Here is a 72,089-nt window from a genome sequence, read left to right as displayed (position 1 = left end):
AAGGCAACTGGACTTTTATTCTAGCCCTAATTACATTTTGAAAGCTTAAAAGTTTCTAATGTATATTACATTGCATTCGGTTTCCAATGTATATGACATTGCACTGCATCACATACATTTACTTTGACTGAAGTTTGATTTAAGTATAATTTGATTGAACCCTGCATGTAAATTATATACTACACAGTATGGACACAGACGAAGAAAGGTTTTGTGCCATGAAGCGGATTTGAGTCTCGATCATTTATCCTCAAGCCGGACTAATTCCTATCCATTAATTCAAATTGGGTGAGAAAACGCTATAATGTTGGAGCTACAAGGGAGGGGGAAGGAAATGTTTTAAAACAGCCATAATGAGATTGGAGAGTTGGGAGGAGAAAAATATGGGGAAATAGCATTGCAGCCAAAATGGTTCAATTAGATTGTCAGTTTATGTCTTAAATCAGAATAAATGTTTCATCATATGCATAGATTATAGGAGTTGAATGCCTTCAAGACATGCTGCGGTAAGGAGGAGGCAATATTGCATAATCAAGACCAGATCTCCCTGAAGACTTCTCTCCATTCATTCACATTAACATACTGGCAAATAGTACTGAACTTACATGAACACACACTCATGAACACACACTCATGAACACGCACACACACAAACTGACACGTTGAATATGCTATGAAGAACAATTTACTGAACTTCATCGAGCAATGATCAAATGAAATCAAAATCAAATGCAGTGGCACTTTTTATGGGTTAGTTGCTTTCCTTTTGCAAGTCAAATTTATCCATTTCATTAAGTTATTAACGTGTCTTTCTTATTTGAAAGAATTCAAGAATCATGACAACTTCATATACAGAACACCTAGGCATCAATAAGCGCTTTTAAAACAGGGTTTATTTTTGTATTGTGGAGTACTCCTGCCCTAAGGCTTCACCTCCTAAAACAAGCTCATTCTCCCAGCCTGCCCTCAACCTGCAATATTTGCCCACAATACACTCAGTTTGCAACGATAATAAAAGTAATCTCAATTCAAATGTCACTGGCAGCCAGCAGAGAGGAGATTTAAATGAAAGAAATGGTTTTGAGCCCTCCGGCAAATGTTTACTTGTCGCACAGAGGACTGAAAAAAATAGTAAAGTGCAGCGCATGCCACCTTCTGTGATGCTTTTCATTATCTTGACATTCAAAGGATATCAGGGTTCCCTTTTTTCAAGGTAACACCTTCTCTAAATAGGTGTTGTACATACGCAGTAAGAAAACAGAAGATGGTTTCCCAATGGAAAAGGTGAATATGAGTCTATTGTATGCCTGAAAGCTAAAACACCTCTGTAACAAGATATCAACTACAATCTCACTGTATCCCCACATGAGGCAGGAATTCATGGTTTATCGTGCGGCATTCAAAGAATTAGTATTTAAAATAGCTTGGTTGAGTGATAGACAAATAGATTCCATATAGTAGATACAACAAGACAACTGACATCCTAAAGTGCCACAGAAAAGGAAAGGTAATCCTGTATTCTTCAATATCAAATCTCATATTCTGAGACATACTCAAAATGTGAATGATGTTACTATAAACAGTCATGAAAGTCTATGTGATGCAGATTTGATAAGTGCCGGAGCTTAACTTTCATTTTAACCATGTAGTCATGAATATAAAAACGTATAACACCCGTCTATCGTATTATTAGGTGCATGTAGAAGAACTGTATACTCCATTGAAAAGAAACTCAAAACAGTGTCCTGGAGATAATTTAGAATATTATGCATTGATGTCCATGGGAGATTTCCACTGAAGTTTGATCAGCTGTACTGTAGGCTCTATATCTCAAGATAGGATTCTGCCTTCTGTGAGGCTTACACTTTCTTCTTGCCACAGCCCACAGAGCACAAGCAATCAGAAGGTATCAGAAGGTATTGTCATATGTCATTATGATTTCATGTTTGGAAGGGACAAAAAAAACAAAAATGAACATATTTCCATCTTCTCTGGTGCATAAACCATGCGCATTTCTACATTGGTGTTACTGTGTGTGAGCCAAGAACTTTATTTTCTCAATGTTCTAAGAGTTCAAACAAATCAGCCTGTCCCTAAAAACAACTACCTCCGACTTTGTGTGCATGGTTAAAGGGAGTTTTCGGATGTAAACCAATGGAGTCTGTTAAGTCTAATCCCCCAAAGGTTGCTGCAATACACAGAGACTGGGAGTAATCCCCGAGCCCACAGCTGAGCTCTCTGCCTAATCGTGGACACAGCCTCCGTGTCCACACCAGCACGGCTGGCTGAATCCTATTGGGTCAGGCAGCAAGAGCAAATAACCATTTAACAGACTAAAACCGCCTGTCCTTCTGAGGCACGATGAGAAAAGGGGACAATGTGTAAATGGCACAGCAATGTGACCAAACAACGTCTCTTTTATTTACCGGGAGGATCTGTGATTTTAAAAGGCCAGCAACACGCAGGTTAGGTTACACTCACACACAGTTGTTTACCTGATCTCGCTGAGTCTCTACACTTTGCTGAGGCTACTGGGGGAAGTGATCCGTAGGATGGCGATACAGAAGCAGGATTGGACTCTCATCCTCCTCACCCGCCAAAATATACAGCAAGGCTCTCCTTAGGGTTTACCATTGATATCTCCCCCCACTCTAAACATGAAGCCAGGGCCTGACATTGTCACACGCTTGGCTGCAGCCCTTGCGGGATGACATTTCCAAGGGCGCCTGAGACTGAGGTCAGTGAGGAAGGGGGGAGGCAGCCCCGGTGAAAGATGCTGGTGAGGAGTGCGGCGAGAAATGTCAGGCTGAGCCTGCGGGACATTGAGTCAGAGTTCCAGTGGAAGAGAGGGCGAAGAACCGCCAGGGATCTAGATGGGGGCAGAGGACCGTCAGGGATCTAAATGGGGGCAGGGGACTGTCAGGGATCTAGATGGGGGCAGAGGACCGTCAGGGATCTAGATGGGGGCAGAGGACCGTCAGGGATCTAAATGGGGGCAGGGGACTGTCAGGGATCTAGATGGGGGCAGGGGACTGTCAGGGATCTAGATGGGGGCAGGGGACTCAGTGATCTAGATGGGGGCAGGGGACTGTCAGGGATCTAGATGGGGGCAGGGGACTGTCAGGGATCTAGATGGGGGCAGGGGACTGTCAGGGATCTAGATGGGGGCAGGGGACTGTCAGGGATCTAGATGGGGGCAGGGGACTGTCAGGGATCTAGATGGGGGCAGGGGACTGTCAGGGATCTAGACGGGGGCAGGGGACTGTCAGGGATCTAGATGGGGGCAGGGGACTGTCAGGGATCTAGACGGGGGCAGGGGGACTGTCAGGGATCTAGATGGGGGCAGGGGACTGTCAGGGATCTAGATGGGGGCAGGGGACTGTCAGGGATCTAAATGGGGGCAGGGGACTGTCAGGGATCTAGATGGGGGCAGGGGACTGTCAGGGATCTAGATGGGGGCAGGGGACTGTCAGGGATCTAGATGGGGGCAGGGGACTGTCAGGGATCTAGATGGGGGCAGGGGACTCAGTGATCTAGATGGGGGCAGGGGACTGTCAGGGATCTAGATGGGGGCAGGGGACTGTCAGGGATCTAGATGGGGGCAGGGGACTGTCAGGGATCTAGATGGGGCAGGGGACTGTCAGGGATCTAGATGGGGGCAGGGGACTGTCAGGGATCTAGACGGGGGCAGGGGACTGTCAGGGATCTAGACGGGGGCAGGGGACTGTCAGGGATCTAGATGGGGCAGGGGACTGTCAGGGATCTAGATGGGGGCAGGGGACTGTCAGGGATCTAAATGGGGGCAGGGGACTGTCAGGGATCTAGATGGGGCAGGGGACTGTCAGGGATCTAGATGGGGCAGGGGACTGTCAGGGATCTAGATGGGGGCAGGGCTAGAACTGAAGTTCATGGAGAGTGGATCATGGATATAATAGATAGGAGATCTGCAGCGTATGGACAAATCAGTCAGAGATCCCAGAGGCAGCTCAGAGTAGTTATAGAGATTCTGAAGAGTCGGTTCCTTGAAGGGACAGTAAAAACAGATGGGATCCGTAAGGGGACATATATTAGTAATGTTTATGACATTACTAATATGACATCATAATGTTTATAAAGAGTATGGTTATTGTTTGATCCCTAATGGAGACTGACGTCATGATTATGAAGAGTATGGTTACGTTCTGTTCCCTAAGGGGACTGACATCAGTATTTTTAGAAAGAGCATTGTTAAGTTTTGATCCCTAAAGGAAAGTGACATCATAATGTTTATAAAGAGTATGGTTATTTTTTTATTCGTAAAGGGGACTGACATCAATATTTTTATGAAGAGTATGGGTACGTTTTGATCCCTAAAGGAGACAGACATAATGTTTATGAAGAGCATGGTTACGTTTTGATCCCTAAAGGAGACTGACATCAGTATTTTTATGAAGAGCATGGTTACGTGTTGATCCCTAAAGGAGACAGACATAATGTTTATGAAGAGCATTGTTATGTTTTGATCCCTAAAGGAGACTGACATCAGTATTTTTATGAAGAGCATGGTTACGTGTTGATCCCTAAAGGAGACAGACATAATGTTTATGAAGAGCATGGTTACGTTTTGATCCCTAAAGGAGACTGACACCATAATGTTTATGAAGAGCAGGGTTACGTTTTGATCCCTAAAGGAGACAGACACCATAATGTTTATGAAGAGCATGGTTACGTTTTGATCCCTAAAGGAGACAGACATAATGTTTATGAAGAGCATGGTTACGTGTTGATCCCTAAAGGAGACAGACATAATGTTTATGAAGAGCATGGTTACGTTTTGATCCCTAAAGGAGACTGACACCATAATGTTTATGAAGAGCATGGTTACGTTTTGATCCCTAAAGGAGACTGACACCATAATGTTTATGAAGAGCATGGTTACGTTTTGATCCCTAAAGGAGACAGACATAATGTTTATGAAGAGCATGGTTACGTTTTGATCCCTAAAGGAGACTGACACCATAATGTTTATGAAGAGCATGGTTACGTTTTGATCCCTAAAGGAGAATGACTCCGCTAAGGCTCCTGGGGGAATTAGGACTCAGGCAAGTGGAAGAGGCTTGTTCTACCACTCTGATGAAGAGGAGGCTTGTTCTACCACTTTGATGAAGAGGAGGCTTGTTCTATCAATGAAGAGGCTTGTTCTCCCACTCTGATGAAGAGGAGGCTAGTTCTATCACTGATGAAGAGGATGCTTTTTCTATCACTCTGATGAAGAGGAGGCTTGTTCTATCACTCTGATGAAGTGGAGGCTTGTACTACCACTCTGATGAAGAGGATGCGTTTTCTTTTGACATCTTAGAAAAAGAGGCAAAGGATCCATTTTACATCACCATCATCTACAGTAGGTTGTGTTTTTAATAAAGGAATGGGAATTGTATTCAGAGCAGAGAATACAACACACAGAGAATACCATGGCTAAAACAACCTTGTCTAGAATGGCTAATAGTATCAGAAAATGGCATCCAGAAAGAGTTTGGCATGAAAATAACAAAATATATATATTTTTTTAAACACACAATGGTCAATGCAATCACCATGTAGTTCAGTGAACTCGAAGCATATGTACTTAAATTGACATAAAAATGGGCAGCTGAATCACTGCACAAAATGAGCAATTTAAAAATGATTTCCTATAATTCATTATGACATCTTGTAAATCAGGGGTAGGCAACTAGGTTCAGCCCTGGACGATTTTTGTCGGAGCGGACAGTTGGGGAGCATAATTATAATAATTTGTCCTTGCAAATTGACCACAACTAAGCCCCAAAAGAGATTATATTTGAAAATAACAACAATGTCCTACCTTGATTACATTGAGACACAATTAAATATGTGTCTTGTTTTATTTGTGGGAATACTTAAGAGCAGATTTACTAAATTAAACTCATTTTGAATTCCTGATGATAAATCACTCGCGGGGGCAAAATAAATCACTAGCGGGACAGTTTTGGCTTGCGGGCCGCCTGTTGCCGACCTCTGTTGTAAATTATGTTTAATCTCAGGCTCTCCGGGAAGTAATTGAAGGCAGAGTTGTTTTTCTGCTGCCAGTTCTATTTTGGAAGGAACTCAGATTTCCAGGACTTGTCTTGAGAATGTTGCTCCTTTATAATGTCTGATAATCATCTCATAATGATCTGGACAAACAGCCAGTTTGGGACAGTTATACATTTTATGAATAGAGAAACATAACATATTATCAGCTTTGTATTACAAGTTATGAACCATTACACATGGATGCCTTAAGTAAAGTGTTAACTCACGCGTGGTTCTCAAAACTTTTACAATTTCAGTCGAGCTTGGGAACATTACAAATGTCTGTTGCGGCATGTTCGTGTCAGCTCATATGGTGTGGTGTAACACATTGTGCTGCCACAACCGTGCTGGGTGCAGACTCAACTGCAAATATCAGCTGCCAATCCTCATGCATCTGACCTTTTCTGCTAGTCTTATGTCTTACCCCCTCAAGCAAGTGTGCTTTCTAAGAGTCCCTCCAGTGTTATGGCATGACAGGTGGAATGTCCAAGTGTATCCCTCAAACACTGTGTGTGCTACAAGGCTGCTGCATTGGAATATATAGCCGTCTGTGACAGTTCTGACAAGAAAGTACCTACCCAGCCTCAGACCTCACCGCACATCACTGCAAATTGCAGCACAGTACATGGGATCATAACACACATCATCAATACAGGCACATGTCATGGCATCATAATGGATACACAAATATCATGATATTTTCATAACGTGCCAAATAACGTTTATACTTCTTGAGCTGTCTGTATTCTCCTGATTGGTGGTTCTCTAAAATAAATTTAAATATATATATATATATATATATATATATATATATATATATATATATATATATATGCTTCTCTGCATCTCTGCTAAAATCTGGGTAAAATATTGAAAGGAAGTTGTATTCAGTACATTTAGTAATTGCTTGCTTTTATAAAGTCGCAACCTTGCCAGCAGGCATGCAAGATAAGATAGTTAGACAAATGACTCTAACTTGATAGCCTGAAATGGCTTGGTAGCTAGTTATAAGGTTGAGATATTGGGAACTTATCTAAAGCTAACTTAATCAAAGTGCTAGGTGGCTAGTATTACAGAGTAACAACAGGTCACCTGTGATGCAAGTAAGTATTCGACGTCCATCCATGCCTGTGGACGTCGGGAGATTATGTGGAAATTGGCCAGTAGGGACAAGAGTGAGAGCTGTTACCTTCAAGTAGGTTTCTGTTTTACTAGGGCCTTGTGGACGGGGATAGTGAATGATTGTAAGCATTGGCCTCTGATTCCAAAAGATTGCAAGTTCGATTCCAGCAAAAGTTAGTTTTGACATTTTTGTTTGAAGTCTATGCCAAATCTTATGCCTTATCTTAACCATTTGTGTAAATGCCTAACGTTATGATTTCTGAGTTTTTGACATTTGAGAAACATGGATGAACGTCTAATTCTGACACGAGACTGATAATTGAAAACATGGGCTTAAAAATGAAGTTTAGTAATTCATTTAACATTAACACTTTTTTAACAGGACAAATCTGAGGGGGCAGATACCCTGGTGCCCTGGTGTATGATGCCTCCTACTGTAGTGATCTCCTTAGCCTTATTAATGTAAATGTCATGCATTTGCTATAACTATATAACTGAAATTTGAACCAATGATTAATTATAATTAATATCAGAATGCATATCATGAAAATCCTCATTATTTATTCCAAGTCTCATGAGGGTTGCCCGAGCACAATATACAGCATGTGCTACCTCATCCGAAAGCTGAAAAGTTTCATTCCATCCATCAAACCGAATAGCCTACAGGCAATCCAACCAAATCCTTGAACTTTGTGCAAGAAACCCATGGGTAGTGCATTGCCGAGTGCTTGCTGAAGAGAAGGCGAGAAGTCATACTACTCCCTCTGTGTCATAGAATGATTTTTATTTCCCCCTTCCATAGCTTCTCTCTCTTCCTTGTGTTCTTGGAAACCAAAACAACTGTGACTAACGAAGGAAACTTTTCACCTGTGCAGAGGGCTGTTGAAGCACACAGCTTATCAATCCACAGTGTGTTCTGCAGTTTGGAACTGGGGATGATTGACGGAAGGTGTGAGGCATTGCTTCAGCTCTTGCATGACAGGTAACTCTGTTAACGGACAAGCGTTCGTTCAGCCCAGTCATCGTTTCCCTCCTCCTCTTTTTTTTGCAACAACGGACAGATGTAATTTGTTAGACGCCATTAGAAAAGTTAGCATGAAGACAGGAAACTTGCTCGAGTGTGAAGTGGCAGAGGATTTGTTCTACCTTTTCACTACCCTTTGGGGTGTCACTCAAACTGGAACTGAGGTGTGGGGAGAAAAGAGAAGTATGTCCAAAATGCAGCCAATTCTACGGTCTATCCAATATTATCATTCTGCAGATCTAACCACCTGAGGAAGCCAGCTGAAACAAACAGTTTTACTTCATGGGCACAGATGCCCCAGAAATCAGAATAGTGATCCACTGATATTCAATAAACATCAATTATCTTAATATTATCTTTTTAATTATGCCATTTAAAGGCTCCCTGTTACCACAGTAAACAATTCACTACTCAAATCTACCTTAAATGTAGTTTGTATTACTACATCACACCTAATTTCTGATCTCTGATCACAGTTATACAAGAGTTGCATATACAGTTGAAGTTGGAAGTTTACATACACCTTAGCCAAATACATTTAAACTCAGTTTTTCACAATTCCTGACATTTAATCCAAATAAAAATTCCCTGTCTTTGGTCAGTTAGGATCAGCACTTTATTTTAAGAATGTGAAATGTCAGAATAATAGTAGAGAGATTTATTTATTTCATATTTGATTTCTTTCATTACATCCCCATTGGGTTAGAAGTTTACATACACTCAATTAGTATTTGGTAGCATTGCCTTTAAATTGATTAACTTGGGTCAAACGTTTCACGTAGCCTTCCACAAGCTTCCCACAATAAGTTGGGTGAATTTTGTCCCATTCCTCCTGACAGAGCTGGTGTAACTGAGTCAGGTTTGTAGGCCTCCTTGCTTTTTCAAATGTTCTATGGGATTGAGGTCAGGGCTTTGTGATGGCCACTCCAATACCTTACTTTGCTGTCCTTATGCCATTTTGAAACAACTTTGGAAGTATGCTTGGGGTCATTGTCCATTTGGAAGACCCATTTGCGACCAAGCTTTAACTTCCTGACTGATGTCTTGAGATGTTGCTTCAATATTTCAACATCATTTTCCTCCCTCATAATGTCATCTATTTTGTGAAGTGCACCAGTCCCTCCTGCAGCAAAGCACCCCCACAACATGATGCTGCCACCCTCGTGCTTCACGATTGGGATGGTGTTCTTTGGCTTGCAAGCCTCCGCCTTTTTCCTCCAAACATAATGATGGTCATTATGGCCAAACAGTTCTATTTTTGTTTCATCAGACCAGAGGACATTTCTACAAAAAGTACGATTTTTGTCCCCATGTGCAGTTGGAAACCGTAGTCTGGCTTTTTTTAATGGAGATTTTAGAGCAGTGGCTTCTTCCTTGCTGAGCGGCCTTTCAGGTTATGTCGATATAAGACTAGTTTTTTTTTACTGTGGATATAGATACTTTTGTACCCGTTTCCTCCAGCATCTTCACAAGGTCCTTTGCTGTTGTTCTGGGATTGATTTGCACTTTTCGCACCAATGTACGTTCCTCTCTAGGAGACAGAACGCGTCTCTTTCCCGAGCAGTATGACGGCTGCTTGGTCCCATGGTGTTTATACTTGCATACTATTGTTTGTACAGATGAACGTGGTACCTTCAAGCATTTGGAAATTGCTCCCAAGGATGAACCAGACTTGTGGAGGTCTACAATTTGTTTTCTGAGGTCTTGGCTGATTTCTTTTGATTTTCCCATGATGTCAAGCAAAGAGGCACTGAGTCTGAAGGTAGGCCTTGAAATACATTCACAGGTACACCTCCAATTCACTCAAATGATGTCAAGTAGCCTATCAGAAGCTTCTAAAGCCATGACATAATTTTCTGAAATTTTCCAAGCTGTTTAAAGGGACAGTCAACTTAGTGTATGTAAACTTCTGAAACACTGGAATTGTGATACAGTGAATTATAAGTGAAATAATCTGTCTGTAAACAATTGTTGGAAAAATTACTTGTGTCATGCACAAAGTAGATGTCCTGACCGACTTGCCAAAACTATAGTTTGTTAACAAGAAATTTGTGGAGTGGTTGAAAAATGAGTTTTAATGACTCCAACCTCAGTTCATGTAAACTTCCGACTTCAACTGTATAATAATGAGATTGCTCAGTTAGCTAGTTGATTTGAGATATCATAAAAATGGGGTTTGTTTGCGATGAGTCAACATTGAGGCAGCAGTTGCAATTACCATGTAGTAGTCAAGTAATGGACTTTCACTGACCACTGTTTTGTTAGAGAGACACTATTACGGTAACTACATAAAAAATGCAATGACAAGTTCTCTATAAAAGTAGAGTGAATTCAGTTTCTGCACATTATCAGTCAAAGTGCACCATTATAATTAGCTGAATACACAGAGGCCATAGAAATTCACTCGCACTCCCCCAAAATAATTACAGTATTATTTTCAGCCTTAATTAAGTAGCTAAGGCTTCTTACAAGTGTACAATTTTAATCCCTTCTCTAAATCCCATATAATTTAATGTGAAAGAAATCAAATAAATAACGGGGGTCTCGCTTCTCTATTTTTCCCTGTGAAAGGGTTTGATATGGGTGATTAGGTGAGCGCAGCGTGAAGAAGCCCATTACGATTGTGTGGTGTCATCAAAGCGCTCCCAGCCCTGGCACTGCGACTGCCACCACCGTAATCCACTCTTTAATTCAGCTCTCCTAATTCTCCATCTGGAGGACGGGGCTGGGGAGACGAATGGCCATTGATTGATTCTTATCCCGTTACAGAAGATCGGAGGCAGATAAATGGCTAGGTAATGAGCCTCAATTATCAAGTATGATAAGCTCAATTAAGAAGCAAAATGTTGCATTGTGTTTTGGCGGTTGCATGACTGCTACACTCAATGCCCAAATGTGTTGAAATGTCGATGATAGTTTGACAGTTGAAGTTGTTTGTCACCTTTGCATCTAACATAATGCTATATAGTTGGGATTTCTACATTCAATCAAATATTTAAGTAACATGTAGTTCAGTCAATGCCAACGAAGTTTGAGTAACATGAGCTTCAGCCTTTCTGTGTCGGGGATGAAAATGTATCTTTGGCCATACTTTTACTTGTATTTAACCACTTATTTTTTGCACTAAACAGTCTAAGTCCCGTCTAAGCCGGGGGAGGGAGTTCTACTAAGCTTCATTGAAATGTTTGAAGGTCATTCCAAGGACAATTTTGCTATTTGATTTAGAAATGTAAGATCCCTTTAAGATAATTTTTTGGGGATACATTTGTATTTGACTGCTTTAGCCCATACAAACACATTTAGAAACAAATTCACTACATGAAACAACAGATTCTGAAGTGTCTGTAATACAGTACTGGTCAAAGGTTTTAGAACAACTACTCATTGAAGTTTTTTTTCTATTTTAAACATTGTAGAATAATAGTAAAGACATAAAAACTATGAAATAACACTTATGGAATCATGTAATGTAGTAGCCAAATAAAGTGTTAAACAAATCAAAATACATTTTAGATTTTAGATTCTTCAAACTTGTCACCCTTTGCCTCGATGACAGTTTTGGCATTCACTTAACTAGCTTCCTTGGAATGCTTTTCCAACAGTCTTGAAGGAGTTCCCACATATGCTGAGCACTTGGCTGCTTTTCCTTCACTCTGCGGTTCAACTCATCCCAAACCATCTCAATTGGGTTGAGGTCAGGTGATTGTGGAGGCCAGGTCATCTGATGCAGCACTCCATCACTCTGGAGGTGTGTTGGGTCATTGCCCTGTTGAAAAATAAATCATAGTCCCACTAAGTGCAAACCAGATGGGATGGCGTATCACTGCAGAATGCTGTGGTAGCCATGCTGGTTAAGAGTGCCTTGAATTCTAAATAAATCACTGACAGTGTCACCAGCAAAGCACCCCCACACCATCACACCTCCTCCTCCATGCTTCATAGTGGGAACAACACATGCAGAGATCATCCATTCACCTACTTTACGTCTCACAAAGACACGGGAGTTGGAACCAAAAATCTCAAATTTGTGCTCATCAGACCAAAGGACAGATTTCCACCGGTCCAATGTCCATTGCTCATGTTTCTTGGCCCAAGCAAGTATCTTCTTATTGGTGTCCTTTCATAGAGGTTTCTTTGCAGCAATTCAACCATGAAGGCCTGATTCACGCAGTCTCCTCTGAACAGTTGATGTTAAGATGTGTCAGTTAATTGAACTCTGTGAAGCATGTATTTGGGCTGCAATTTCAGAGGCTGGTATCTCTAATGAACTTATTCTCTGCAGCAGAGGTAACTCTGAGTCTTCCTTTCCTGTGGCAGTCCACATGAGAGCCAGTTTCATCATAGCGCTTGATGGTTTTTGCAACTGCACTTGAGGAAACTTTCAAAGTTCTTGACATTTTCCACATTGACTGACCTTCATGTGATAAAGTAATGATGGACTGTCATTTTTCTTTGCACATTTGAACTGTTCTTGCCATAATATGGACTCGGTCTTTTACCAAATAATACTTTTTTAACAAGGCACACATGTTAATTGAAATGCATTCCAGGTGACTACCTCATGAAGCTGGTTGAGAGAATGCCAAGAGTGTGCAAAGCTGTCATCAAGGGAAAGGGTGGCTACTTTGAAGTATCTCAAATATAACATATTTTTTTATTTGTTTAACACTTTTTTGGTTACTACGTGATTCCATGTGTTATTTCATAGTTCTGATGTCTTCACTATTATTCTACAATGTAGAAAATAGTAAAAATAAAGAAAAACCCTTGAATGAGTAGGTGTGTCCAAATGTTTAACATGTACTGTATATCTGAGATACATCAGAAAAATCAGGAAATGTGTTTTTTTTGTATTTTTTTACAGTACATGTATTTAACCCCTTATTTTTGGCACTAAACAGTCTAAGCCCTGTCACCTATGGTCAACTTATTAACTCCTTTCTAATATGCAAGATTTGATGGTAAACCCCTTATGCATCTGTGAATAATGGTCCCTTGCCTCACATGGATGTGGATGTTGAGAATAGGTAAGTATACATCATTGGGTTTATTTAGGGCTAGGCGTCCCGCTAGCGGGACAACTTCCCGTGAAACTGGAGGGCGCGCAATTCAAATAAATAATCATCGAAATTATGGATATTAAACATTTAGGTACATATAAGTGTTTTATATTGGTTGAAAGCTTAAGTTGTTGTTAATTGTCACGTCATGACCATAGTAATATGTTATTTTCTATAGTAGAGTAGGTCAGGGCGTGCCAGGGGGTGTTTTGTGCTTTTCTATGATTTGTATATCTATGTTTAGGTTCTAGTTTTTCAAGTTCTATGTTTGTATTTTGAGGGATGATCTCCAATTAGAGGCAGCTGGTCCTCGTTGTCTCTAATTGGAGATCATACTTAAGTAGGGTTTTTTTCCATCTGTATTTGTGGGTAGCTGTATTCTGTTAAGTTTATGTACCTGACAGAACTGTGTGCTATCATTTTAGATTTGTTATTTTTCCTTTAGTGTTTTGAGTTATAATAAATATTCATCATGAGCAATCAACACGCTGCGCATTGGTCCCCACTCTACGACAGCCGTTACAGAACTACCCACCACCAAAGGACCAAGCAGCGTGATCAGGAATGGACCTGGGAAGACATTCTGGACGGGAAAGGACCCAGGAGTCAGGCTGGGGAGTATTGCCGCCCGAAGGAGGAGATTGAGGCAGCAAAAGCAGAGCGCCGTTATCCTGTTAGGGCTAGGGGGCAGTATTGACACGGCTGGATAAAAAACGTACCCAATTTAATCTGGTTACTACTCCTGCCCAGTAACTAGAATATGCATATAATTATTGGCTTTGGATAGAAAACACCCTAAAGTTTCTAAAACTGTTTGAATGGTGTCTGTGAGTATAACAGAACTCCTATGGCAGGCCAAAACCTGAGAAGATTTCAAGCAGGAAGTGGCCTGTCTGAGAAGTAGTGTTTCATCTTGGCTCTTTTTATTGAAGACTCAGGATCTGTGCAATAGCGTGACACTTCCTACGTCTTCCATAGGGTCTCAGAGCCCGGGAAAAAGTTGAACGATATCGAGGCAGGCTCTGGCTGAAACACTTTATCGCTTTTGGCAAGTGGCCAATCAGAGTACTATGGGCTTAGGCGCGTGCCCGCTTCGACCGAATGCTTTCTTTTCCTTTGTCTGTTTATCTAAACACAGATTCCCGGTCAGAATATTATCGCTTTTTTATGAGAAAAATGGCATAAAAATTGATTTTAAACAGCGGTTGACATGCTTCGAAGTACGGTAATGGAATATATAGAATTCTTTTGTCACGAATTGCGCCATGCTCGTCACCCTTATTTAGCCTTTAGGATAGTGTCTAGAACGCACGAACAAAACGCCGCTGTTTGGATATAACGATGGATTATTTTGGACCAAAGCAACATTTGTTATTGAAGTAGAAGTCCTGGGAGTGCATTCCTACGAAGTCACCAAAGGTAATAACATTTTTCTTATAGTAAATCTGACTTTGATGAGTGCTAAACCTGCTGGGTGTCTAAATAGCTAGCCCTGTGATGCCGGGCTATCTCCTGAGAATATTGCAAAATGTGCATTCACTGAAAATCTATTTTAAAATCGGACATATCGAGTGCATAGAGGAGTTCTGTATCTATAATTCTTAAAATAATTGTTATGCTTTTTGTGAACGTTTATCGTGAGTAATTTAGTAAATTCACCGGCAGTGTTCGGTGGGAATGCTAGTCACATGCTAGTCACATGCTAATGTCAAAAGCTGGTTTTTGATATAAATATGAACTTGATTGAACAAAACATGCATGTATTGTATAACATAATGTCCTAGGGTTGTCATCTGATGAAGATCATCAAAGCTGGCTCCTCTGCTGGAGGATAAGGTTATGTGGACTGCACTAGAGCCGCCATAGACAGGAGTTACCCACCCTACCCTCCCTTTTTTGTTTTTGTTTTTTAGTGGCATTCGGAGTCTGCACCTTTGGGTGGGAGGGGGGGTACTGTCACGTCCTGACCATAGTAAGATGTTATTTTCTATGGTAGAGTAGGTCAGGGCGTGACAGGGGGTGTTTTGTGTTTTTCTATGTTTTGTATATCTATGTTTAGGTTCTAGTTTTTCTATTTCTATGTTGTTTTTTTGGGATGATCTCCAATTAGAGGCAGCTGGTCCTCGTTGTCTCTAATTGGAGATCATACTTAAGTAGGGTTTTGTGGGTAGTTTGTGGGTAGTTGTCTTCTGTTTAGTTTATGTACCTGACAGAACTGTGCGCTATCGTTTTCGCTTTGTTATTTTTCCTTTAGTGTTTTGAGTTATAATAAATATTCATCATGAGCAATCAACACGCTGTGCTTTGGTCCCCTCTCTACGACAGCCGTTACATTAATCTATCTGCACTGTCTGATTTACGGTAGCTAGTACAGCGAAACCATGCCATGCGATTGTTTGAGGACGGCGCCCCACATCAAAATATTTTTCCACCGGCACAGGTTTCATAAATTCGCAATTAAATATTCACTTACTTTTTGAAAATCTTCCTCTGATTTGTCATCCAAAGGGTCCCAGTTATAACATGTAGTGTCGTTTTGTTAAAATCCTTCTTTACATGAGTAATCCACTTGTTCAACATGCAGAGAAAGGAATCCGAAAATCTACCCCTAAATTTTGTTTCAACAAGTCAAAATATGTTTCTATTTACTCCTCAGATACCCTAAAATGTAATCAAACTATAACATTTCTTACAGAAAGAAGTATGTTCAATAGGAAACCGATTGTAGCAGGTGCTTCCTGTCTTCAAGGTGCATGCAAACACAAATTTCCAAGACTGTCCTACTAAAACTGTTATTTCTTATTTGTTTTTGAAGTTACAAGCCTGAAACCTTGAACATGGACTGTTGACACCCTGTGGAAGCCATATGAATTGCATCCAGGGAGCTAATTTCAGTATGACCTTATACTTGCAATTGTAAGAGAATGGTCTCTCAAAACAAATTCCGGTTGGTTTTTCTTTGGATTTTCTCCTACCATATCTATTGTATTATATTCTCCTACATTATTTCAACATTTCTACAAACTTCAAAAAGTGTTTTCTTTCCAATGGTACCAAATATATACATATCCTGGCTTCAGGGCCTGAGCAACAGGAAATTTACTTTGGGCATGTCATTCAGGGAGAAATTGAGAAAAAAGAGGCCTAGCCCTAAGAAGTTTTAAATAGACACTTTTCTTAGTCTGCGTCATCTCAACAAGCTTCTATAGTGAATTTTCTCAGAAAGAATGGTGTGGAACAAAGAAACTACTAGGTATTTACTTAGGTGTTCTCCACCTTTCCTGCTTAACATCTAAACACACCGTTTTGTTCTAAATCCTACTAATGCATGTACTTTAGAGTGGTCTCCATGGTAACATGGATGTACCACAAATGAACTCGCCATCTGTTTTTTAACACTAATCACACACAGGACAAAAATAATGTGGTATTACCTAAGACATCTTCACTGTGACGCAATCGATGTTACACATTTAATTTCAAGAGCTAGGCTGCACTCGTCACCAGTAACAGAGGCCAAGACTACCCATGACACTGCCAATTACCCAAAAAAGAGTTAGTCGGACACTTATTCCATGCAAAGTGGACACTCATTCCATGCAAAGTGGACACTCATTCCATGCAAAGTGGACACATTCCATGCAAGAGGACACTCATTCCATGCACAGTGCTTTATAACACACTACTTTTGGTCAGTCGTTTAAATGTTTATGAAAAGTCAAAATGATGCTATGAGGATTTCCCTTGCAGAGACCTAGAATCAAAGTGAAAACAGGGGTTTTGATATCCATTTAAGAATGATGGAGTCCACTGTGTTCTTGGAAATCTTCAATGCTGCAGAAATGTTTTGGTACCCTTCCCCAGATCTGCTCCTCGACAGAATCCTGTCTCAAAGCTGTACAGACAATTCCTTCCACCGCGTGGCTTGGTTTTTGCTCTGACAACTGTGGGACCTTCTATAGACAGGTGTGTGCCTTATCAAATCATGTCCAATCAGATGAATTTACCACAAGTGGACCCCAATCAAGTTGTAGGAACTTTTCAAGGATGATCAATGGAAACAGGATGCACCTAAGCTCAATTTTGAATCTCACAGCAAAGGGTCTGAATACTTGATTATGTAAATACGTTAAAAAAATATATGTATATAGATTCTTTAGGGCTGGGTTAAAAGCAAATGACAGAAAGAAAACTGGTAAATCAATATGGTCTGCTTTTTTGGCCTAACAGATGCTTGACTAAGAATGCAAGTGTGTTTCAATGGTGGGTGTTAACATCCACTATTGGAAAGTTTAAAAATAAATTTGCTGATAGTTTTCTTCAATTTTAATTAAAAGTGATGATGATGATATTCATCTCTTTCAAAGTTCCATTTACATTAGTGAATGTGCTTATACATTACTCAGATTAGTATTTTCTGAATATTACCACAGAGGGACAGCGAGGAGAGCAAACACTCAATCCTAATGTAGGAGAATACAGTTAGTGACTGACATCTTGCTAATGTGTGAAAAGCATATATTACCCACAACTAGAATTTTAATAACATCCTAATGTGAACACATTAGATAGCGCGGGGGAAGTTCATTTGTACATGTTGAGATATTCTCAAGGTTTCCATTTAAAAACCGACACTTATCACACTGGAAATTAAATCACTTAATTAAAAGTAGTAGCTGGGAATGGCTGCCTTGATGCTGCAGTAATCACCAAACACACAGAAGTCACACACACACACACCCTACTACCGTTCACTCACAATCACACCCATACACTGGAACCACAGTTGGTGAGGACAACTGCAGTTGTACACCTACTGTCTACTTTTTGTCTGGTATTAACAGGCACCAAATTAACAGACAAGACAGATCATGGGTAGCCTCGCTCCAGGTGTCCAAGTCAAGGTACAAAAAGGTTGCAGAAGGACAGCATTGCCTTGACTGGAGCATTTCATAATATTCAGCCTAGTGGGTTGCTGAGTTCAGGTAGGGGAAAGCATCAGACCAATGCCTACTTCAGGAGGAATTTTAGGATCTAAGATATTACATTTCCTGTGCGAGAGATGGAAATCAGTATTCTAACCCAAAGCAAAACTATGATTAATTGCTACCCGGCAGAGTCTTGGCATGAGGGTAATAAGCCCAACTGGAGTTCTCTATTCAAGCCTTTTCTTTTCTCAGCACATGTATGCAAATACAGTTTGGTGTATATGCACTACATTAGAGTATTCAGAGAAAATTGAATTTGGATAGTTACATGCGTAAGTACCAAACTCATTTCAGATGTGGGTTAAATTATACCAAAAAGAAAAACCTGTCTGGAGCTGTTTGATATGGTGAGCAAATAGCCGTTCTGAAAGCTCCCATTTTTCTCTCTCTTTCTCTTGTCTGTGTCGCCTCAAATGCAAAGGGAGGAAATCTTTTCATCAGCTTGGCTCAGAGACACATCACAGGGATAAATTCACTTATTTCGCCTCATTACAGAATGCTTTAAACATGTCAGGGATTTGCCAGACCCCTTAGAAAGAAACAAGGACGGACACTCTGTCATCAATATCAGACGCTGCATTATTTAAAATGAAACAGTGATTAATCCTTTCCGTTAAATGCTCTTTTAGAGTCCCGGATATAAATGATTAAATATTCCATCTGAGAATTTTCCTGTAGTCATACTGCAAACATCTGAAACTCATTCTTCTGATCGTTCACTGACATGACATATCTTGAAGTAAATTCTCCCAGTTGTTATATAGTTGAGCGGAGATTAACACTATAGTATTTAGTAATAGTATGATGAATATGCACCTTGTTTCAAGATCAAATCACTTGAGTTTGCAACATTCAAGCCTAACTGTAGGCTTGAATACAGACAGATTACTAGGGCATCATGTAGCAGGCACATTGTCTGGTAGCCTACAGATGTAGGATCTTAATTTAATCACCCTGTTGCAGGAGAACATTCCTGCAATGCAGAACATTAACAACTTGTGTTGTATTTGAGGTTTAAAAAGGCTTCTGAAGTTTGTAATTTCCACTTTTGAAATGTCAGTCTTAATTTTCCCTTACGAAATATGCATCAACATCTATAAAAATGTTCATTAAATATAATCCTCATAATAATTCACATTTCCTGTTGCTGCAGGAGGATTTTCCTGCTGTGGTAAACTGGCTCAAATTATATCTGTATGTAGCACAGTATCAAAGTCACAACTTCGCCAGTTATTTGCATAATATTCAATCTTGCTCAACTCTGGTTGCACCCTCAACTATCAAATTGCTCAATGTCTCCTTGTAACAACGCCTACCATTTAAAATGACAGATATCTTGAAGTTATTTCAAAGTAGTATTCAGTCTCAATTTAGGTTAAAACATTGAATGTACAGCTCATATAAGGTGTGTGTGTGTGTGTGTGTGTGTGTGTGTGTGTGTGTGTGTGTGTGTGTGTGTGTGTGTGTGTGTGTGTGTGTGTGTGTGTGTGTGTGTGTGTGTGTGTGTGTGTGGTGCCTTGCCCTGTTGGCCCTGGGAGATTTCCACTACACTTGAGTGCATCGCGTCCTGGTGTTTGGGAGCTTATGAGCTCAGAGGACTGGATATTGACTCCATCACCACTGGCTGAGGCCGCACATTGTTCTGAGTGGCAGTGGATTATTCTCACATTCACCCCCCAAAACAGACGCCACTCTCAGCGATAACCGCTCCACAGATTGAACAATTACAGGTCTTGACATTTATGGCCAGACAGCCACTCCAGTCACTTCCACCCTCCTGCACAGCACCAAATGGACTCCAGCTAAAAATCTCAGTTCCATATCTGGGAGACCAAGTATTACTTTTCGTCTCTATGGCTTTAGATTGATGCCATCTTCCTTTCCGGTGAATTTCTTGGTGCTCTATTACCGGTAAGCAGACAAGCGGAAAATAGTTTCCGTAGTCTTGTAGGTGTGCTCAGACATGTCTTGTTGGAGGGTCTGTGAGGCATGCCTCTTTGGGATCATTCACACGGTCATTCTATATGAAACTGAACACTCGAGTTCAGATGGTCACGACTTTCGGTCTGAGACTTTCAGCAGCTTCTCAAGTGTTGAAGAGTAGTAACTAGTTAGAATGCGCTCAACCAAAGTTAGACGAAGTGCAACCAAAACTCAAAAGAAAGGAATAGGCGCAACTATTTTAATAGTGAGTGAGAGTCATGCCAATTGCTTCTGAAGTGTTTACAAACGGAAATTATAAACTGTGTGGTTTGAGGTTGTTTTTACTGCTCTAATTATTTTGGTAAACAGTTTATTATAGCAATAAGGCAACTCAGGGTTTGTGGTATATTGCCAATATACATGGCTAAGGGCTGTATCCAGGCACTCTGCATTGCGTCGGGCTTAAGAACAGCCCTTAGCAGTGGTATATTGACCATATACCACACCCCCTCGTGCCTTATTGCTTAATTATTCATTTTGCAAATTGCATAGTGGTTTGACGGTACGTTCGAAATGCTTTCCCTGTATTATGCATGAGCTTTCAAAAAGTGTTTCTTCTTCCTGTTTTGGATTCGGTTGCGGCTTTATTCCGTCTTGATCTTTCGAGTGTGTTGCTCCGCAGGTGAGTTAAGGCCTGTGGCTCGGTGGTGCCTTGTTCAGCACGCCACCGCCGATGGGCAGCCAATGTCTTTCAAGAAGCTTTTCATTCTGGTAACAAGTGATTGTTCGAGTACAACTATTTTCATCCCCTGTACAGACGTCCCTCTCCTCAGGCGTCCCTGTCCTCCGCACACCCGCCTTATCTCCCTTCTGCCAGGTTATTAGTTTCTTTGCCATTGCCATGGCAACAAAGCACTGCGCCCGTCTTCCTGTCGTCCATTACTTCTCTGAACTGTCGGGAGGGAAAAAGAGAGAAACCAGCGCAGAGACGCTGGAACGGGGAATCAAACGAGCGAAGACCACTACGGAGAGACTACGCACCTCCACAGCAGAGCTACGGCAATCTCTCTCCTCTCTCTCTCCTCTCAAGACTACAGGAGCCTCCTGTGATTATGTGTCAGGGTGTTTTAGAGCGAGAAAGAAGAGATAGCCCTTGTGTGTTTCTTAACTTATTTTTGCGACAGTTAGCTTTTGTCTTAATTAATGTGTGTGTGTGTGTATTATGTGACATAGTGTGTGTTTATATGGTTGTGTGTGTTGTATGACATGGTTGTGCGTGTTGTATGACATGGTGTGTGTTTCTGAGTGACATGGTGTGTGTTTCTGAGTGAGTATGCATTGTATCTGTCAATGAGCTAGCCCCTTCTTATCAGATTGTATGTGGAGGCTCTCCCAGCCTGACTCACATCGACCGTCTCTGAATAAAGTCTCAACTGCCATTTCACGTAGCACACAGGTCATCCCTAATGCCTATTTATGTATTCAAAATGTCATAGATGCACTCAGTTTTATTACTCAGGATACAAAATAGATGTTCTACTTCGCTTCAGTACTCATCCCAATTGCTCGTTGCTGTGTTAAACAGCACTGCAAGACTTTGCAGGATGCCAAGTCAAATTAGTCCCTTTAAAGCTCACACTGCAATGTGAGTAGATTAAGCAAGTTCACTTCACACCAGGAGCAAAAAATAAAAAAGGAGAGCCGAAGTTTAGAAAACATCAAGTTTATGAAATGTGTCAGTTTAGAAAAAAAAGCTTGCAGCTGAGCAGATCTACTTAGAGCAGAGATACTCCACTTAGGCCCAATTAGAATGAATCCTTTAACTGAACTTAAACCTTGTGAAATATTCATGCCTCCTCTCCCTCTGCCCCTGAAGAGGCGGGAGGCCAGGGCCTCTCTATTTGCTCTCTAGGGGGTGCTGTGGTCCCATACTCCGGGTGTGGAGACCCGGCTTCAATAGGGAGATGCCTACTCATGCACCTTTTCACACACATATTGACCAATTCTTCAAGTCTCCCATCCAGTGTAGCTACCTGTTCTTATGGATTGACAGAAAGGCAAGTTGGGAGACAAGATGGACATACACAGACAAGGAAGAGAAAGGGGGAAGTAACTAACAGAAAGACAATGAGCACATTTACATGCACACCAATATCCCATTATTATTCGGGATACTCAAGTATTCTGTTCTTGAGTTGAAGCATATTAACATCATATCCCATTTACACTAACCCAAAAAGCTTGTATGCCGGTTATGTGAAACCCGAATAAGATGCCTGTGATATTTTGATCTAAGAATAGATACTGTGGCATGTAAACATCTTATCCCATTTACTGCTTTTGCGGTCTGCGTTTCTCATATCATGGGTGTTCTGTGATGATGTTTTCATCTGATTGTCAAACAAATAATTTCAAAAGGTAGGCTACCTGCTCAGTTCGATCCACCATAATATTTCCATAATAATTTAGCCTACTATAATTAATTTACTATAATGAATTATAGGCAGTTGTAAGTCGCTCTTGATAAGAGCGTCTGCTAAATGACGTAAATGTAAATGTAATAATTTACTCCTGGCTATGCAATAGCTCCAAAACAGTGGAAAGATTGGTCCTGTGCAAAATGCCCAAATGTAATCAGTTTGACCAGTTTTAAGGAAATTAAATGCTGAGAAAACGACAAAAACGCGTTTCCAAAAAGACTTCAGTTCCTCTTGGCTGTGTATTTTATGTGGTTGAAATACTGTCTGCTTGCATGACAGTGCCAAAGATAACACATTACACACACATTGACATTTGACAAATGCTGAAAGAATGAAATCATATTTCTCCACTCCTGTTCCCGAGACAAAATTAGCATTTGTTGTATAATTTCACTGCAAGAAATGCATTATTCTGCAGGAGTTAATATTATATTACATGTGAGTCGTTATAGACCTACAGTAAGTTACTATTCCATTTAACCCATATACTTAAATAAGGAATATTCTGTTTAGTCATGGTAACAGGGATACTCATGAGAGGGATATCAAAGGTGCATGTAAACAGCTTATTCCCAATAAGACCTTAAGCGGGATATGAGCTACTGTCCGGAATACTGTGCGCATGTAAACGTGGTCACTGTCCAACTAATCCACATTTCATGTCCATAGATTTCATTCTCCATTCTCCCTGCTCTAGTGTAAAATAAAGGAAATAGTGTCTTATTTAGAATGAGTTAGTTTCAAATGTTCTCAAAGTTCATAGTTGACCAAATTCAAATCACACATGCCTGAAGACACCACACACAAGGTGCATAGTGTTTCTGCTTGAGGGTTTTAATGGCAGCTGGGCTGGGGGCTGCGACCTTGTTATGGCAGCCATCCTAAGTGGAGGTGTTCAGAGACAACAGAAAGTTAGACTCAGACAAGGGCAAAGCCATAAAAAGTAAACGCCTTTCTCTCTCTGCACTGAACTTTTCCAAAGCTCTCAACAAAATGTGTTGTTTTCTAATCCAAATGGCCGTTTTCAACTCAACACCAGGGGCTAATATATGATCTGGTTTCCCTTTACCCCCCGCAAAAAAATATTCTTGTTCAAATCATTGATGTTCTCAAGAGGGTGAAGAAATGAGAGAAGATAATGACTCTTAACATAATAATTGTCAGGAGAGATAAGAAAAAACAATTAGCATTACGTTGTCAGGGTAAGGCTAGCTTACAGTGTTCCTCAAAGACACTGACTGAAAAGAGCAGGCGTCAAGATGGACAGCACTAACGGAGTCTCAGGACTTTTTCAATGTTCTACAGCTCCATTCTACTGACACTTGCCCAAGGAAGAAAAATTGCTTCACAATGGAACAATATGGAAGCAATTATAATTGTTTTACCAAGATCTAATGAGCAACCAGAATTGCAAAAGTCTAATATAGCTGTAATTACTATAGGGGAGCATGTTTTAAAATATACTGTAGAGGATATTATGAAGAGGACCATGGTTTGAGATATAGATGGACATTATGAAAAGGACCATGGTTTGCGATATAGATGGACATTATGAAGGGGTCCATGTTTTGAAAAAAATGTAACATCTCATGTTTGGAAAAAAACTGGCCAAACTGAATACCAACTGAGCACATCTCATATAAGGACATCTACACTGACCAAATGCCAAGATGGGGACCACACTACAAACTCCCTGCTGGACAAGTTTAAACATGTTCTGTAAGAGGATGGGACCAAGCCCTCTTCACTAACACAAGGCAGTGTGCTCCAAGCAGGCAGACAGGCAGACTCCACATGTGCCGGGGCCGTCGGGGGGACGTTTAATCATGTCACGCCGAGCAGTTGGTGCAGCGCACGCAGCAGATGCCCCGCAATCCGCCTGCTATTAATCCACGAGGAGCCTTGGAGCTGCCAAGGAGAGCAGAGCGCCGGAGAGAGCCAGAGTTAGCCGGTGTCGGAGCAGGGACAATGGGCTGCAGGATCATACAGGTGAGCCGTTCCGAGGACGGGTGAAAAGCAGGGGAGCCCCTCGTCACCAGCTGTCAGTGTCCCGCCGATCACCGTTTGCCAACCTTCTGTTTTTCTCTGTTCTTCCACAGCCTCCTGCCATTGATCTCCATGCCGCTCCAAGCTCGAATCCCTACCAATCTCCCAACGTGAGACAGAGTGGGCTCGGATAATCGGCTTCCACTGAAGGAGAGGTTTGTACGGTGGGACGGGTGGCTGAGAGAGGCCAGTGGAAGGGTGGGGACTGTGTGTGTTTGTGTCCATGAATGTGTACATATGTGTGTGTTTGTATGTGTGTGTGTGTCCATGTATGTGTAAGGGGGGGGGGGGGGGTATAGGCTTAGTGGCTCCATGCATGATGACATGCTTAGAAGACAGCATGTGCCACTTTTCACTCTAGCCCCTCTAGACCATGTTCACATGAGCAGGTCTGTAAAAAATGTTTTACATTGAACCATGAGTTCAAGCCAACAGGCTAATTGTGTCCTAGTTAGTGTGATGCTGGTGTGAGCAGAATGCTGAATGCTCTCTACACACAAAGACGTTGCATGTCATTATGTTGCTACTGTTTTGAGGATTGTAGATGTAGTTCAGTATGCTATATAAGGGATACATGCAGTTTATACGTGTATGTGCATTCTGTTATGTGTGTAAGAGATGCACATTACTGTAGGTTGATGCAAACATGAATTATATCTTACTAACACTGTGTATGTTCAGCTAATACATTTGGAAATGTACTGGCAGCATTTGGGGAATTTCCCAGCATTTCCCTTCTCCACATTTTGTTACGTTACAGACTTATTCTGAAATTGATTAAATTGTTGTTATTTTTTCTCATCAATCTACACACAATACCACATAACAACAAAGCAAAAACAGGTTTTTAGAAATTTTGCAAATGTACTTTAACCTGTTGGGTCTAGGGGGCAGCATTTGCACGTCTGGATAAAAAAAATGTACCCGATTTAATCTGGTTACTAATCCTACCCAGTAACTAGAATATGCATATACTTATTATATATGGATAGAAAACACTCTAAAGTTTCCAAAACTGTTTGAATGGTGTCTGTGAGTATAACAGAACTCATTTGGCAGGCAAAACCCTGAGACATTTTCTGACAGGAAGTGGATACCTGATGTGTTGTATTGACTTTAAACCTATCCCATTGAAAAACACAGGGGTTTAGGAATATTTTGGCACTTCCTATTGCTTCCACTAGATGTCACCAGCCTTTACAAAGTGTTTTGAGTCTTCTGGAGGGAGATCTGACCGAACAAGAGCCATGGAACGATGATGTCCCATTAGACACCTGGCGCGCTAGTTCATGTTGGGTACCCTCGTTCCAATACATTATAAAAGAGTATGCATTCGTCCACCTTGAATATTATTCATGTTCTGGTTAAAAAAGGCCCTAATGATTTATGCTATACAACGTTTGACATGTTTGAACGAACGGAAATATATTTTTTCCCCTCGTTCATGACGAGAAGTCCGGCTGGCTTACATCATGTGCTAACGAGACGGAGATTTTTGGACATAAATGATGAGCTTTTTTGAACAAAACTACATTCGTTATGGACCTGTGATACCTGGAAGTGACATCTGATGAAGAGAATCAAAGGTAATGGATTATTTACATAGTATTTTCGATTTTAGATCTCCCCAACATGACGTCTAGTCTGTATCGCAACGCGTATTTTTCTGGGCGCAGTGCTCAGATTATTGCAAAGTGTGATTTCCCAGTAAGGTTATTTTTAAATCTGGCAAGTTGATTGCGTTCAAGAGATGTAAATCTATAATTCTTTAAATGACAATATAATATTTTACCAATGTTTTCTAATTTTAATTATTTAATTTGTGACGCTGACTTGACTGCCGGTTATTGGAGGGAAACGATTTCCTCAACATCAATGCCATAGTAAAACGCTGTTTTTGGATATAAATATGAACTTGATAGAACTAAAAATGCATGCATTGTCTAACATAATGTCCTAGGAGTGTCATCTGATGGAGATTGTAAAAGGTTAGTGCATCATTTTAGCTGGTTTTATGGTTTTGGTGACCCTGTCTTTGACTTGACAAAACATTACACACAACTCTTGTAAATGTACTGTCCTAACATACTCCAAATTTATGCTTTCGCCGTAAAACGTTTTTGAAATCGTAAAACGTGGTTAGATTAAGGAGATGTTTATCTTTCAAATGGTGTAAAATAGTTGTATTTTTGAAAAATTTGAATTTTGACATTTATTTGGATTCAAATTTGCCGCTCTTGAAATGCACCTGCTGTTGATGGAGTGCACCACGGGTGGCACGCTAGCGTCCCACCTAGCCCCAAGAGGTTAACCTCTCTGGGCTAGGCGGGACGAAATCGTCCCACCTACGCAACAGCCAGTGTAATCCCGTGGCGCGATTTTCAAATACCTTAGAAATGCTATTACTTCAATTTCTCAAACATATGACTATTTTACACCATTTTAAAGACAAGACTCTCGTTAATCTAACCACACTGTCTGATTTCAAAAAGGCTTTACAACGAAAGCAAAACATTAGATTATGTCAGCAGAGTACCCAGACAGAAATAATCAGACACCCATTTTTCAAGCTAGCATATAATGTCACAAAAACCCAGAAGACAGCTAAATGCAGCACTAACCTTTGATGATCTTCATCAGATGACACACCTAGGACAATATGTTATACAATACATGCATGTTTTGTTCAATCAAGTTCATATTTATATCAAAAAACAGCTTTTTACATTAGCATGTGACGTTCAGAACTAGCATACCCCCCGCAAACTTCCAATGAATTTACTAAATTACTCACGATAAACGTTCACAAAAAACATAACAATTATTTTAAGAATTATAGATATAGAACTCCTTTGTGCAATCGAGGTGTCCGATTTTAAAATAGCTTTTCGGTGAAAGCACATTTTGCAATATTCTGAGTACATAGCACAGCCATCACGGCTAGCTATTTAGACACCCACCAAGTTTAGCCCTGACCAAACTCCGATTTACTATTACAAAAGTTTGATTACCTTTGATGTTCTTCGTCAGAATGCACTCCCAGGACTGCTACTTCAATAACAAATGTTGGTTTGGTCCAAAATAATCCATCGTTATATCCAAATAGCGGCGTTTTGTTCGTGCGTTCAAGACACTATCCGAAGTGTAAATAAGCGTCACGAGCATGGCGCAATTCGTGACCAAAAATTTCTAAATATTCCATTACCGTACTTCGAAGCATGTCAACCGCTGTTTAAAATCCATTTTTATGCCATTTTTCTCGTAAAAAAGCGATAATATTCCGACCGGGAATCTGCGTTTAGGTAAACAGACGAAAGAAAACAAAGCATTCGGTCGACGCGGGCACGCGCCTGAGTCTCACAGCACTGTAACCAGCCACTACCCAAACGCGCTACTTTTTTTCAACCAGAGCCTGCAAAGCCACGATTCAGCTTTTTGCCGCCTTCTGAGAGCCCATGGGAGCCGTAGGAAGTGTCACGTAACAGCAGAGATCCTCTGTAATGGATAGAGATAATCAAGAAGGGAAAGAAATTGTCAGACAGGCCACTCCCTGCATGGAATCTTCTCAGGTTTTGGCCTGCCATATGAGTTCTGTTATACTCACAGACACCATTCAAACAGTTTTAGAAACTTTAGGGTGTTTTCTATCCAAAGCCAATAATTATATGCATATTCTAGTTACTGGGCAGGAGTAGTAACCAGATTAAATCGGGTACGTTTTTTATCCAGCCGTGTCAATACTGCCCCCTAGCCCTAACAGGATAAATAAAAAACAGAAATACCTTATTTACAAAAGTATTCAGACAATTTGATATGAGACTCAAATTTGAGCTCAGGTGCATCTTGTTTCGACCGATCATCCTTGAACTGTTTTTACAACTTGACTGGAGTCCACCTGTGGTAAATTCAATTGATTGGACATGATTTGGAAGGGCACACACCTGTCTATATAAGGTCCCACAGTTGACAATGCATGTCAGAGCAAAATCCAAGCCATGAGGTCAAAGGAATTGTCCGTAGAGCTCCAAGACAGGATTTTTTTGACGCACAGATCTTGGGAAGGGTCTCTGAATGTCCTTGAGTGGCCCAGCCAGAGCCCAGACTTGAACCCAATCGAACATCCCTGGAGAGACCTGAAAATAGCTGTGCAGCGACGCTCCCCATCCAACCTGACAGAACTTGAGAGGAACTGTAGAGAAGAATGGGAGAAACTCCCTAAATACAGGTGTGCCAAGCTTGTAGCTTCATACCCAAGAAGACCCGAAGCTGTAAATCAGGTCTGAATACTTATGTAAATGTGATATTACATTTTTGTATTTTATTATGGGGTACTGTGCGTAGATTGATGAGAAAAGAACAACAATTTAGTATATTTTAGAATAAGGCTGTACTGTAACAAAATGTGGAAATAGTGAAGAGGTCTGAAAACTTTCCGAATGAGCTGTATGTGCATCATCTACATATTCATCATCCTTTCATTATTCATTATCCTTTTAATTATTCATTATCCTTTCGTCATTCATTATCCTTTCGTTATTCATTATCCTTTCATTTGACGCATTTTTACAACCTTGACTAATATGAGTTTTTATTACACACACACGGAGCATGAAGATAAGTGTAATAATCTAATAGGAGTGACAAACGTATACACTTTCATGACAGAAGTGTGTGTGTGTGGTTGTGTGAGCATGCGTGCATGTGTTTGTGTCTGTGTGTGTGTGCATGCGTGCATGTGTGTGTGTGTGTGTGTGTGTGTGTGTGTGTGTGTGTGTGTGTGTGTGACGGGGCACGTTCAAATCCGGACAGTCTAGCCACTAGATGTCAGTATAAACAGTGTCACCTAGTAGTGTGTCACAGCCAAGGTCCCTCTCTGCTCTCTGAGATGAGTGCACCAAGGATCAATATTGAACTTGACTGTCTGCTTCTGCTCTTCCCTATTCATCTGTACACAGCAAAGCTTCAGCTCAGCTGTGAATTAACACATATCTGAATGGCTATGGTGCAGAGAGAGAGAGAGAGAGAGAGCGAGAGAGAGAAAGAGAGCGAGAGAAAAGGAAAGCGACAGAGAGGGAAAGAGAGAGAGAGAGACAGAGAGGCAGGGAGAGAGCGAGAGAGGGAGAGAGAGAGAAAGAAAGAGAGAGAGAAAAAAAATATATATATGTTGTATGAAGTGCATGTGTAGCAATCTATCCATGACCAAAGTTCACATTTATGATGCACTGCCCAATGTTTTACACCTCCACCGGATGTTACCCTCTGATCCTGGATATCCATGACATTACTGATACACTTTGAACACCCTTTTCTAATAAAGGCTTACATTAGATAACAGGAAGGGAGGGACAGAGAAAAGGTCCCTGCCCTTTTTCAGTTGGCTAAACCTGCAGGCCAGCGTTAAAGACGACACTGTCAAAATCACATTCATTACCCTCCTCAATAGCCTCCTCAGTCAAGCTAGGCTGTATTCACTGGGGCTTCCTTTTTCTCTTCATAAAGCACCCCTCCCCAGTAATTAGAAAGAGAAAGTAATAAATCAATACACAAGTGGTTGTCTGGAGCTGGAGTACTTGAAGAGCTTGGGACATTAATACATTAACCAGAGAAATAGACATTACATTGTAATCAATCCTTCTACACAAATCAAGTTAACCAGGGAGAATGGGGCCTTATTTTATGATAAATCTACATCCTGTACATTACAGTGGGTCAATATGTACCTCAGAGGTGTAAATGGTGGCTGGTCTTTGGCACTTAGCAGGAAGTACACTATACACTATTGACTTTTCAAAGGCTCATCCATTAAGGGAAACAAGATTAGAGCCATATCAATTTACACTCACCCACTGGGCTGATGTACACATCACATCTGAGTGTCAGAGGTGGGACAGGAGAGGAGTTGTATGGGCGTGAAGTGATGAGCATACAAATGTGTTTGTTTGTGTATGTGGGTGATGGGGGATGTGTGAAGGGTCGGGGAGAAATGTTACAAAATACATACCATAGAGCTCTCTCTCTCTCTCTCTCTCTCTCTCTCTCTCTCTCTCTCTCTCTCTCTCTCTTTCAATTCAATGGGCTTTATTGGCATGGGAAACATATGTCTTTGTCTCTCTCTCGCTCATGCACGCATAACACACACAAAACACACACACACCCATTGTCTTGATTGTCATTGGTTATATGCATTCTTGAAGTCTCTTTTGTGCACATAAAGTGACACAATATAATGTAATAATATATTAGCTTGATTTATACCAGAGGTTCAATTGATTTGAATTAATTCAGTAGCCTGTGAACAAGCATTATTGCGGACACAAATTACGCTGACAGAGATTTATGCCATAACTGAAGTGGCAGGCCTCATTATACGACTTTATAATTTATCACGTCTTTAAAATGCAATTAGGCATTATTAGAGTAATGGCAGAATACAATTCACTGAATGAAAAAATCTAATCAGTCTGAAATTGAAAATCAAACTAATGTTGAATGGTTCAGTTAAAAAATAATGAGTAACCAAAGTTTCCTATTACCCAAAAGTATCATTAAGTAATTACACGTGGGTAATGATATGACATTTCAGACCATTCAGAATGTGCACAAAATACTGAAAATCGTTTATTCCCAATCTTTCTTCTCCATAGCTGTTATTGAGCTTTCCTATAGTGTTCTTACTGCTTCCTCTCCACGTAGGCCCCTATTGGGTAAGACACATACACAAGAATGCCACTGAGTGCTTTCGACTGGGTTGTCTGCTGAAATCTTTTTACTTATTTAGTTCAAAGATGCACTGGAACTTACTGTCTAGAATAAAGCCGAAAGCTTATTTGTTTAACTTTCATTTTCGCTGGGGAAAAGCGCCCTAGCACACTGTCTGATTGTCTGGTTTGCCTCAAGGGTGTGAAAACGGGGCTGACTGCCATTCCAAATCTATGTTGAATTTGGAAGACGGCCACTGCCGCAACCACCCCACAGGTGCTCCCTAAATATAACTGTTGACCGTAAGTGATGTAACGGCCACCTACGGCTCTCTGCGGGTCATCGTTCTACTGTCTCTCTACAAGGAACATGTGTATGACTGAAATCCAGGGTCATGTCCAACAAAGGGGAAAAGACTGACATCCCTCTAAAGGCAAAGACAGACCAATCATTTTCCATTACATTTCAGTCAAATAGCAGACATTGCAGAACGACTAGGATTAAGTGCCTTGCTCAAGTGCACTTTGACAGATTTTTTTACCTGGTCAGCTCAGGGGTTGAAACCAGCAAGCTTTCGGTTACAGGCCCAATGCACTTAACCGCTAGGCTACCTGTCGCCCAGCTGGTCATTTACAACAGGGAGATGATGAGGTCTACATCTGTCTTTCTTGAACTTGCGTTATCATGTGTACCTGCACAGGACATATGTGACGGAGTTAAGATCATAACCATAACCTCACTCCACAGCTTGAAATGTCTTCACCTGTGGCGCTGAATTGCTATCTTTTTGGTGGGGCAGCTGGATAGTACCTTGACAAGTGGGCGGTCACGCGTGTTTGCAATGCAGAGGATCCCTGGTTCGAGCCTGTAAACCCGGTTAGGGACAGGGAAGGAGGTGATACTGGCAAGTACGCCGATGCCTGCTACACATACAATATACAAAGCTGGAGTACATTCAACGACATCCTCAGTTGTCCACCGAATGTGTCACTCTTCAACTTATGTGGGATTTGTTCTCTTTCGAGAAGCTTCTGTTCACCTCTCAGTTGGAAATGCAAAATTGGAGTCAGGTGAAATGGCCTCAAGCGTCATTCTCAAATATTTTACTTGTAATTTACAAAGTCAGTTCTCTGTTGTCATCTGTAAAGGCATCCTCTAATTATGAGTCAGACCACTTAGAATCTCCTAAAATGGATTCTGTACACATGTACACCATACACTCCATATGGCCAAGGTAACACAAGCCCCTCCAGGCACACACGTCTACACACACCACAGTAACCCTCCACTACCCACAGAGACGTACACCAAAATGTCCAAACAAACAAGTAGCCATAAGCTTGGGGTGAAGGTGTACGTCGAGAAGAGTGGCTGAACTCGGGAAGGGGTGGTGTGATCCTGTAACGACCTTAAACCTCAATGACAACCTCAGTCTCCTGAGGTGAGCGAGCGGGACACAGCGCTGGCCCTCTCAGCCTGTCAAAGAGCGGTGAAGGATGGATGGAGCTCCATGGGCCCGTCGAGCGCCCCTCCACACGTCCCTGCTCTAATGATTCCCCCCTGCTGGGCTCAGGGAGAGACTTGACCATGACAGTGGATACTGAGTTTCACTTCAGGGACTGGAATAGGTGTGTGTGTGTGTGTGTGTGTGTGTGTGTGTGTGTGTGTGTGTGTGTGTGTGTGTGTGTGTGTGTGTGTGTGTGTGTGTGTGTGTGTGTGTGTGTGTGTGTGTGTGTGTGTGTGTGTGTGTGTGTGTTTTGTGTCAAATAAAATCACATTTAATTGGTCACATACACATATTTAACAGATGTTATTGTGGGTGTAGGGAAATGCTTGTTGTGTATTTGTATGTTTGTGCATGTCACTGTCTAAATGTATGTAAATGATGTATGTACCTCATGTCTGTGCACACCTCTGTCTTCAGCAACCACAACGAGATGTATGTGTCTCAGAGGACAAACTTTACACCATAGTAGGCCTTCAGCCATCATAACTTCACATGATAGTAGGCCTTCAGCCATCTTAACTTTACATCATAATATGCTATCAGCCATCTTAACTTTACACCATAGTAGGCCTTCAGCCATCTTAACTTTACACCATAGAAGGCTTTCAGCCATCTTAACTTTACACCATAGTAGGCCTTTAACTTTACACCATAGTAGGCCTTCAGCCATCTTAACCTTACACAATAGTAGTCCGTTAGCCATCTTAACTTTACACCATAGTAAGCTTTCAGCCATCTTAACTTTACACCACAGTAGACCTTCAGCCATCTTAACTTTACAACATAGTAGGCATTCAGCCATCTTTGATGTTAGTTCTTTGAGCTTTCTGAAAGTAATCTCCTGCTATGGCATCGCAGCAGGAAGAACAAGGATAATTTCTGAAAGGATCAACACTTGATCAACACTGAAACCCTTTCATGGACGGTTGTTATCTCCTTTCATGTCTGAATTTCTTTCTGCCTCATCTGTTGGATGGAAATCTGATTCTGACAGTCAAACACAAGGGTTGAATAAAGGAAAAGTTTCAGAATCAGGGTGATTGCTTTTGTTACCTAGTGGGAGAAGTTTAGTCTGGCAAAGAAGGTTATTTGAAGGTTACACATATGCTGATAAACACCTGGCCATGACCGTAACTTGGTAACCCCCAGCACCTTTAAGATTTACCTGGACTAATCCAAATCCTGCATCAAAGGCTGTTTTTGCTCCATTCAAACCCCTGCAGAGAAAAGGGCCATTCAGGGACATTAGCTCACCCAAGCCTTTTAGTTATAGACAAGGCGTAACGTAACCAGAACAGCCACATTTGTTCACATTTGTTATATTTGGGCCACAAAGTTCATATTTTACACTCAACGGCCTGTGTGAACATTATTACAATGTTGGTTTGGTGTATGAGTGAAGAGTTTCCTTTCCAGAGGACAATAAATGATTGTGTTCTATTCGACTTGACAAATGATGTATGATTCATCTGAGGTAATCAATGGCATGACAATAATTCATTTGGAATACTTGGTTACCCCCCGCTTTATCTGTGTTGTCAAGTTCTCACATACCAATGAAATTTTCACCGATGTGTTTAAAGGATAGTTCACCCAAATTGGACAACGTATGACAGAAATCCATGCTTTGGTTTAGGTAGATTTATGCCAGAAATGCTCAAATGTTAACTTTTGGAAACATTGCCAAGGAAACTAAACCGATACATGGTGTCATGTCCTGGCCAGTCTAAGGGTTAATTGGTATTGTAGTTTGGTCAGGACGTGGCAGAGGGTATTTGTTTTATGTGGTTAGGGGTGGTGTGTTTGTTGTAGGGCAGTTGATTTAGGTATTCCGGGGTTTTTGGGCACTGTTTGATTTTCATGTATTCTATGTTGAGTCTAGTGTGTCTGTTTCTATGTTTGGGTTCATTGGGGTTGGGACTCTCAATTGAAGGCAGGTGTTGTCTATTTGCCTTTGATTGAGAGTCCCATATATGAGGGTGTGTTTGTGTTTGTCTTTTGTGGGAGATTGTTTTTGCACTGCGTTAGTATAGCCTGCAAAACTGTCATTCGTCGTTCTATTGTTTTCTTGTGTTCAACGTTATTTAATAAATTAAGATGATGAGCACCAACTCTACTGCGTATTGGTCCACGTTCTCAGACGACGATTTCTCTATATCATCGGAAGATGAAGAAACATGTGACACATGGATTGATGTCATACCTTGTCCATGGACTGCTTACAGGATAAGGAAACCAATGTCATCTTGTAATTTGGGTGAACTATCCCTTTAATTCAAGTGATTTATTGTTCAGATTGCCAAAAAACACTACTCTTTTGCATCAAACAAAAACAATTTAAATAAAATCCCACCACTTTAAACTCTGTACATTTTACCTTCAAGCACTTTTGCATCGTGAGTGATTTCAAATCAAGCACTTGTTTCAGGGAACAATACAGAGGAAAATAAACCTGAAGGTGGAACGCCACCTGAATAGGAGCCTTGCATTAGAAATGTTCATAAGCATAATTTTTGGTTTGGATGGCATTTCGTGGATTAAGGCCTCTGTAAAAGTGATATTATGCAGCGCTAGCCTTCTCAGCTCTGTGTCATGGAGGCCTGTTGAGCTGGATGGAGAATAGCAGAACAGCAGAAGGAATTCCACTTCCACTAGCAGTTCTTTCGTTTTTTCTCCTCCCATCTATGTTATTGATGAATGTTCACTAGTGCCAAAGACAAGTGATTGATATTAGTGTGAGCTTTGGAATTCATTAACCCTACATTAAAGGACTGTGCTAAGCTAGCGGTGCGGTATAAGAATAAAACAGGTTTCACTGAGGATGACTGGAACAAATTATTTGCAAAATGTCCACCTAATTACTGTATTATTCATTGCAAGTGGATATACAAGGCTTTGTTCTGACTGAGAAAATGTTAGGGCCTCTCTCTCCGCCAAATAACTGTTGCTTATACCACACTCCAAAATGTTCAGGGATGAACAAAAAATACTAATATTGGGGGATAATTACTTGCATTGGATTTGTGGCACAAATGCTAAAAGGTTTGCATTTAGAGACAATGGCCAGGTAAACAAAACCGAAGAAAGTATTGCAGTCTTTCCTTGTCCATAGACTGTTCACACGGTAAGGAAACCAATCTGTCATTTTGTAATTTGGGTGAACTCTCTCTTTAAGCCTATTTCTGTCCTGACAAAACGATCCAGGTCAGAAGCAACTGAGGGGCCAGGAAGTCATTAGAAGCAGAGCAAGAAGGGAGGGAAAAATGGGGTGTCACGCATTAAGCGGCAGGGAGAAAAATGTGGATATTTTATCCTTAAATTGTTTTGAGAGGCTTCTGCCAGGTAGGGTCATGAATCATGCTGTCTGGGGTCCTTCTGGCACTGCTGGGGACGGCTCCGGGGTGACAGAGGGGGCCATGACAGGTGACCTATCTCTCCTGTACCGTCACAAACCCTCCATCACTTAACACTTAATCAAAATGGCTTCTGTCCTGACCCCCCTTCTTCTGACCCCATCATCTGTTTAAACCTTCTCAGGTGCCTCCGAGGTACCATGGCAGAATAGTTTTAATCGGTTTATCTGACAGATACTGGTGGAAATTGCCTAGGTGATTAGAGGGCCACAAAGTGCACATAGGTCTACCCCCCACCCACCCCATGATCAATGAGGGCACCGTCTCTCCCTCATGAATGGTATCGCAGTGCGGAGCCGGCAATCAAAACAAACTGAGAGGGTTGTCTTTGAGGCATACATCTATGGTATTGCACAAGCTAGTCCACTAGTTGGGCATTCTCCCTCTCCCTTTCTCTCTCTCTCGCTCTCTCGTTTGACCTTTTGACAAAGACAACAAACAGGAAACAGAGGATATAGATTTCAGCCACGCAGAGCTCTGTGCAGCTCCATCTGTGCCGATCGATGCATCATACTAATAAGTTCAATCCACAAGTGGCAATTATTGCTAGTCATGTTTGCTCGCCTGAGTGAATAATCTTCCAATTTAGCAAAATCTCAGCAAGGTAAGTGGATACAGGGGACTGGTGGTGTGTGCTTGTTATAAATGGTGTACCTCCATACAGCAGAGCGTAATTAAGATCCCAAAACACACATGTTAATATTAACGCTCAAAGCCCAAGGCTGTGGGGTGGGGTGTGAGAGCCAGACGTGTGTGTGTGTGTGTATGTGTGTGTGTGTGTGTGAGAGAAAGATAGATATGATCCATACCCAGCCCTAATCCACTAGTGTATTGGATGAGCCATAACTTGCCCAGTAACTGCCAACAAACATGATTGGCGTGTGAATGTTATGAGGTTTCTGGAACCCTTTTAGGAAGAATCCCAAATCTATAAGCACCACAGGGTTGTTGTAGGTATATCTGATTTCATAAAGAAATGATCAACTCTATCCTCAATTATTCCTCACAGGATTACACTCAATCGATTCAGTGCTAGAGAATGTGAGAATTTAGAAACTGGAAGCCATGATAACTTTGGATTTCATGTCGAAAAATATATATAAAGTATATTCTTGGTTTCAAAAGCTCCATATTTGTAATTAGAAAATATATGACATGTCCCTAATAATACATGTAATATTAGGAAAATAATAATATAAGGGATATATCATATATTTTCTAATTACAAAAATGTAATTAGAAAATAGCATACTGCATACACCTGTGTGTAGCATACTGCATACACCTGTGTTCTTGGTCAAGTTGCATATCAATACATGTACCCTGATAACTATAGTTCAGTATAGTCTCCCATGAGACTGAACCTAATGTAGCAGAGAATGTCTGTTTGACGTCTAGTAATGTAGGATGTAACGCTTGAACTTGTAAATCTATTTGTGGTCAACACGAGTAATGTTAACCTGTGCATTATCAATTGGCCTGCAGAGAGCTTGACCATTTTTTATTGATCTGAATGAGCAAGTTGGATGCATTTAGGCTGTGTGTATTTTTGTATCAGTGTATATGTTTTCAAGGGGTTGACTTCTGACCTTTGCTCTTCTTGAGTCTATGGTTGTTCGTTAACATGGAACTTGTTTTCTAAGGTTCTGCCGGTCTGTATTGTTTGACCGTTTTCATTGTATTTCTATAAGTTTGACTTTCCAATGCTGCTACTTACTTGACTAACCCTGTGAGGAGCATAGGACATCTTCATTTTCTCCACTATACTCTTTTTTGGTACAGTCTATGTTCCGTTCTGTTATTGCTGATGTAAGATGTTATCCAGGTGTTTCCTGGTCTCCCACGTTTGTTTTTACCCTGAGGGTTCCACGCCATTGCAGCTTGTTCACCTGCTATTACTATCCAGCCTCTGGTGAGGTGGCATGTGGCTTTCCCTGTGTCTGTCTGGGTGTGATCTGAGCCAATCAGTTAGCCTAGGGCCCAAAGCAATTAATGAATGTACACCACAGCTGGTATGGACCCCGGGTCATTTCATGAAAGGGCTCCTTGGTTAAGGCTGCCCCTGATTTGCGGCTGGCATAGTGCCATCTATGCAAGGAGTGTTCCATTGACCCCTTTCTTCAGGGCTAGTTGCCCTGCTTAAGACCAGTGCTGGCCAGTGGATTCCCGGCCATTCGTTGGTGAATGACAGGCAAAGAGAAGGGGGTGGATGGATCGTATTCCTAAATTGGCAATTAGCTTTAATGAGTGTTTTAATTTTAATGAGCACGTACAGTTCTGATGCTAGATCTCCGGTTCATTTATACCCCTTCCTTTGCAGTCCAATGCATCTTCCTCTAGACCAGGCTTTGGTGCTGTCTGTTCCGATAGGCATGACAGATTGAAGAGCACAAGACTAGAAGCAAATATTGGGGGTCGGAACATCCTCTCCCACACCCATGGTTCACTGACCCTCAGCCCAATCATGTCCCAGAATAAAACACTCCGCCCCTGGCTACCTACAGTTCTTTATATATTTTCTGGACAACAGTCGATCCCTCTTATTATAGGGAAGAACTGATTTCCCCCTGTATTCAAATGTATTCCAGCCGTAACGATTTGTGGCCCACAGCTATAGCCTCAATTAGATTATGTGTGGATGTCTTCCTCGGGAAAGTTGGAATAAATGAAGAAAAAAAATAATTACGGATGACCAGTCTGATGGTGGATGTTTGATATAAATCGTGCTAATGGTTTTAATCCCTCTAAGTGCTGCAGAACTGAACATGGCTGAGTCAGTCACAGATGGCCCACTGCAGCCATTAGTTAAGGCAGAGGCCTTGACAGTCCACCAGCGTTCAAAGTAGAGGGAACTAAAAGAGAAATAGCTGAAAATGGAGAGACAAATCTAAATTGCTACTCCTGCTGTACTACCGCAGATGGAAACCGGAAGACACACAAACTGAGTGTATAAAACATTAGGTACTCCTGCTCTTTCCATGACATAGACTGACCAGGAGATTCAAATCAAATCAAATTCCAGGTGAAAGCTATGATCCCTTATTGATGACACCTATTACTTCCACTTTGGTCAGTGTAGATGTAGGTGAGGACAAAATTGAGTCATGCATCGTGTATGTGTGCCATTCAGAGGGTAAATGGGAAAGACAAAATATTTAAGTGCCTTTGAACAGTGTATGGTAGTAGGTGCCAGACACACTGGTTTGTGTCAAGAACTGCATCGCTGCTTGGTTTTTCACGCTCAACAGTTTCCTGTGTGTATTAAGAATGGTCCACCATCCAAATATTAGGAAAGTGTTCTTAATGTTTTGTTCACTGTGCACATTTAAAGGGATACTACGAGATTTAGCATTTGAGATTCTGGTATGTTGCTACTGTACCTGTAGACTTCCAATCATTGCGCTAACGCTAGTTAGCGCTGACTTGCAAAACTACCGCTAACTTCATTCATACTGTACGCAGAGACATAAACATTTTATAATCTTGCAGTATCCCTTTAAATACGTCACTGACATTTTAGTCTTAATTGTTGGTTGAATGTTCATGTCGCATCGACAACACAACATCTGTGCATTCACAGCAATTAATTGGTGTAATTTAACTTAAGGACAATAGGCAAAAAAAATTAAAACAATGCAGTCCATTATTCTCCTGAATGAATATTAATGGGCATTTTGTTGGTTGTAAGTACAGTATATGTATTGATATGGGTTTTAGACAGCTTTTATGCAATTGTAGACATGCAGTGTAAATGAACAAAACCACAGAAGCTTGAAATGTAAAATGTTAACTGGGCTGGACTTGTAAAGGCTTAGCTGGGCTGGACTTGTAAAGGCTTTAATGGACTGGACATGAAATGTTAGAGAGGACCTCACAAACAACGTTTGATGTCAGTTTCCTTTAAACAGTGGATCTAATTGATATGGCTCAGGTGAGGCTTTGGCCTGTGAGTCTGTAAGTTAATGATAGATAGCTCAGACTCTGTTCCCATCATCAAGCATCAGAACGGCGAGAGAAAGTGAGAGAGAGAAACAACAACTAATTAAGCTGTGACGTTAATATGGTTTAGCACAGCGAAGGATTAGTTTCTGTCATGGAATGGTGAGCTGTGCATGCTAATGCTTAAGGAAGGGACGAGACAAATACTTCATCTGGAAAAAAGCAGAAGGAGCATCACTTCATGGAGAAACGCTCAAATTGTAAAATATTGATAGTGACAGTGGCCTAAAAGAAACAGTTCGATGCTCATGAAAATCTGTGAAATGTGTTCTGAAATCATTTGGCGCAATGTGAAATAAGGAGAGAATTGTCAAATCAAGCGGGAATTCGTTTTGCATGGGCATATCAAGAAACAACACAGAGAGAGGGAAAGAGAGAGAGAGAAAAACATAATGCCAGAGAAGAGATAGCATATCCCCATTATTGTAGACTTTGATTCTGACACACCATTGAGATTCTGACACCGTGGCCTGAGATACATTTGCAAACATGACCTGCGGCTTGGCAATTATCTTTCCAAGACCGCATCATTTCAGCTCCGGGGTCGACCCTGCCTGTCACCAACTGTCTATCCTTTCCAGTGACAGGTGCAAGGGTAAATGAAAACATCTCTCCATTGCCAAATAATCACTCCCAGAAAGAATGCAATATGTGGGGTCAAAGGGCATTGCTTTCATTAACAAACAGCAGTGACTATCATGGGTCGACCCTGTGTCACCGGGTGTTTGAGTATATAAAAGACCCTTTTAGACTCCTAATTACATCCCACTCACTGTCGCCCGAGAAGGTGTGAAAGTGTACAGGAAAATGCTATGTGTTGCCAGCCAATGCATTGGCCTACGCAAATACAGCTTGGAGATCTGAAGCAGCCTACATATACTGTACCTGTAGGTAGACTTGCTCAGCTGCCAATATACTGTACTGTATATCATAATATATCAGTGTATTGTAAAGAAGATACAAGGTAAAAGGATAGAGTCTACTGGCCATCTAGATTATTCAGAGGTTGAACTGAGTTCCTTTCTCCTCGTCATCTTTATCAGAGATACAGATCCGGAGCCGTTACCAGGGGTCGTGTTAGTTTTTCACGCAGAAAGAAAAGATAAAACGCAGAAGAAATATATTTTTTGCATTTTGTAAATCTAAAATACTTCCTATTGTAACTTCTGCTCGGCATCAGACAGATTTTGTGCTTCAGACGCACTTCTCCACTCGGATTTTATCAGCAGACTGCGCTCTGACTGATGTGTAGCTACGTTTTTCATATACTTTTCTTTGTGTAACATACTTTTCTCTGGTAAAATGAAAGGTTAAATCCTTAAGAGTCTATTGACGTCTGTCAATCTAATTTACATATTTTTTTAAATCGCTATCAAAATCCGTCAGTTTAATAAACAAATTAGGCACATTTGGGCAGTCTTGAAACACAATTTTGAACAGAAATGCAATGGTTCATTGGATATGTCTAAAACCTTGAACATACAACATCTATAGTGCACCTGGGCTGGAATAATACATTATGGCCTTGCTCTTGCATTTCAAAAATGATGGTACAAAAAAATACAAAAGAACGGTTGGTATTTTCGTTGTATTATCTTTTACCAGATCTATTGTGTTATATTCTCCTACATTCTTTTCACATTTCCACAAACTTCAAATTGTTTCCTTTCAAATGGTACCAAGAACATGCATATCCTTGCTTCAGGGCCTGAGCTACATGCAGTTAGATTTGGGTATGTAATTTTAGGCAAGAAAAAGGGGGCGGATCCTTAAGAGTTTTTAAGCTAAAGATGTCTGTGTTTTGCATGGGCTGTGTCTCAATCCACCACATCCGTCTATGTTGGCCTTCCACATCTGCAGTGGAAAGTGGCCAAGCTACAGCAGTTTTTATCAGACCAGGAGACATCCTGAAAATCAGTCTTCTCTAGAAAACTTTTGTAACATCTGAACGGTTTGGACTAGTAACAAAGAGGACCACATTTTGGAAAGATGAGACTCTTAAGAACATGATGGTTCTCTGTTTTGCTCTCTCAACTCATCTGAAGGTAACCCATACAAATAAATGGTAGTATGGAGGTAGTTTTGTGCCAAAAAAAGGGGTTAAATATGTGTCCAAAAATATCTCCTAGATATAGAACAGACACTTCAAAACCAGATTCCTTATTATAAAATTTTTTGCCATTTATGAATGTGTTATTCAATGTATTTCTATGGGCTATAGTAGGAAAGGCCAAATTCAATATTTCATCAAATAATGTTTTTTTCTTTTTTTTAAGGATACATACAGGGGTCCTAAAATGCTCAATTACCATGGTACGACCATCTTAAAATAATTCCATATGTTAGCTTAGTAGAACATATGGAATTGTAGTATGACGGCCATGCATAGTTTTTGCAAAAACAACAAAAAACGTTTTCATTGTAGGCTAAGCTCATATATTTGTGTGGCTGCTAGCTAAATATCATTGCACCTATGTTGTCATCTGATGAACATTTTTATATTTTTGGCCAAATGTGTTGTACTAGTGTATTTTCTGTGAAGGAAACCTATAGTTGCACAACCCTGATCACTCTATTCAAGCAAAAAACACTGTTGACTTTCAATGTAAAATGAAGGTGAAATGATTTAAAACAGATTTTTTTGATGGTCTGTATTTTGAAAATGCAGATTTCTGAACTCTAAAATGACACGTGGTGACATTTCCCTCCCGTTCCACATTATGACACAGCAATCCCAAGCTTAGATATTTATGAGGTCCAAGACTTGGGTTTCATGGTATGGTATTATAATAACACCATTAGTCAGGCAGAGATAGCCACTGCTCCCCCCCCCTGTGATAGACGTGAGGGATCTGGCCTAAAGGATCCATATGAGATTTCACTGCTGACCCCACACCCACTAGAATCTGAGAACGGAATTGGATCTCCATCGATACTCCCATCTCCATTACACTGCATTAACCCCTGGGTGAATGATCTGTATCAAAGGTTCGTCCTGTCTAATTGCTACATGCATTAGTTTTTATCAGCAATATTGCTATATCCTATACTTTTTATGATCTATTTTATCCTGTGTGTTGGTGTCAGGTAGAGGACAACTACAAGGTAAGCATATCTTTATGGATCATGTGGTTCTGTAGATGGAGGAAAATTAAGTGACATTTCTGAGAGTAAGGACTTCTTGCACTCAATTTATTACAGTATTGTACATTTTCTTGATAACCACATTAGTGGTAATGGTAGCTGTGCTCCTCATAATAATAGTAATACATATAATAATACAAATACTAATTATTATTATTATGATGATGATTATTATTATTTGATTATGGGCTAAACAGTTTGGCAACACATGGAAGACATGCTAGTCTGTACAGTAGACATTATTCCAAATCCGTAGACGTGCCAGAGGTGAGTGTCATGGACTTAATTTCAGAGAACATTGACTAATTCTGGTAAATACAGTGTTTAGCTTGTTTTCCAGAATACCGTTTTTGTGGAATATATCATTTAAACTAACTTTGAGTTTCGTCTTGTAACAGTAGACTACACACTGGGTTAGTCAATGGGAATGTCTAGATGCCGAAAAATTAGCAGCAATAAACAATTCCAGCCAATACATTGTGGCGATGACAGACCAAACAATACCCACTCCCTCAGTTGTTTGTCTGACACAACTACCGTAGTGGCCAAAAGTTTTGAGAATGACACAAATATTAATTTCCACAAAGTTTGCTGCTTCAGTGTCTTTAGATATTTTTGTCAGATGTTACAATGGAATACTGAAGTATAATTACAAGCATTTCATAAGTGTCAAAGGCTTTTATTGACAATTGCATGAAGTTGATGCAAAGAGTCAAAATTTGCAGTGTTGACCCTTCTTTTTCAATGACCTCTGCAATCCGCCCTGGCATGCTGTCAATTAACCTGTTAGGGCTAGGGGGCAGTATTGACACGGCTGGATAAAAAACGTACCCGATTTAATCTGGTTACCACTCCTACCCAGTAACTAGAATATGCATATACTTATTACATATGGATAGAAAACACCCTAAAGTTTCTAAAACTGTTTGAATGGTGTCTGTGAGTATAACAGAACTCAAATGGCAGGTCAAAACCTGAGAGATTCCTTTACAGGAAGTGGCCTGTCTGACCATTTCTGGAACTTCTTTGCCATCTCTATCTTTTACTAAGGATCTCTGCTCTAACGTGACACTTCCTACGTCGTCCATAGGCGCTCAGAGCCCGGGAAAAACCTGAATGTCGTCATCCCAGCCCCAGGCTGAAACACATTATCGCCTTTCTCAAGTGGCCGATCAAGGGACTCTGGGCTTAGGCGCGTGACCTGACCGCCCCCGTCTTTGTGATTTTTTCCTCTGTTTGCCGAAAAGGAAATTCCCGGTCGGAATATTATCGCTTTCTACGAGAAAAATGGCATAAAAATTGATTTTAAACAGCGGTTGACATGCTTCGAAAGTACGGTAATGGAATATTTAGAATTTTTTGTCACGAATTGCGCCATGCGCGACCCTTCTTTACCATTTCGGATAGTGTCTGGAACGCACGAACAAAACGCCGCTATTCGGATATAACGATGGATTATTTTGGACTAAACCAACATTTGTTATTGAAGTAGCAGTCCTGGGAGTGCATTCTGACGAAGACAACAAAAGGTAATCAAACTTTTATAATAGTAAATATGATTATGGTGAGTGCTAAACTTGCCGGGTGTCTAAATAGCTAGCCCGTGATGCCTGGGCTATGTACTTAGAATATTGCAAAATGTGCTTTCACCAAAAGCTATTTTAAAATCGGACATATCGAGTGCATAGAGGAGGTCTGTATCTATAATTCTTAAAATAATTGTTATGCTTTTTGTGAACGTTTATCGTGAGTAATTTAGTAAAATGTTAGCGAATTCCCCGGAAGTTTGCGGGGGGTATGCTAGTTCTGAACGTCACATGCTAATGTAAAAAGCTGGTTTTTGATATAAATATGAACTTGATTGAACAAAACATGCATGTATTGTATAACATAATGTCCTAGGGTTGTCATCTGATGAAGATCATCAAAGGTTAGTGTTGCATTTAGCTGTCTTCTGGGGTTTTGTGACATTATATGCTAGCTTGAAAAATGGGTGTCTGATTATTTCTGGCTTGGTACTCTGCTGACATAATCTAATGTTTTGCTTTCGTTGTAAAGCCTTTTTGAAATCGGACAGTGTGGTTAGATTAAAGAGAGTCTTGTCTTTAAATAGCTGTAAAATAGTCATATATTTGAGAAATTGAAGTAATAGGATTTTTAAGGTTTTGAAAATCGCGCCACAGGCTTCAAGTGGCTGTTACGTAGGTGGGACGAATTCGTCCCGCCTAGCCCATAGAGGTTAACTTCTGGGCCACATCCTGACTGATCGCAGCCCATTCTTGCATAATCAATGCTTGGAGTTTGTCAGAATTTGTGGGTTTTTGTTTGTCCACCCGTCTCTTGAGGATTGACCACAAGTTCTCAATGGGATTAAGGTCTGGGGAGTTTCCTGGCCATGGACCCAAAATATCGATCTTTTGTTCCCCGAGCCACTTAGTTATCACTTTTGCCTTATGGCAAAATGCTCCATCATGCTGGAAAAGGCATTGTTCGTCACCAAACTGTTCCTGGATGGTTGGGAGAAGTTGCTCTCGGAGGATGTGTTGGTACCATTCTTTATTCATGGCTGTGTTCTTAGGCAAAATTGTGAGTGAGCCCACTCCCTTGGCTGAGAAGCAACCGCACACATGAATGGTCTCAGGATGCTTTACTGTTGGCATGACACAGGACTGATGGTAGCGCTCACCTTGTCTTCTCCGGACAAGCTTTATTCCGGATTCCCCAAACAATCGGAAAGAGGATTCATCAGAGAAAATGACTTCACCCTAGTCCTCAGCAGTCCAATCCCTGTACCTTTTGCAGAATATCAGTCTGTCCCTGATGTTTTTCCTGGAGCGAAGAGGCTTCTTTGCTGCCCTTCTTGACACCAGGCCATCCTCCAAAAGTCTTTGCTTCACTGTGCGTGCAGCTGCACTCACACCTGCCTGCTGCTATTCCTGAGCAAGCTCTGTACTGGTGGTGCCCCGATCCCGCAGCTGAATAAACTTTAGGAGATGGTCCTGGCGCTTGCTGGACTTTCTTAGGTGCCCTGAAGCCCTCTTCACAACAATTGAACCACTCTCCTTGATGTTCTTGATGATCTGATAAATGGTTGATTTAGGTGCAATTTTACTGGCAGCAATATCCTTGCCTGTGAAGCCATTTTTGTGCAAAGCAATGTTGACAGCACGTGTTTCCTTGCAGGTAACCATGGTTGACAGAGGAAGAACAATGATTCCAAGCACCACCCTCCTTTTGAAGCTTCCAGTCTGTTATTTGAACTCAATCAGCATGACAGAGTGATCTCCAGCCTTGTCCTCGTCAACACACACCTGTGTTAACGAGAGAATCACTGACATGATGTCAGCTGGTCCTTTTGTGGCAGGGCTGAAATGCAGTGTTTTTTGGGGGGAATCAGTTCATTTGCATGGCAAAGAGGGACTTTGCAATTAATTGCAATTCATCTGATCACTCTTCATAACATTCTGGAGTATATGCAAATTACCATCATACAAACTGAGGCAGCAGACTTTGTGAAAATTAGTATTTGTCACTCTCAAAACTTTTGGCCACGACTGTAGAGTTGTGCAACACTGGTAACTTTCCCAAAACTACCAGGAGGGAATTTTGGTAAAGTTGACAGATATGTGCAAACCTATTCACAACACACTCTTCAATCTTCATGACTCCTTAAGTTCAATATTGTTGCATTATTACAGCACCAGCCACCTGGACAGTATTGAAGAAATGTTCTTCTGTTCTAATTGGGTGATCAATCATGGTTTGCAGAATGTTAATCTTGTGAGAATCAGAGTTTAAGTTCATACAGATTTAGTATCCTCTAGAGCAGTGTTTCCCAAACTCGGTCCTGGGAACCCCAAGGGCTGCACGTTTTAGTTTTTTCCCTAGCACTTCATAGCTGATTCAAATAATCATCTAATCATCAATCTTTGATTATTTGAATCTGCTGTGTAGTGCTAGGGCAAAAACCAAAACATGCACCCCTTGGGTCCACAGGACCGAGTTTCGGAAACACTGCTCTAGAGGGAGAATGAAATTTGATATCAATTCACTGAAATATACATTTTAACTCACAACTAGGTGATAAGTGCCATGAAATGCCCTCCTAAGGTTACTGATTTATGGAATTGTTTTAAGATGGTCATACTATGGATAATTTAACTATTTGATATAGAATTTTAGGACCACTTTAGGTATTAAAAATAATATATAAAAAATATTTGAGAAAATATTTGGCCTTAATATTATAGCCCATAGAAATGCATTGAATAACACATTCATAAATGTCAAAAAAGAAAGTGAAAAATGTAATAAAGAGGAACAAGGTTTTGAAGTGTCTGTACTATATCTAGTAGATATAAGAAAGCTCAGGAAATGATGGTGTTTTTATACACATTTAACCTTTCTTTTTGGTAGGCACCACGTTACCTCCATTTGCCATGAATTCTTTTAACCGGTACCGGTTACCTTCAGACAAGTGCTGTAACACTTGTGGGGGGGATGTAGAGTGAAATGGAGAACACCATCATGGCCGTGTGTGAACCCCTTTCCACAGTGGGGTCACATTAGTTTTTAGCCAAAACGGTTTGGACGCAACAAATATAAGTTGGCACATCAATGGTATTGACTTCAGATGAGTCCCATGGGGCTTGTGGGGGGTCGTAGAGCAAAACAGAGAGTGGTCATATTAGTGTTTTAGGACAAACCGTTCGGACGCTACAGACTACACCACTGTAGCTTGGCCACCTTCTTCTGCAGACGCAGCAGGCTGCCATAGGTGGATGTGCTGGATTGAGACGCAGTCTATGCAAAAACTAAAAGGATATCTCTAGCTTAAACTGACGTATTTTGATGGGGATTTCTTTATTAGTAGGTTTTAATAAAGAGATAAGCATTACTATGGTGTGGGTCGCTGCAATGACCCTATAGTTTCTGTCACAATGGCAAAAAAAATCCTCTCATACGCTGTGCACTTTAAACTGGTAAGGTCTAAAGTGGGGCCTTCCCCTTGCTTTTCCCTCTTGTTTGCCATGCAGTGTTTTTGTTACCATCTGTCCTCTTAACTTTTCATGAGCAAGGCTGCCTCCCCAGCCTGAGAGCTGTTCGGAAGGGGAGAGAAAGCAAGGGAAATAGTTTCTCTGAAATATATAATTCAGGGATTCAGCAATTTGTCCCGATGAGGCGTCGGAGTGTTTACCCTGCTCGCAATTAGAGAACAAAACCCTTTGAATGACTTGCCCTTGCTCTTCTTGCTATGTCATCCCTCTGGATTCTTGCGTTTTTGTTCCTTTGGTGGATGCAGCTGTTCTAGATGCCTGTTGGTGGGGCGATGACAATAATTAAGAGAAAATTACTCCACCTCTGGAGCCTTATTAACGAGCACTGAGAGCTGGTGGGGGACGCCACAAGGTATAATCACCCACAAGGAATGACAGGATAATCGCATGACCACAGTCACTCTTTACCCAATCACTGCATACTACACTACACCACTAATTTGGCATTTTACTCCTTTGATTGGTTTTGACTTTGCTTGTGCACCCCAGGTTGTGCACCCCAAAACATTGAGGAAATGGAGGTGGCATCTGGAGGATTTGGCCTTCCCAGAGTTCTGGAATGTCTGTCCATCTCAATTTTCATGATTAATGTCAATATTATATAGTACACCAAAAATCAAATGTGGAAGATGATCTCAGAGCTATGTCTAGCAGTGGAGGCTCCTCAGGGGAGGGAGGGAGGACCATGCTTCACAGAAGAGGGAGGGAGGACCATACTTCTCAGAGGAGGAAGGGAGGACCATGCTCCTCAGTGAATTTCAGAAACATTTAAATAGTGAAATTGAAAAACGTATCCTTTTTAGGTAAAACTATACAAAAAATACTAAAGTCACCAAATAATTGATTAATACACACTGTTTTGCAATGAAGGTCTACATAGCCTCAACAGCACTGTAGGGTAGCACCATGGTGTAGCCGGAGGACAGATAGTTTCAGTACTCTTCTGGGTACATTGACTTAAATACAAAGCCCAGGAGTCCTCCATCCGATCAGAGCTCATGCAGCGTGAACTGACATGTTGTCCACACAATCAAAGGATCAGATAATTACTCTGGTACTGAAATTATAAGCTATAGCTAGCTAGTACTGCAGTGCATACAATGTGTAGTTGACTCAAAGACAGAGAAAGACAATAGTTGAATAGTTTTGAACAAATTAATTTCTTTAAAAATTAAGGAGAAGCAAGAGAGAGTTAGAGGCAGAGAGAGCTAGCTATATTTAGTCATTTGTTTTCACTTTCACTTACTTAGTTAGATTTTATTGCCACTAACATGTTAGCTCTAGTATCTATATTGACTATGACTTTATAATATGGTGGCAGTCATAGGCTGTGTGTAGCAGTTAGCGGTTATGATACTGTATGAAGGTTTGGCTTGGAAAGGTTTTTTCACCTGGTCACATACAGCTGATGTGTTGTGCACTGAAGCCCACAAGCAATGGGAAAAGGTCAGAGGAGGAGAGTGCATAGATGTGAGAAAGAATTCTACAAAGATCAAAGAGATCATGCTGTATGTGGCTGCTGTGAAAGTGAACTGAGTTTGCGTGTGATCATTCCGCGAATTCTGTAAAAAAAGCATTCCATAAACGGAAGCATACGCAATGAAATGGGGATAAAAATACCTGAAATTTGTCCAATAGAGACTCTCGTTTACAACTGCTGTCTGTCACCTTGATTTCTCAAATTTCTCTCCACCTGTACACCTACATTGTAAACTTTCATATAGAGGCTAGGTTGTCAAAACCTCATGTTGGGTATAAGGAAAATTTGAGTATCATGTAGTAGTCTAAACCTATCGATGTTACATTTAACTGGGTGAATGGAATATGAATGACAGTCATCCAATATGCTGTAATAGAAATAAGGCCATGCTCATAAAAAAAACAATCGCCCTCCCTTATCACCGACCGTCACTGATATCTAGAAACTGTATATACCATGAAGAGACATGACAACAAATTCAAGTCTGAGCTTTCAGATTCTGGGCTGGCTTATATCAGATGTGTTATCCATATCGGAATTTATTAAGAAAAAGTCCAGAGTTGTTCTAAAACATTGACAGAAGTTAACAGATTATTTTAGGGCACAGTGAAGTCAAAAACTAGATTTTCCTGTGTTTTAAATATATTTCTATGATGTTGGAGTAACACTGTGATATTTTGTTGGGATGGAGCTTGGCCTTTCCATGGTGACATCAACATGCGATAAATTAGTTCATAGACAAGTAGAAAAAGAGTTCCAAAGCTCTTTGCCAATATCAGGTAGTTATCAGTTTTCCCCGCTCAACTCAGACCATTCCCAGGCAGGCCAAGCTAAATTCTTGCTTGAGAAATTGCTCTTTTGCTAAGAATGTATTTTTGTTTCTTTTTGAATATTTTAATTGAAAACAATCACAGTAAGGTACTTAAATGTTACCAATAAATTCTTTGATATTGAGATAAAAACGGCTGCATTGGACTTTTAACAAGCTTAGTGAAATATCAACCTGATATATCAAGATCAAGGAGCCAAAGACCAACTCCTTGGTATATCCTAAAACAAGAAGAGCACCTGAATAAAATCCAATAAGATGAATTGATAGCCACAATCTCTCTAATCATAGCTGGACCTTTAAAAGAGCACTACTAATGGTAACATTTCAGACAGATGGCACCGTTTCTTGCTCCTTTCACTATCTCTGAATAACCATGGGACCCTCAGACTGGCAGCTCCTCTGCAAAGAACAGGACAGTAGCAGCCATTAATGACAATGTGATTGCTTTATGCGAGAGGTGCCCGAAGAGCAACTGAACGGAAATTAGGAAATAATGGAAGAGAGTAATGAAAACCGATGAAAACTGGCAGCATGGCTCAACAGGCATAGCTGCAAAAAAGAGAGAGAATTGCTTCGCTAATTCTGAGACGTTAGCCCCACAAAAAAAATGGAGGGTAAAAAGGGGGGTGTTATATAAAATCATTCCCCTTGTTATTTCAGTTTGGCTTCTAATAGTGGCTTATCTCTTCTCCTCTTCAGGTCTAATTTAAGATCCCATCTCCTGCACCTCAGTGTGTGATAACACATCTGATTTGAACCAGCATGGAATCTGAATACTAAATGTGCTAGCTTGTATAGCTCCGAGATACAGAACAGAGAAAACCCATGCAAGGTAATCTCTCTGTCTCTCTCTTGTCTTTCGCTCTCTCATCTTCGAACACTTCCAAGATTTCAGCCACCTGGCGTTATCTAATATTGATGGTAAGGAAAAATAGATACAGTTACATATCACAATATTATTTTTGGACTATATATCGATATTTGAATGCAAGTATTGATTTTTAAAAATACAAAAAAAGTAGGTAGCTTTAGCTAGCGCTAGTAGGATGTACCTGAGCCAAAACTCAAAACTCCTATAGCTTGTTCTTCATCTTCTTTTTAAATAGTAAGCCAACATATTTTCAGCACTTTTATTTCCTTCAGTGATCACAACTCATTTTCTCATGGCTCTCTCTTGTCCCTCTGCAGCAAACATATAATGAGAAATATATTTAGAACATCAAATCGCACTAAAATTGCAGTATCAATCGCAATACATATCGAATTGTGATAATCGTGATAATCGCAATACATATTCTATCGGTATCTTAGTATGGTGATAATATCGTATCGTGGGGTCCCTGGCAATTCCCAGCCCTACGATCTAACAATATTTAATATTTGATTTGATTTACACAAAAGGAAGATAAAGACATTATGGGCATAGGATATCTGGCTGAATGGAGAGAGAAGCCAGTGGCAGAGGTTAAGTGCGTCCAGGAAAGAGTGTCGATATCACAGGAACAATTACAGCTTTATAAATGGGTCCTCCGTCTCTCCAAATAAGGAGCTCCATCAATCTGCCCTGACAGCAGGGTCCTTAGGCTGTCACACTCCCTTCTGCCCGCAATCTGTAGATTTCAACTTAGCCGAGAAATTGATCATCCGATTCAGGTATAACCTGGTTAGCCTCCGTGTCTGCTGTAGGTGAAGAGGGCCTCTGTGTGTGCTGTAGGTGAAGAGGGCCTCTGTGTCTGCTGTAGGTGAAGAGGGCCTCTGTCATTGGGCGAGATGACTGAGCACGGAGGCGCAGCAGTGGAAAATGGGTTACACAGAAGACTGACTGGACACTGAAGGAAAGTAGAGGGTGTGTATTCACCTTGAATGCACACCCTTTCACACAGAGATACAGAAACCGAAATCTACACATACACACAATGATCTTGCCAGATTGTCATTAACCTCTCTATTTCTCTACAGTTAATGAAGAAGATACTTGGACCACGACCATAGTATGACAAAAGTCAGTTGTGCTCATTCATGTGCAGCCTAAGTGGCCAGTTATGAGTGTGTTACTGTTCCCAAATATATCTACAATTTCAGAACATCAACATTTTCAGCCAGCTTTTCTACATCCCTTTCGGCAAAAACATGAAGATTAGCTCCAGCTGCAATGAGAGCAGTACGTGAGATACTAAACACTCTGCAGCCAAAAGTTTGTGTGTCTGCTGTACCTGGACAGTTGACAAACGTCTTACAGAGAGATACATTACAGCATGCCGACGCAATTGTGAGAAATACTTGTATGCTTCACACAGATTTTGTTAGCCGGAAAAAAACATAAAGAAACCATAAACAAGCACGGTATCATGCACGGTAATGTATAGCTGCATATAAGAACCAGAGAGTTAGTCTGGGAACTGAACAGATACACTAACTGACAGACAGACAAACAAAAAGCCTTGTGAGAGGGATGCATGCTGAAAGTTTCCCTTGCCTGGTTTCCCTCAAAACAATCAACAGAAAACAGCTTTAGACAGATGCAAATCACCTCATTAACTCTCCAACCTAAATCCATTCTGCGAGAGGAGAGCGGGAGAAAAAAACTGATAAAACATCTGCTAGATTCGCCCATCTGTGCCAAGTGGAGAGGAAGCCCACTGCGTAAGGGGGATTGGGAGAATGGGAGAGGGAAGTGGGGGACGTGGGACGAAGGCAGTGTGCCCACGTCAACAAGTGCCAGGGATGGGAGAATGTGGTGTAATGAAGGAAGGACTGGGACTAGCAGAAATCCGCGGCTAACGGCTAAATCCCTCTGAAAACAATTAAAGTGCTGCCGTTCCCTTAGCAAACCGCCTGGGCTTCTGAAGCGTCCTGTTGTTCACTTTGTTATGGTCGCCTCCACTTTTTTTTTGGAGAGGGATTGTGCTGTTGATGTGCCGGGGGCTTGGCTGTGCTGATCGGATCTGCGCGATAAGCCTCCACCCTCTCTTTGTCCGCGAGCCAGGCGAGACATGAGCAGTAAGCCCACTGGGTCAACTGAGGACAAGATGTCTGTCCGATACCTGAAAGGGAAGATCAAGACTCAGCACATGCTTGAGGGATCATATAAACAACCCATAAACACACTCGGCTTGTATGCAGCACATGCTGAGGTATGAAGTGACCTTTTCTAAACAGATAATTGACCTAGGAAGGTTTTTTATGTTTCACTTGTTGTATCACTACATTAAACCACACTGCAATATGGATATAATGGGTGGAATATAGGCGAGGGTAATGAGATCTCTAATAACCTACAGCAAAAATACATTTCAAAATATACCTTCAGGAATTGTAAATTATAAATTAAACCACAGAAAAAAAGATTGTCTTTATTACTCTTTTGTCCCGTCCAAAATAATGGATTGATGAAACCAATGGAGAGTTTTATAGTGGATGAGGAAAGTTAGCCCTTTACAATTTAAAGTGCTTTGAGCATCTGTAAAAGCCCTACATAAATCCAATCAAGTATTCTTCCATATTGCTTGTCCAGTGTTGCCACAGAAATAGGCTATAGGGAAAATAAGCTATTTGAGAGTTTTGAAATACAGTCAGCAGGGAGGCTCTTTATAAAATACTGTGCGTGAAGCTTGCTGTCTCACTACGGCTAATGTGAATTATCTGTGTAATCCTTGCTGCCTCAAGGATGCACAGATACACTAATAAGCCTTTAATCTTTACTCTTGTGTTGTTCTTGTCGTCGCCCCCCCCCCCAAAAAAAGGATTATTTGTGTTGTTGATTTTCTAGCTGAGAGGAATTGTCATAAGCGAAAGTCGGGGTTTCGTTCCAGAATCCTCTGTATTTGGGAGAGTAAATAAGGATTACTCCAGATAATAGGATGTTTCCCCTTTGATTTATATGATGTTTAATATCTTAAGTAGAGACCATGGTATCGGTAATAGCGGTAATAAAAGCGGTGATTAGCAACCCGGCCGTTCTTTCTTATTGACAAGCTAAGCTTGATGGTGAAAGGCTCTGTTGGTTACTTGGCCTGGCAGCAAGCAACACGGGCCGGCCTGCTGTGAATATACTTCACCTAATGAGAGAGACAATTTAATGCTGAGGATAGATCAAAATGGTTAATGTCTTATCAGTAGCATGCCGTTGGCTCCAGGTGAAGGTGGCGCTTTGGAGCCTCTCTCGATTGGTGCCTCTCTCAGCTGTTGAAATAAATGAAGGAATTAACATTAAGCACCTCTCTCGGTAAGGCGCCAGGTCCCAGTACGCTCTGCATACCGGTATGTCCTCAAGTCAGAATTGACTCTGCACAGTCTCACCACCACTTCTATAGCCATCAGTCAGGCTTTTCCCCCCTAAAATGGTCTGCTAAATAAATTATTTCACTGCTACACTAATGGTGTACTAGGTGAGATGCAAGCCCATTTCTGTTGGTGGTTGCATGCAAAATGAATCGAGGTTGATATAATGCATTGGTGCAATGTAATGAAAACATGCGAATGTCATTGTCACCACTGAGATATGTCCTCATATAGAGTATGAGGCTGTATTCCTATTTTCTTTTTAGCTCCTTTTAAACCATAATTTGCTCTCTCCTCTACCACTCTCTTCCCTCTCTTTTACACCTCTCTCTCTCTCTCTCTCTCTCTCTCTCTCTCTCTCTCTCTCTCTCTCTGTGAATTCAATTCAATTAATTTCAAGGCCTTTATTGGCATGGGAAACATATGTTAACATCGCCAAAGCAAGTGAAGTAGATAATAAACAAAAGTGAAACAAAAGTGTCTCTCTCTGTCTCTCTCTCTCTCTCTCTCTCTCTCTCTCTCTCTCTCTCTCTCTGTCTCTATCTCTCTCTCTTGTTCTGTCTCTTGTTCACACACGACAGCTGGGGCTGGATAGGAGAAACAACAGTGGTGTAAATACATCACACAGAAAGCGAGAAAGACAAAAGAAAACTAAAGCAGCAGGCATATATTTAACCAATTTACTCCTAACACGACCTCCACCATTCCACCGTACTGTATTTTTTTTCTGCTACTCTCACATCAGTCTCAGGGCTCTTCCTACAGATGTAGGATCTTCATTTGATAACTCTTTTGATGCTAAGAACTTTCCTGCGCCGCAGAAAATGCAGATGAGCTTTGTGATTTACATAAATTCACAAAAACCCATACTAACACACGGTTATATTAACAGCATTCCACTTTTCATGTAGCCTCATTTTGACCATCAAATAGTGTAACCAATGATCAAGCAACATTATGGACTAAACGTTCAAATCCTGTTGCTGAAGGATTATTTTGCTGCAACAATACAGTATACAGACAGCAAGGGTGTGTGTAAAATGCCACACTCTCACAGATAATGGCAGGTAGGGGAGTCGCACAGAGAGTGTAAAATTAGCTACTCTTCAGATTTCATCCAACACCAACCTTTTTATTTCCCTGAGGACTGCTTCCTACCTCTTCTCTGTCTGTTATGATTGCAGAACATGTCAGAGAGGAGAGGAAGGATTGTAAGCTATTTTCCTCGCTATAACTCACCGGTTATAAGGATCTATTTGTATTCGCTGGGTGAAATGGATGAATCATTCTCACATATTGTCTGGTATTAGCATAAATGAGTCCAAACTAATCCTTGGTAGTCACGCTCCCCAATGGGTGTGGATTGTGTCATCTGCATGGATACTTGCATGGATTTTGTGCTGTAAATTAATACAAAAATGTGGCGCAATACCTTTCAGTATGAAGCTCTTTCGTCTATCAAGAGGGATATTTGACTAATAAATAATCCAACAATGATGGGCCAATGCCAGATGACATCCCATTGTTAGTCCTTAAACAACTTTGGATGGAGTATGAGAAAACGTTTCTCTGTTATTACATTTATTTACCATTACTGTCAGTTAGTCTATCATGTATTCTCTAGACATATTGGTGTAGTAAAAATTAAAATGTCTATTTCTACTCACAGTGGGTGGCCTTCTTCCAAGCGCTCCATTGGAAATAGTTCAGTAACCATCCAGCTGTAGCGATGGGGAACGTGCAAGCATTGTAAAGGGGGCCTGTTTAACAACAAATGAATTATATATATTTATAATTAAATAAAGAATAGTGAATCTTCCCATCCAGATGTTAGAGTTGCCTGGCTCTTGCTGACAGGGCCCTTGTGTTGTTTATCTCACGCTGGTGCTGCATATGCCTTTGTTGTTGCCTCTCTAACTCTCCCCACCAGGAGGTTGACACTTAACAATCTGGAGCACATAATATACGGCATGAGCACGCATCCCCCAGCATGCTCCTTGTGTTGTTCCTGTCCGTGCCCAGGAGGGATGGGATAACGATTCATGAAAAGGCAAGCATTCCTTTTTTCGCCTTGTTCTTGGACTTCCTTCCCTCTAATGCAAGGGCAACATTTCCACGTCCATTTCCTTAAAAGAGGCTTGCCAGGGAGGCATATGGGGAAATCCTGAAGTTAGACTGAGATGAAGAACTCAAAGTAGTTACAATGGCAGCTAAAGAAATTAACAACTTTTGTGAGGTCTGGATTTCAGACGTGTTTGAAAAATGTCTCCCTCTGCATTCTGGATTCAGATTGGGTGGATTTAGATTGAGTGGATTTAGATTGGGTGGAACTAGATTGGGTGGAACTAGATTGGGTGGAACTAGATTGGGTGGAATTAGATTGGGTGACACAATAGAAGTTGATAACATGACAGATTTGTCATCAGCTCGTTAGGTTCAGAAGAGATATGCCAAAGTTTCCCTTCACTTTTAAAACACTCTCAATGGCGGATAAAAGCTATTGAAACTCAAAAGTTGATGACATGCTCACTCACTGTTCATGCTTGATGACAGCTCCGAATTTGAACACTCAAGTCGCTCTCTGCCACTGTGTCAAATCTCAAGAGTGGCTGTGTTTGATTTCCGATGGGAAAGGTTTGCTGGAGTTCAGATCACACCCATTTACCACTACAGTCACAGGTGTCAACCTGTGTTTGGGTTCCAATATTGAGTGTAATATTAACTATTAAGACTCTGTAGTTGGATGTGAATGTTTGAGGGAAAATAGATCTACAGAACAGACCTTACTACAGTTGCATCAACAACCAACAATACTTGTTTGTTAAGTGTTGATTCCACATTAAGCCGTCATAAATCATCAAATCTATAGTTGCTTCAGAAATAATGAATGCAAATGTCTATGGGTGGTAAAAGGGTCATGCCATATTTGGCAATGCACCAGATTTAATAAGCTTTTATATCACCATTTATGTCAATTGATTTTGTTTATACGTGATTTGTGAGGCAGTATGAATTCCTTATATTCCCTATAGAATGTGTATAAGTTGTAGTTAGTTTAGAGAGTGACTGCTTTTTTATGGTGGTCTGTGTTCCTGTGTGTGAATGTACTGTACAAGATGGGTTGATAAGATCATTAACAGTAAGTCAATTCCACAAAATGTGCAATAGACCTATCCTGGAATTCAAACTCAAGTTAATTTTACTGTGACAATGACTTGCTAGAACCACAGTAAAGAATTACAAACATATGGATAAGGAAACCCAAGGCTTTGTTCACAATTAAAAAAATGTCAGTGGAAAATTACATAAAGTTGTATTTTCCACTGACAAACATGACATGAAATGAGCCTATCCCAGACCTTGCCAGCCCTGAAGAGATTTCATTTATAAAAAGCTCCGGCCTCCAAACATACAGGATAATCATGGCCTCCAGTGCCACGCCCCCATCTCCCTGTCAATCTCCCTGCACACACGGAACCAGAAAGAGTTTCTCCTTATTATGATGCGTTGTCACCCAGCCACTCTGGCGCAAAACATTAGGTGTCAAATATTAGGGCTACGAAACATGAGCACAGGACAGCTAGAACATGGGCTGCACCCCATCAAGCAAATTGGAAAAGTGAGAAGACGGCAGCTATCACACAAAAACATAATATGCCATTCCTTAGGCCTTTTACTGAGAGTATGAACAGTTAGTGAGGGAATCCTCTGTGATTTGACTGAAAAAGAGACAAAACACATAAGGTTGATGAATTAAAGAAAAGATTAATTAAACAAAAGGCTCTGTTTTTGAACATGAACACGGACAGTAGCTTACACAGTATTTGCTTGCACTTAGCGCTAAAATGAATCATTTACTCATATAATTTATTGACAAGCGCTTGAATGATGAATGAGTTTGACAGAATGAGCAGCACCAACTTGGCCTTTGGTGGAAACTAGACCCGGTGAGAAAGAAACAAAGAAGTCACATGAAACAGAACAAGGAATTACAGCCGACATAAATAAATCAACAATGATCGCATATTCTTGTCACAAATCCCTGATTCCTGAGTACTAAACCTCAGACCCACTTTGAAGCTACCCAGTTCCCACTTTAAACTAAACACCAATATACTGTATACCAGAGACAAACCTTTTCACATTTTCACCTCTTAGGTGATATTAGCTGGTAATGTTCTGACATCTGAGACCCAGAAAACCAAGTTTATGTGGTATTATCTGGTACTGTTCTGACATCTGGGTCCCAGAAAACCAAGTTATGGTGGTTTTAGCTGGTATTGTTCAGACATCTGGGTCCCAGATAACCAAGTTTAGATGGTCTTAGCTGGTATTGTTCTGACATCTGGGACCCAGAAAACCAAGTTTAGCCTTTCATACTTATTGCTTTCTTATCCTCTGTTTCCAGTGAGACGATGCTTACTTTGCAGATTCCATCTGGGACTACCTCTTCTTTGTCACATTTGTCAAGGTGACAAAAGGAAAAAATCACAAAGCCTATCGTCGTCTTCCCGGGATTCACACACCTATTTATCATATGTCACCTCCTCTCACCGTCAGTGTTACTGTTACGCTAACCTGTCTGAGCTGACCCTCTCCAGGTTGTCTCAAACAGGGTTCTCCGTCACAACACGCTCTGCCCTCCCCAAATACCCAGCGATTTATGGGTGTCAGAAGCACAGAGGACATCTATTCATGAAACACTCATAAATAATACATGGTGGGGAGGTGGCATGATTTGCCAACGCATGACAGGTGGGTCAGAGTAGGAATTATTCCTGCAGATAGTAAGCAATGGTGAATGTGTCATTCAATGGCTGTCGTACACTCAAGAAAAAAAGGCAATATATAGCAGCGGCGGAAATGTCTGGGAAAGGCCCCGTGTTTTGACATCCTGCTCTTGTTCCCAGATGACGTCTAATGGTGTGTTTTTCTGTTCGAGTCCGGCTGAAGCCTGACACCCAGATGAATGGTAAAGCAGTGGGGGCAGCCATTACAGACCTGGGTGGGTATACTACCTCTGACCCTTGGAAAAAAGCACCATTGTAGGCCCCCCTATACATGTATCGCCTTTCCTCCTCTTCTGTCTAAAACAATAGCTACAACATAAGACGTTGGAATGTTTCATTATTTTTAAAGAGGGGCTGAATGAATGAATTTACCCTATGTAATCATTTAGTGATGTTTACCTGCTCTCTAACACTCCCTAGTCACGCTTACCTTGCACTCTAACCTTTCCTAGTCACGTTTACCTGCTCTCTAACCCTCCCTAGTCATGTAACCTGCTCTCTAACCCTCCCTAGTCATGTTTACCTACTCTCTAACCCTCCCTAGTCATGTTTGCTGCTCTCTAACTCTCCCTAGTCACGTTTACCTGCACTCTAACCTTCCTTAGTCATGTTTACCTGCTCTCTAACACTCTCTAGTCATGTTTACCTGCTCTCTAACCTTCCCTAGCCATGTTTGCTGCTCTCTAACCCTCCCTAGTCATGTCTACCTGCTCTCTAACTCTCCCTAGTCATGTTTACTGTCACGACTTCCGCCGAAGTCGGTTTCTCTCCTTGTTCGGGTGGCGTTCGGCGGGTGACGTCACCGGTCTTATAGCCATCACCGATCCACCTTTCTTTTTCCATTTGTTTTGTCTTGTTTTCCCACACACCTGGTTTACATTCCCTCATTACTTGTCGTGTATATAACCCTCTGTTCCCCCCATGTCTGTGTGTGGAATTGTTTGTTGTAAAGTGTTTGTGCACTCTGACTGGTTCGCGACAGGTTATTTTGTACCCATATTTTGTTGTTCTGGGTGCCGTTGGTTTTGCATATTAAACTGCTCCGGTTATTACCCAGTTCTGCTCTCCTGCAACCTGACTTTCCTGCAGCCAGTCACGCACCTCTTACATTTACCTGCTCTCTAACCCTCCCTAGTCATGTTTACCTGCTCTCTAACCTTCCCTAGTCATGTTAACATGCTCTCTAACCTTCCCTAGTCATGTTAACCTGCACTCTAACCTTCCCTAGTCATGTTAACCTGCTCTCTAACCTTCCCTAGTCATGTTTACCTGCTCTCTAACCTTCCCTAGTCATGTTTACCTGCTCTCTAACCTTCCCTTGTTATGTTTGCTGCTGTCTAACCCTCCCTGGTCATGTTTACCTGCTCTCTAACCTTCCCTAGTCATGTTACCTGCTCTTTAACCCTCCCTAGTCATGTTACCTGCTCTCTAAGCCTCCCTAGTCATGTTTACCTAATCTATAACTGTCCCTAGTCATGTTTACCTGCTCTCTAACCCTCCCTAGTCATGTTTACCTGCTCTCTAACCTTCCCTAGTAATGTTTGCTGCTCTCTAACCCTCCCTAGTCATGTTTACCTGCTATCTAACCTTCCCTGGTCATGTTTACCTGCTCTCTAACCCTCCCTAGTCATGTTTACCTGCTCTATAACTGTACTTAGTCATGTTTACCTGCTCTCTAAACCTCCTTACTCATGTTTGCTGCTCTCTAACCCTCCCTAGTCATGTTTGCTGCTCTCTAACTCTCCCTAGTCCAAAGTCCATTTCAACTCTGCTAATTTGGTAACCAGGAACAGGGGGTTTGCATGGATATGATACAATATGCTGGCTAATTGATGAGACAGCTCATCCATAATGGTAATTGGACAGGATAGCAGCTGGACTACCTCGTCCTGCATGCCTCAGGGAGACCAGCAGACACCTTAAACAGTCCAATCTAAACAGTCCAATCTGAGTAGGTTTCATTGACTATGTTTAGGTGTGAAAGGTATGGATAATGACCTAGGAGCTAAGAGCAGCCAGCATATTATCGATCCATCTGGAAATATCTTCTAGGCTTTGCAGATGTGTTGTCATCGTCCACCTTTACCTCCCTCTACAGGGGCCTCATTAGGAACCTGATCCTGGGGTGGTTTTGGGGAGCCTCGTCCAGACGGCTAGCTAGTGCATGCTTGTCGGCTGACAGTGGCTGAAAGCGTACGTGCCTCTGCTTAGCACCACATTGTAAAGCAAGTGGAAATTCAATAAATGAGGGTAGACATCCAGCCCTGCGGCCCTCCCCCGCCTTCACCACACGAGGAGGCCTTTCACTGCAGCTCCAGTATTGATCCTGAGTGCCTCGCTTGTAATGGTCCAGCTTTAATTAGCGTCTGAATGCCAAGAGCAAACATAAGGTGATGATTCTCCCAATGGGAGACAAAGTGTGCAGAGACTGGGGGTGGGAGGCTGCGGGTGGGAGGCTGGCAACTCTCAATTGTGCTCGCTGTCTCTCCTCACTCATTCAGACACACATACACATCAACACACTGGTACACACAGACACACACACACAACCTTTCTCATTTCTTTCTCTCCCACATACAGTGCACTCTTACACTGCACTCATTACCTTTTATATTCTTCTGTGTAAAGGGAGTATGCATAACTAATAAATATTACATAAACCGAAAAGTATTCCTTTGCATTTTTGTAAGTTCAAGTAAAAAGATGATTCTGTAACTCACATAGTGGAGTTACAGGCATGCCTGACTAGCTATAGCCAGACCCTTCCCGCCTCCCGTAGAGAAAAGCTTGCCTGCAATCTCTTTCCAATGGGTTGTCCTGCCAGTAGAGCAGCTCTCTCTTGTCCCAGATGGTGGAAGGAAGTGGTTGGCTCCAGAGTGGTCAAATCTGTTCCCCATTACTCCCCATTGCATTTCCTGTTTTTATGTTTGTGAGTAGGGAACAAACGTGTCGGGATGCCAACAACAGCCATTGCCGCTGGGTATGCCTCGTTAGCATCCAGCGCTAACAAGGTACCTGGCTCTTCCTAGTGAAATGGCCCTGCATCTGTTTGATACAGACAGTCCTGTGCAGTTATATGGCTGCCGACAGTCCAGTCATTTGAAGTTTAAAATCCTTAATGTTGTCAAACTTTGGATGAATCTTCTGTATAGTGGCATGTGTTGAAAGTATGCTTTATGCAATATATTACTAACTTCTATTCACAGATATTTGATGGTTGTTACGTCTGTATGGCTTTGTGCTTCTTTGCTTTCAGATCAGAGATGAAGAGAGAAATCCATATTGACTGCTCTGCATTGACTCAAATCAAGGTAAAGTCCAGGATGTATCAAATAAGTTTTACAACAATCAGGCTTGTTTCCCTTCATACACATAGCAGAGGTGAACACATTAAAATAACGGCCCTTGAATGATTCACTGCTTTCAGTAGCCTAATCACTCTTGACATTAAATATTTGAGTTGTCCCTAAAAAAAAGCCACAAAGTTACTAAATTGTCAGAAAAGAAAAATCTAAACACTACAAAACCTTTGATTCACCCTGACAGACCATTTTAAAAGAATGTACTTTGGAAGTAGTTTATCAAAGTAAATCTGAAAGCTGAATTTGTCAATAGCATTCAAATATACCCTCTTGCTTCATATGCATTCTGCGGAATCTGTGAATGCCACTCAATCTCCCCAGTCTACTCCAATTTATATTTTTAACTATGTGCATGCATGCTGAGTATGATCATCCAGATGCCCTGTGGCCATTGGAGTTTGTTAGTAAATGCTTAGAGGCAAGATGCCAGTTTACTCTCAAACTCGAGAAGTCTCCATCTGTCCATCTACAAAGCTGTTCAATAAGGGATACTGTAGCTCTGCCCATGACAGATATGGATCCAACTAACTAGCAATGGCAAGCAAGATGAATCCAACTAACTAGCAATGGCAAACAAGATGAATCCCCCTATCTAGCAATGGCAAGCAAGATGAATCCCCCTAACTAGCAATGGCAAGCAAGATGAATCCCCCTAACTAGCAATGGCAAGCAAGATGAATCCAACTAACTAGCAATGGCAAGCAAGATGAATCATATTTAAAATTAGTGGGTAGATGGGTATCTGTGGTGAAGAGGGAACAGGCATGTACAGTGTAGCCCACCGTCAACCAAACATAGATTTTTTTGTAACTGAAGCTTCCTCTGTTAGAATATAACATATTGTGAGGTAGTAACCATAATGATGTGTTAGTCTCTCCATGAACAAAGCATGAAGCCATCTGAGTGATTTGGTGTCAACATAAATTACAGTGCCTTCAGAAAATATTAATATCCCTTGACTTATTCCACATGTTGGAATCCTCTTTGGCAGCGATTACAGCTGTGAGTCTTTCTGGGTACTGCTGGATTGTACAATATTTGTACATTATTATTTTTTTATTCTTCAAGCTCTGTCAAGTTGGAAGTTGATCATTTCTGGACAGCCATTTTCAAGTCGCCATAGATTTTCAAGACAATTTAAGTCAACACTGTAACTAGGCCACTCAGGAACATTCAATGTCGTCTTGTTAAGCAACTCCAGTGTATATTTGGACTTGTGTTTTAGGTTATTGTCCTGCTGAAGGGTGAATTTGTCACTCAGTGTCTGTTGGAAAGCAGACTGAACCAGGAGTTTGCCTGTGCTTTGCGCTATTCCGTAATTATATATATATATTTTTATCTCCCTAGTCCTTGCCAATGACAAGCAGGTCATCGGCAGGTAGCCTAGTGGTTAGAGCGTTGGACTAGTAACCGAAAGGTTGTGAGATTGAATCCCTGAGCTGACAAGGTAAAAATCTGTCTTTCTGCCCCTGAACAAGGCAGTTAACCCACTGTTCCTAGGCTGTCATTGAAAATAAGAATTTGTTTTTAACTGACTTGCCTAGTTAAATAAAGGTAAACAAATACCCATAACATGATGCCTTAAGCCTCATTGTGAAATCTCTGAGTGTGTCACGTGTGCTCCCTCTCTGGCCTCTAGGTCACCAGGCTGCTTGTTATGGCGCACATCTATCACCATCGTTACGTGCACCTGTGTGTCATCAGATTCACCTGGACTCTATCACCTCCCTGATTACCTTCCCTATATATGTCACTCCCTTTGGTTCCTTCCCCAGGCGTTATTGTTTCTGTTCCATTGTCATGTCAGTGTGTTGTTCATGGTTTCTTGTTTTGTATTACGTTAAAACACTCACTGCCTGAACTTGCTTCCCGACTCTCAAAGCACACATTGCAGTGTGGTTTCTGTCCTCTCCGGCAACTAAGTTAGGAAGGACGCATTTATCTTTGTAAAGACTGGGTGTATTGATACACCATCCAAAGCATAGACTCTCAACGCACACGTTACAGAGTGGTTTCCATCCTCTCCGGCAACTGAGTTAGGAAGGACGCCTTTATCTTTGTCGCCTTTATCTCCAAAGCATAATTAATAACTTCACCATGCTCAAAGGGATATTAAATGTATTTTTTTTACCCATCTACCAATACATGCCCTTAGTTGAGAGGCACTGTAAACCTCCCTGGTCTTTGTGGTTGAATCTGTGTTTGAAATTCACTGCTCGACTCAGGGACCTCACATATAATTGTATGTGTGGGTTACAGAGATGAGGTAGTCATTCAAAAATTATGTTAAACTCAATTATTGCACACAGAGTCCATGCAACTTATTATGTGACTTGTTAAGCACATTTTTACTCCTGAACTTCTTTGGGCTTGCCAAAACAAAGGGGTTAAATACTTATTAACTTTTTTATAAATTGACATTTCAGTTTTTCATTTGAACATTTCTAAATCCACTTTAACATTATGGGGTATTGTGTGTAGGCCAGTGTCCAAAACATCTACATTTATTCAATTTTAAATTCATGCTGTAACACAACAAAATGTGGAAAAATTCAAGGGATGTGAATACTCTCTGAAGGCACTGTATTAATGGCAAGCATAGATGGGCTCACCTATTCTCAGTGCTGATTACATAAACAATCAAAATTAAGATAATGCACTGTTTAAGCCAGGAATATACAGCACATAAAAGCTGCACAAATTGGCTACTATAACAAGGGCAATCCCTGCCACAGTGGAGCCAGGATTCGAACCCAAGCCACAATATACTCTGCAAATCACTGCCAACAGTACTTGGTGCTAATAATTTAGGTCTCAATAAAGCAGTAACAATGCTAACTTAACGATCTGCTACACCAGCACCACCACCCAAGCCAACACCTTTCCCCTTTTTGTCAATTTTTGCTGAAGGACATTTGAAAATTGTAGATTATGCAGATTCAGTGACGTCAGAATCCCCTTTCCCCAGCACTCTGCTGCCGCTTAGCCAATCCTCCTAACACACGTTGCCTCCACCATCATCTCTCAAATGTCTCCGTCTAAGCATAGTTACCAAGACTATGGTGGATGAATAGGCAATGAGTTTTCTGAGCGGGGGTGGTTGATTTCAGTAGTACAGAGACCCATCTACACATTTCATCAGCTTAACAATCTCAAACTCCCTCTCTGGCTATACTGTATTGTCTTCACTAATGTACTTTTTTTTAAAACCCACCATCACCTGCTTCCACTTTTTACCTCTAAATTCATTCTGATTGAATTTTCATGTTCTCAGTTTCCTTACAAGGATGCCACCAGCAGATCACAGGAAATGATTCACTCTCTTTCTGTCCAGATGAGACAGAAAGACGTGGATGAACTAGGGAGCGAAAGAAAGGAGCAGGAAGAAGTGGATGAACTGGGGAGTGAACGAAAGGACTGAGTTGTGTGAAAAACATTATAGCACACTACATGAAACACAGTGCTTGTGTCTGTAAATGACAACTGAAATGAATTTATAAATACATTCTCTTCATGGATGAAATAACTCAAACTTTTCTTCTTTCTTCCTCATTTCCCTTTTCTTTGGAACCTGCCGCTAGGCTGACATGATTATTTTATGTAATGACTTTCTTTGGAGTTGATTTGCACTGGTGATTGAGCTTCACTTCCTCCAGACCTTATTTTATTCTCACAGCATTCTCACTCACCCTAATGGTTGCACTGACGCTTTGCTGCAGACTACTTGTGTTTCTCTTTTCCAGCAGATTTTTTAAATGATTCAAACCGGTTCTATTTGATAACAAAATAAGATGTGATCCAGTGCCATTGATTTGTATACTAAGCATTACAGGGAACAGTACACAGAAATCCACTGTCCATGCCCATGTTTTCTCTGTCTTGATTTTTTAAAAGATAAATCTTGTCAAACATTAGAGATGGAGTATAACATTGTGGCCTCGATATGATCTCAACAATTAAAATATATTTTTGTAAATTGGCTTTAAGAAAATGGACCACTGTTAAGTCACTATCAGCTGAATGCTTCAGTACAGTACTTCTCTTTGTGGTAAACCAGGAGCTGTAAGACACTTCAGGTTCTGCACAATGTATCTATTGTACTCTGAATAAATTCTCTTTCACACCCAGGGCTTGTTCGAGAACAGACAGGTGATCCGTCACGTCACGAGGGAGGTTGGGGAGGGGGGGTTCTATAGTTCATGGGGCCTATAAGCTTGGAGACAGGCTGGCCAATGTCCAGACAGTGGGGGAGGGGCAAGGGCATGGAGGAAGCCCAATGTGAGAGAACCCTTTTAGCACAGGACGAATAAATAGAACACGCCAGGGGTAACCCGTGGCAACAAGGACTTTTCGGAGAGGACTTTGGAGTGTTTCCAGGTATCCAAGGACACTTTGAGACATGAGGGGTAAAGTCACTGCTAGATGTCCTGTTTTTTTATCCAAGGTAGAGCAAAAAGATGAAACACATTGTCACATACCATTTGATCAGGATAGGATAGAGGTATAACAGTGTAAGAGGGGACTGTGTCTGTCCCAGATGGATTCAGTCAATGTGGTACATTATGTGATAAATCCCATATCACTTCCTGACTCAACTGTTTGGGTGTTCCGGTGTTCTCCCACTAACATACATTCTTATGGGGGTTGAATGGAGGAGATTAGTTAGCACTGTAACTTCTGTCATGCAAACTCCCCAGCTTGGACTATTTACCACCTGTCCTTCGTGTCTCAGAGATGTAGGCAAGAAATGTAGGCAAGAAGCTAACATGATTGGAAACTTGCTTGGATGTTTCGCAGACGGAATGCAATTATGATTCTGTGACAAGAGGGGCGAAAGGAAATCGACGGCGGAGCTATTCTCTGACAGTGAAGAGTATTGTGGGAATTAGCCGGCATTGCGTATTAAACATTTAGAAGGTGTTGATTGCCAGGATCATATTAGGGTCGAGGCTGTAGATTTGTTGTCATGGAGATAAATGTGACACTGAAAACACAGTAGTCGTTGAAGTGTCTGAAGTTCATTGACTGCAGGAAGAGGTTAACTGGAGCCAAATATTCACATGAAACATCCCTGGGGAACGGAGACCCAATTAACAAATCTCATTAATTACGAGACTATCACAACTGATTACAAGATGGCCGTCTGCTCCTGGCACAATGTGGCCCGTATTTTCTGCTTCACGGAAGCAAGTAAAAAAATGACTGCCATGCAGAATCATGCAATGGATGAGTGGGTCCGCTAATACAAGTATGGTAAGATATAGAAAACCTTCCTTCCTGTCTGCAGACAGAGCTTAGGAGTGAATTGTGAAGTTAGCAGGTACTGCAATGGGAACCTGGCTTGTGGCTATAGGCTCAGACGCTTGGTTTCTGTCACTGATGTAATGAATATTTGTTCTGTCGGGCTATGAACTTAATAAGGTATGTGTTCCCTTTTCATATTGACATTGCCTTGTGTTGTACTGTATCATATCGACATGTAATTGAGTGAGGCAGGGAAGATAGAAGTCATTTTTTTGAAAATGTTACCTCTGGACACAGTTGTTTTGTCCATAACAAATGCATCAATCATATTGCACAGTAGGGCATCACGTTGAACCAAAGTCTACAGTTGTTATTTCAACCTTCCTCTCATGTTTTTCCTGTTTGTGATTCTCCACCTGACTATCCCCCTGTCCCTCCGCTGAAGCATGACAAGTTGATGACTGTGATTCAATTGAAGTCCCAGCAGGTTGAAATTGTTACATTTAAAGCACACCGGAAACTAATGTTATGATTTGGAGGCAACCATTTGTTTGGTAGGGGGGCTTTTTTGAAAGCCGAAATGGCAAAATAATGTGATATGTACGTATTGTGTAAAATAAAAAGAGGAACATCATGAAGGTAAATCAGGTTAATTAGAAAAAATGTAATCAATTATATTCTGCACATAACGATAATGACTTCAGAAGTCCAAACGGTGAGCAGAAGTCTAACCATGAAATAACGTATTGCATCTAATGCAATTTAGCTTATTGCTCTGATTAGATCTAACTACATTAAAATTGCAAGAACAACATTACTTGCGGAATGCACTGACTGTAACTCTTGGTGATGAATGAACATTGTAATGATTCAGTTCTTTTTCACCCCTCCTCATTTCACTCTACAGAACTATGGTGTTGTCCTCCTGTACATTAGTCCAACTGTTGACAAAACAAACTGTAATGCATTGTTTGATTTAGGAGATTGTACATTTGCATGTTTCAATGTGGAGGTATAGTACTCCTCATCAAGTTAATGGGCCGGCCCATTGACCACTGTTTCAATGTGGAGGTATAGTACTCCTCATCAAGTTAATGGGCCGGCCCAGTGACCACTGTTTCAGTGCGGAGGTATAGTACTCCTCATCAAGTTAATGGGCCGGCCCAGTGACCACTGTTTCAGTGCGGAGGTATAGTACTCCTCATCAAGTTAATGGGCCGGCCCAGTGACCACTGTTTCAATGCGGAGGTATAGTACTCCTCATCAAGTTAATGGGCCGGCCCAGTGACCACTGTTTCAATGCGGAGGTATAGTACTCCTCATCAAGTTAATGGGCCGGCCCAGTGACCACTGTTTCAATGCGGAGGTATAGTACTCCTCATCAAGTTAATGGGCCAGCCCAGTGACCACTGTTTCAATGCGGAGGTATAGTACTCCTCATCAAGTTAATGGGCCAGCCCAGTGACCACTGTTTCAATGCGGAGGTATAGTACTCCTCATCAAGTTAATGGGCCAGCCCAGTGACCACTGTTTCAATGCGGAGGTATAGTACTCCTCATCAAGTTAATGGGCCAGCCCAGTGACCACTGTTTCAATGCGGAGGTATAGTACTCCTCATCAAGTTAATGGGCCAGCCCAGTGACCACTGTTTCAATGCGGAGGTATAGTACTCATTATCAAGCTAATAGGCCAGCCCAGTGACCACTGTTTCAGCCGTCTAAGAATAGCAGTGAGAGGTAATACATTTTTAATTGCAAGTGTGATTAGACTGCTAAAGGAATCTGCAGTAGTTGATTAAGTGCATTTGGGTCAATATTAGAAGCCAATCATTTTTACAGACCAAGCCTCAAAGGAGTTAATGTAATTACAAGAGTGAAAATTGTAATCCTTCACATTGTAATAACTAAAACCATGTCTAATGAAAAAAGATACACATAGGTGAAAAGCATACAGTACCAGTCAAACGTTTGGACACACCTACTCATTCCAGGGTTTTTCTTTACATTGTAGAATAATAGTGAAGACATCAAAACTATGAAATAACACATACAGAATCATGTAGTAACCAAAAATGTGTTAAACAAATGTAAATATATTTGAGATTTGAGATTCTTCAAAATAGACACCCTTTGCCTTGATGACAGCATTGCAAACTCTTGGCATTTCCTCAAATCACTGTTACTTTCCCCAGAGGCAAAGTTCCACAGCAATCATAAGTGGTAGTAGCACTGGCAGTAGTATAGTGTTGGCCGCTGTCTTGCATGCTTTCTGCGCAACCCCATGCCTCTTGGTGACAGTTGCTAAGTAACTGGACATGTCAAGAGCCTACCGAAGAGCGTGGGGCTTTACTGTGAAAAGGTATGCTGGATCATTTGGCCCATGCTTCTGCGAAAATTGTAATTATTTTCTATAATTAAACTGTATGATCAATATACCACACACTTAGTCATGCCATTAGAGACCACATGAGAAATAAGGACTGTACAAATAGCCATGATCTATCTGCTCCCTGCGGACGAGGTAACCCCATGACCTACGGACGAGGTAACCCCATGACCAACGGACGAGGTAACCCCATAACCAATGGACAAGGTAACCCCATTGGTGTTTCTCCTTTACTTTTCCATGTCTTTTAACCTTAAACAACAATGAGTCACCAGAGGATTTTGAAAAGGTAAAATTAGGGCTTTTTATGGTCTTTTCTCTGGTTAATGATCCCTAATGCCTCCCCATTCAAAGGTGTCAAATATGAGCTCCTAACAGTAGCACAAACGAGGTGTGAAAAGCCAGGTTGTACAAGTTCACGTGCCGGTGAAATGATGCGTCTCCGGCACCATATTTGTAACCCTTCAATAAAGCCAAGCAGATGGAAGGAGGTGAAAAGATTAAAATCTCTCATGTCTCTCTTCTCATTAATGACCTTTTTACCTTTATTAAACTGTGATTTTTTTACCTTTATTAAACTGTGATTTTTTTACCTTTATTAAACTGTGATTTTCCCCCTGTTTTGGGGCAAATAATTGAAGTGATCTTTTCAATGTGTCTTCATCGTCTCAATGGAATGAAGTATTAGATCCTGTACATAATATAGCTAGGCCTACATCACAAACAGTCTTACATGACTGAAGATGTAAGAGGAAACCTTAAACATATATATATATATTTTTTTTTTCATAGCTCAGGACTCCTGGGACATAAAGACCTGTTGCCCCTGCCGATGGCTCTGTAAACAAACAGCTTTACCCAGGGGGGAGAGAGAGAGAGAGAGAGAAATCTGACACCCTCTCGCCATGCATCCATGTGTGACGCTAACAGTGTTCATGTTGCTAGGAGAAATAATTGGACAAAGTCTCATGCAAATATCCATGGCACAGAATTAAAGGTGGGATCTGCTCATTCATCCATATGACAACTTGAGCCCTCGTTTCTCTCCACTCAGAATAATCAGGCGCACAGAGCACATTGAAAGAGTTGGGTAAAACGCTTTTTTATGTCAGAGGAATGAAGTACCAGCATGTTCAACTTCATGAGAGACACAGCGATGGAGAAGGTTGAGCACAGGAAAG

This window comes from Salmo salar, chromosome ssa05 (assembly GCF_905237065.1).
Source record: "Salmo salar chromosome ssa05, Ssal_v3.1, whole genome shotgun sequence".
Classification (NCBI taxonomy): Eukaryota; Metazoa; Chordata; class Actinopteri; order Salmoniformes; family Salmonidae; genus Salmo; species Salmo salar.
The sequence above is the reverse complement of the archived record's forward strand: the minus strand, read 5'-3'. Positions refer to the sequence as shown.